Raw genomic sequence first — 72,089 nt, forward strand, 5'->3', positions numbered from 1 at the left:
GAGACACCGTGTGTGGCTAATAGGTGACTCTGGTTACCCCAACCTGTTGTGGCTACTTACCCCAGTGAGGAATCCCAGGACAAGGGCAGAGGAACGCTACAATGAGGCCCATGGGCGAACTAGGAGGATTATAGAAAGAACCTTTGGCCTCCTGAGGGCCAGGTTTAGGTGCCTGCATATGACAGGAGGATCCCTAATGTACTCACCAAAGAAGGTGTGCCATATCATCGTGGCCTGCTGTATGCTTCACAACCTGGCTTTGCGACGCCAGGTGCCTTTCCTGCAGGAGGATGGTCCAGATGGTGGTGTTGTAGCAGCTGTGGAGCCTGTGGAGAGTGAAGAGGAGGAGGACGACAGGGACGACACAGATAACAGGGACACAGTGATACAACAGTATTTTCAGTAGCACACAGGTACGAATCAACCACGCCATTTTACATTTACTTAAAGTCTCCTGCCTCTCTACTGTCTGAGTTCCCCCCCAGTTCCTGTTAACTGAGTTGTGACTTTCCCTTCGGTTTTCGGAGCTGTGGGCCCCACTGCGTGACCTCTGCTTTGTTTGCCCATGGACAACAGCTGTGTGACAGTGGTATGTTGTCATCACAATGAAACTGAACATTTTGGCACCGTTATGTCTAATAGATTTGTTCAAAATACAAGCAGACTCCAGATTTTTTTTGTGCAAGAAGTGATTTAATTAAAGTGCTAAATTTAAGGAACATGATGGTGGAGTAATGTCCATGGCAGAGTCCAGTTCTCGGTCGCACAGGTGCATTGTCCATATGCCTGTGGAAGGATGGAGCAGGGGCAGTTCAAGGTTGGACAGGGTGACAATGTGGGACAGTGGGATGACATCAGGGGGTATCGTTTGCTGGCGGGGGTCTTGGCATCCTACTCTGTCTTCTTGTGAGATCTCAGGTTCCGCTTGCGGGGTGGTTCTTCTTCTGCAGGAGGTGGGGTTCTGGTGGCCTGTCGTTGTGTGGGGGCCTCCTGTCCACTAGCGCCGGCGGAGGTGGTAGGCTGTTCCTGTCCCCCCCCTGTCGCACAGCAGCCCTCCCAGTTCCCCTGTTTCCCTGGGCTTCTGTCCCCTGGATGGTGTGCCAACTACCACTGCCCCCAGGTCCCTGTTGTTGTTGGGGTGGTGGGTCAACCTCGGTGCCCTGTAGTGGTGGACACACCGCTGATTGACGTGTCCTGGGGACAGAGGCATGGGCCCGCTGGGTGGGAGCTGTGCTGGTGTTCCCAGAGGGGGTTAGGTCTGGTGTAGCCTGTGGCTGTCTGTGGGGAACCGACTGTCCCGAGGTCCCCGATGGGCCGGGCTGGTCATCAGGGTCCAGGGAGACAGAGCTGCTGTCATCACTGGGGGCCTCTTCTGGGGGTGGAATGGACATCTCTGGACCCTCCGTGGCGGTGTGGTGGCGTTTGGGTCCTGCAGGGGTATAAGAGTATGGTTATTGCTTCTGTGTGGGGCATTTCGTGTAATGGGTGGGTGGCCGTGTACCCCAGTGCTGGCATTCCCTTGTGGGGGCTTTTGTGACGGTGGCTTGTGGGGGTGATGGGTGTGTGCAGTGGCATGCTTTGGGGATGGGTGTCCATGCTTTGGGGACGCACGCAGGGCTAGGTTTTGGGATGGGTGGGATGTGATGGTGAGCCATTTTCAAGGAGTTGGTGTGATGGGGGTGGGGGTGAGGGTGGGGGTATGATTTGGCATGCAGGTGGGGTGGGGGGAATGGAGTAGTGAAGATTTGACTTACCAGAGTCCATTCCTCCGCCTACTCCTGCGAGGCCCTCAGGATGCAGGATGTGCAAGACTTCCTCCTCCCATGCTGTGAATTCTGGGGGAGTAGGTGGGGGTCCGCCGCCAGTCTTCTGCACCGCAATGTTGTGCCTTGATACCATGGAACGCACCTTCCCCCGTAGGTCGTTCCACCGCTTCCTGATGTCGTCCAGATGCTGCCCCACAGCGTTGACCCTGTCTACTATTCTTTGCCATAGCTCCATCTTCCTGGCAATGGTGGTGTGCTGCACCTGTGCCCCGAAGAGCTGGGGCTCTACACAAACTATTTCCTCCACCATGACCCTGAGTTCTGCGTCAGAGAACCTGGGGTGTCTTTGGGGTGCCATGGGGTGGTGTGGATGAGGTGAGGGGTGGTGTATGTGTTGTAGAGTGTGGTGAGTGTGGTGGTGTATGGTGTTTTGTGCGTGGAAATTCTGTGGGTGATGTGATTTGCCTCTGTGTGATGGTCTTCTCTATGCTGTGCTCTCTCTCTCTGTCCTTCACTCGCAATTGTGGTCGTAAGGGTTTGTGGGTGATGTGGGTGTGTGTTTTATATTTAATTGGGTGTGTGGGAGTGGTGTGTGTATGTGTCTCAGGTGTGTGTATTTTGAAATATCCAATGTGGTTGTGTTTTGTAAAGGTGTGTGTATTTTGACCGCGGCGGTGTGTACCGCCAATGGAATACCGCGGTTGAAAGACCGCTGCAGGGATTTGTGGGTCGGAATGGTATGGGCGTATTTCTGTTGGCGTGACGGTGGAGGTTTGGTCATCGCCAGTTTCCCGCTGACCTTTGGTGTTGAGGACTTTTGTGGATGTCGGGTTTTTGGCGGTTTGCCAGTTGCGGGTCAGAATGACCGCGGCGGTTTACTGCGGCCGACGCGGTGTTATGGCGGCCTTCTGGCCGGCGGTAAGCGACTTTTACCGCAGAGGTCAGAATGACCCCTTTGCCTTGGTTCTGCATCTCCACGTGTGGACCCTCTGTAAATTACAGGTACAAAGGAGCTAGCCATAGTTCCCATGCATCAAGTCCTGCAAAAAGAAACCAGCTGACCATTGTCCAGTGGCCATCAGAAGATTTTGGCCAAGTGCATTCTGGGAATTGTAGTCCAAAGCAGCAACTCAGAGCTCCGGGAACCTTTGAATCAGGTTTGTGGGCACATCAAGGACCCAAAAAGGATCTCTGGAGGAAGATCCAGAAGTTTGAAGAAGTTTAGAGCAATTACAAAACTCCATAAGTTGAATGGGTGCATTGTAGGAATTGCAGTCCCAGACCCCAAGAGGCAAACCAGAGCCTCTGAACCCTTGGCTTGTGCTACTTTCCAGAATTAAGAAACATTTCTGAAAGTAAATGTAACAGTGTTCCATTGTGGTTGGCCTGAACCCTTGACTGTGTTCCTGTCCGGTGCAACTTTTTTTTTAACCCTTTAAAATGCTATTTGCTTCTAAGCATTAGTTTTACATTTAATCATTAAACATTCTTATCCTTGGTTCCCTACATTTGATTTTTGTCATTGTGGTATCATTTTAAAGATAAAAATATTAACTATTTTTATAAATTGGTATCAGATTTATATTGTGTGATGTGTTTTGCATATTTACTGTTTTGTTGATATTAAATGCTTTACAAATCTTCCTCCTAAATTAAGCCTAACTGCTCGTGGACCAGGCTTCTAAGGGATGACCAAGAATTAATTTATTAAGACCTTGACTGGGCTTAGTGGGGGATTGTGGCCTATTGCTAAGAGTAGGTACCTACTTGCCCTTACCAATAACCCACCTTTGAACATAGTGGTTTAGATAGGAGTCATATTAGTAAATGTGATCTCTTCAGTCTCCAACATATTCTACAAAGTGGTATAGATTGTAGTGGGAATAGTAGTTGTTAACCTTTTGTGCCCAACACATTTCCTAAAGTGATTTAGATTGTAGTGGTAATAGTAAATCTGACCCTTTCCGTGTCCAAAAAAGATTTGCTAAAGTGGTTTAGATTGTAGTGGAAATAATAAATCCGACCCCTGCAGTGTCCAACACCTTGGTTTAGATTGGAGTAGGAGTAGTAATTGCTATCCCTTTAGTGTCAAACACATTCTCCAAAGTGGTTTAGATTGGAGTGTGAATAGTTCATCAGATCCCTTCAGTGTACCACACCTTCCCCAAAATTATTGACATTCGAGTGGGAATAGTAATTTTTATTCCTTTAATGTCTAACACATTCCCCAAAGGGATTTAGATTGAAGTGGGAATAGTAAATGCAATCTGTTCAGTGTCTATCACCTTCCCAAAAATTAATATGAATTGAATGGAAATACTAAGGGCCTCATTTACAAGCCCCTAGTGGCACCAGAGACAAGAGTGTCATTTTTTTATGCTCCGGTGGCATGGCCCATATTTACAAGGCCACGCAAAGCCTTATAAATATGACCCTCTTTCACACATAACTCTGCATGAAAGGGGCATTCCATGGGTGTTGTTGTGGGTGTTCCCACATACCACTCATGGAATCTGATGCATTCCCAGGTTTAAAAGAAAGGGAATGCATCAAACTCCTACTCCACTTCATGGGAAGTGTTAAAGTGGCCCAACGGAGAGAAATACTATTATTTGTCCTAGTTTTTCCTCTTGCTATGTGTGCTGCAATCAGGAAAACAGCATTAATGATTGTTTATGTGCAGGAAGTTGTCCCTTCCTGCATATAAACAATAATCTATGCAATGCAGACACCCTTGCACTATGGGGCAAGAGTGCCTGCGTTGGTTCTAGGCAGCAGTTTGTGGTCCAGTGCAGAGGAAAGTGCAGGGATGCAAGTAGTTCTGTAAATAAGATGCATCCCTGCACTTTCAAAGTGATGCAAGCTGGATTCCAGCACCACACCGAGTTATTCCTTTGTAAATGAGCCCTAAATTATCCCTTCAGTGTCCAAAAGATTCCTCAAAGCTGTTTTTGTTTTGGTGGAACTAGTAAATCTGACCCCTTTAGTGCCCAATACCTTCCCTAATATGGTTTCCCTTGGAGTAGGAATACCCTTTAGTGCCCAACACTTCCCCTAAAATAGTTTAGATTGGAGTGTGAATGGGAAATCTGCCCCCCTCACTGACCAAAATCACCCCTATATTGGTTTAAATTGGAGGGGGAATAGTAAATCAGACCTTTTCAGGATCGAACCCCTTCCACAAAATAGTTTTGATTGGAGTTGAATTAGTAATTGCGATCCCTTTAGTGGTCCACACATTATTCAAAGTAGTTTACATTGGAGTGGGAATAGTAAACCTGTCCCATTCAGTGTCCAATACCTGCCCAAAAATTGTTTAGATTGAATTTGGAATAGCCATTTTTACCCCTTCAGTAGTGTCCAACACATTCCCCAAAGTGGTTTTGATTAATGTAGGGATAGTAAATTTGACCCCTTCAGTGTGCAGCACCTACCCAAAAATGGTTTGAATTGGAGTCACATTACTAATTCTGATCCCTTCTGTGTCCAAAAAAATCCCCCAAGTAATAGACTGGAATACGATGAGTCATTTTAATCCATGAAATGTCCAACGCATACTTTAGATTAGAGTGGTGATAATAATTTTCACTCATTCTGTACAACACATAACCGAAAGTGGTTTAGAATGAAGTGGGAAACATACATTTGACCACCTAAGTGTCCAGCAGCCTCTTCCAAATTATTTAGATTGAAGTAGGAAAAATCATTTTGATCACATTTGTCCCAAACACATTCCCCAAAGTGGTTTAGATAGGAGTGGGAATAGTATTCTTGAACCATTCTGTGTCCAAAACAAACCTCAAAGTGGTTTAGATTGGAGTGTAAATAGTAAATCTGACCCCTTCAGTTCCCAACACCTTCCCCCAAATCATTCAGATTTTAGTTAAAATAGTAATTTTTACCACGTAATTAATGCCCAATGCATTCACCAAAGGACTTTGGGGGTCATTCCGATTCTGGCGCGGATGACGGAAGCACCGCCAACAGGCTGGCGGTGCTTCCATGCCCATTCTGACTGCGGCGGTAAAGCCGCAGTCAGAAAACCGGGTCTGGCGGTTTCCCGCCGGATTTCCCCCGGCTGGGCGAATCCGCCATGGGGATTCTGACCCCCTTACCGCCAGCCTGTTTCTGGCGGTTTACACCGCCAGGAAGAGGCTGGCGGTAACGGGTGTCACAATGACCCCCTTTGTATGGAGTCGGAATAGGAATTCTGACCCCTTTACTGTCCAACACATTCTCAAAAGTGTTGTACATTGGACTCACATTAGTAATTTTGATCTATTCAGTGTCCAAAACATTCTCCAAAGTTGTTTAGAGTGGAGTGGGAATAATAATATTTAGCCCTTTAGTGGTCTTGTCGATACCCCACATTTCTCCCCTTTTCTTAAGTCACCTTCATGTGCTGCCCTGCCCTGCCCCATAAGGTTTGTAAATAAGCCCCATTAATTGCAATTTGAAGTGACTTATAATTGTAAATGTAACTGCCTATAATAAGCTAGGTGCTAGGTTTGTAGGGGGTTATATGTGGGAAATTAATTAAGTATGATTAATTAACAATGAATGATTAATGTATTAATATTTATTTAATTGATTCATAATGGTGAACCTTGCATACAAATTATATATTTAAGTTACATATTGGGTGTGAGCTGTAGAATTTGTAGAGTTATAAGTTGCGAAATTAATTGAGTTATAGGTAATAATTAATTATTAATTTAGTAATCATCAGTTCCTTGATTATTAATTTAAAAAAATGGTATTAAATTTTGCACGTTATATATTAGGTGCAGGCTACTGGGTTTATAGAGATATAGGATAGGACGTTAATTGGTAATAATTAATTGACCTTTATCATTAATTATTTTTCTTAGTTATGTTTTATCTGTGGGCTACTAGGTTTGTGTGGGGTATAGTCTGGGAAGTTAATTATGTAAGAAAAAATAAAAAATTTGCATTGCTAATTAACTAAATTGTTTAATAACCATGAACATTGTGGTTTTTATTTTGGGATACATAATAAAGTTTGTATTAAGAGTGTTATAGAGCTTGTAAATTATGAGGGTTATTCAAAGATATAGGGGGTTATTACAACTTTGGAGGAGGTGTTAATCCGTCCCAAAAGTGACGGTAAAGTGACGGATATACCACCAGCCGTATTACGAGTTCCATAGGATATAATGGACTCGTAATACGGATGGTGGTATATCTGTCACTTTACCGTCACTTTTGGGACGGATTAACACCTCCTCCAAAGTTGTAATATCCCCCATAGTGTGTTAGAAGTGAAAGTCTTTCCCTACTGCTGCATAGACTGAAGTGAGAATAGAGAATATTACCCCTCCGTGGTCCAGTGCGTTCCCTACTGTTGCACAGAATGGAATGCGAACAATAAATTTGACCCCTTTGAAGTCCAATGCTTTCCCTACTTTTGCACAGACAGGAGTGGGTATAGTAAATCTAATTCCTCTGAAATCCAATGCTTTACCGATTGTTGCACAGACTGGAGTGGGAATGGTAAATTGAATCCTTCTAAATTGCAACCCTTTGCCTACTGTTCCACAGGCTAGAGTGGAAATAGTAACTCTTACCCCTTTGAAGTCCAATACTTTCCCTACTCTTGCACAGATCTGATTGGGAATAGTCAATGTAATCCCTCCGAAGCCCAACACTTTCTCTACTGCTGAACAGACTGGGGCAGGAACTGAAATGTTAACGCCCACCCCTGAAGTTCAACACATTACTTACTGTTGCACAGATTGTGGTGGAAACAGTAAATTTAACCCCTTTGTAGTCCAACGCTTTTCCTACAGATCCACAGGCTGAAGTGGGAATAGTAAATTTAACCCCTCCGAAGTCAAACACTTTCCCTACTCTTGCACAGATAGGTGTTTCCAGACATCAATACTTGTTTATATATATATATATATATATATATATATATATATATATATGTTATAACAAGACAAAGCGGCTTGTTCGAATGGCGCTGCGCTCACAATACCGGTGCAACTGCCCAGGGGGAACCGAACCCAAGCAAGATTATTTAAAACAAAAGTTGGCAGACCTTGATGGAGTGCATTGATGGAGTGCACTGCCAACTTCTGTTTTAAATATATATATATATATATATATATATATATATATATATATATAAATAGATAGAGAGAGAGAGAGATATAGATATATATATATTATTTGTTAAATGTTATATTATTCATTTGTAATATACATTTTTAGAAAATTTATATTTTTTAATTCTTAATTAATTTGGTTAATATTTATTTAATGGTTTGCGGTTGATCCGGTAAAATTTCTTATGTTTTATATATATATATATCGTTTTTTTAAGATCAGATTATATACCCCAATGTCTTTCTTTCCCACAAACGGCCTCATTATGAGTTTGGCGGACCCACTGTGGGACTGCCAAACTCGCGAGGAGGACACCTCCGCCATGGTGTCCCCCCTTCCCTATTACAATGTTCCTGCTGGTCTGACCAGCAGGAACATTGCAATAGAGCATTTCCGCAAGTCAGACTGGAAGGAACCATGGTAGAAGATTCCACTGGAGCCGAGTGCTATCTTTCAACGCAGAGTGGGCTGACCAGCACCCTCGGATTGCGCGCTGTCTGAAAATGAGACAGTGCACATTCCGATGGTGCTGGGCAGGCAGGCCCATGTACTGCCCATGCCATGGGCATGACCTTGTGCAGGGACACCCCTGTGGACTCCAGCATACCCTCACCCCTAGACTTTCCATGTTGGTAAAACGGACATGGAAAGGCTGGGGGTGAGGGGAGTTGTAATGAGCCAGACAGTACTGAGTTTAGAGCCACCCTGGCTGAGTAGAGCTCTGACCCCATCATGCCATCCACGATGGTCCCCTGGCGAGTCCATCCGCCAAGGTTTTAATTGGGCAGTCGGACCACCCGGAGTGCAGCTGTCCAACCGTCAAAGTGAGTGTGGTGGTCCTGAGACCGCCACACTCATAGTGAGGCCCAAGGTCTCCAGCAATATGTTTTTGCCTTTCAGCTTTGGCTGAGCTAGAGACTTTGTGGAATAAAATACACTGCCCTGCATCCTCCTAATGACACCATGGTAGCACTGTATGTACTGTGCACAATGGTGCTCGTTAGCACAGCTGCATTAGAATTTCTGACGCAGTTGTGGGGCTGTGCTGGACTACCACCAAAAATGTTGACGCTAGCTTAGCAAAGAGTGAGGAGGCCCATAAAGCAAAGGACAGTGTCACTTTCACATCTGCCTAAAGCATGTGTTAAAAAATGATGCTACAATGACGCAGTGAAATCTTGTAAATTTCACTCTGCCATTCCTAAGGGACTCCTTGCAGGGGAACCCCTCCCTTGCATACATTATACCTGGCACAGGTATAATGTGGCACAAGGGTTTTCAAACTGGCACAAAGGTAGCATTGCACCAGTTTGTAAATATAGCAAGGAGTGGGGGATTGTTTTGCGCCACTTTAGTGTCAGAAAAAATGACAGTATGGAGGCACAAAGGGCTTGTAAATAAGCTCTATAGTCTTTTTGTCCATAATTACACACTATTGGAATGAATGGGAAAAACTTTAAAAATGCATATAAAATCAGACATTGCTGTCACAAGTGTCACCTTCTACTTTTAGGTCGAGGTTGTCAGGAGGACCTGTGGGCCAGCTGGAGAAGTTTGGGCAGTTCAAAGTTCAAGCAGGAGCAGCAGATAAAAGTCTTGCAGCTGGTGCAAAACTGAGGAGGGGACTACTTGGAAACACACTGAACAGAGGGACTTAAAGTTAAGTCCAGTGAGTCGCCTTAGCATGTGGACATTGCAAGGGGTTAGGGACCCATCAAGCACAGCTGGTTTTCTGATACAGGGGCCAGGGAGGCCGGGTGGAGTGCAGATAGGTAAGCCAAGGGTCGTAGGTCAGGGAGTCCCTTGAGCCAGGTGCAGGTCACTCAGAGGGTAGATTGCAGGTCAGCAGGGCCACTCTGGGGGGTGGATCTCAGGTGTCCTGAAGTCCCTTGACTGGTAATTACTTCTGGTCCTTGAAGAGTCCTGACTGGACTTTGCTTCAGGGAGTCTGGCACTGGGAGTCCAGTACACTGGGCAATGGTACATTTCAGCACCACCAAACCTGGCACACTGGGAGATTTTGGCATTTGGGTTTGTCATGTAGATTTTGGTCAGGCTGCTTGGTCCATTTCATTGGTCAGCGGCTGATCAGTCAACTAGACTTCACTGGTTTCTTGCTTGCAGATCACAGCAGAGAAATACCTTCACTCTAAGGGAGGTTTTTGTCAATTTGCAGTAGGCTGGAGGTGCTCTGTTTTTTTTTATAGCACTTCAGGTTTCCAGGCAACACCTTAAAGACGACTGTCGAGTCCTAAGAGCAGCAGGCAGGGTTTGACAGCTTTCTCAATGGCAGCAGAACTTCTGTTCTCGTGCCTCAGGTCTTCTCGGTTCCTGGTATTCTTGTGTCCATCAAATCTGATCTGCAGGTCTAGGGATGCCCACTTAATACTGATTTTAGTGGGTGTTAGGGGGAGTTCCTGGTAGTGGCCAATGGGCTACCTACCTTAGTGTGGCAACACCCACTAAGTGACCACATCCTATGAAAAGTCATCACATCCCTAAGCCTGATTGGCTAATTTCTTACCTTTCAAGATGAAGGAAAATGAAATTGAGTAGTCACCACACCTGCAACACCCGAGGGGTTGTTCAGGCTGAGGGTGTCCACTTATCCTACTCTGGCTTAGTTTTCCTGCTCTAAGTGGGGGGAAACCATTGGGTGCCCATCTGCTGCTAGCAGCAGAGTCAGATGTCAGATTTCATATGTGGCAGAGTCTTTGAAGCTAAACACTGATGCAGGGTGACTGCCTGGGGGAGGAGGTGTAACACCTCCACCCAGGTGAGGCTTTGTTTTCTGGCTCCTGAGAGCAGAAGCTAGACTTCTGTCTGGTGGTGGTAGGATAGTAAAAACCAGTCAGCAACCATGCCAGGGCTGTTAGAGTTTGCAGGGGGCACCTCTTGATACATTTTATAATAAATCCAACACTGGCATCAGTGTGGGTTTATTATTCTGAGTTGTTTGATACCAAACAACCCAGTATTCAGAGAAGCCATCATGTAGCTCGGTAGCTCATAATGACCAGTGTCCAGCATTTGTAGTTGCTATGGCTTCCCTGTACACTTACTATGTTTTAAGGTTTTTTGTGCATACATATCCCTTCACATACATTATAGTGCACCCTGTCTTAGGGCTGAATGCCCTGCCAGGTAGAGGGTTACCATGTCAAAAGAGGGCCCTTCTCACAATGCCTGCACATACCTCATGGCTGAACAGAACAAGAGGAGGATTCTTCAAATACAATAAATGCAAAGGTGTGCCAAATAGCTAGGAACATGTCCAAGTTTCTTCACTAGACAAGAGATTAGATCAATTAAAGAATGATGTGTGAAGCACAATATGTGACCTATGTGGTTGAATGTATGTGTGGGAAGAGATATGTTTGAAGTACGATATGCAATCTGAAAAGACGCGTATTGGAACACATACAAGCAGTACAAAACATAGATATGAGCTGTGTGGTGGTAAAACATTATACTCAGCATCCAAAAAGTGATTGAAGAACTATGAGATATTTTGGCATAGCTTGTATTGAAATAGATTAAAGAGGAGGGGAGGCTAGAGTCTGTACAAAGAATCCACATGGATTAAAAAATGATGGAGATCTACATGCACATTCATAATCACATGCATATCAACATCGAAGTCTTAAAAAACTGGTTTAGAAGATCACCATAAATTGAAAAAATGTGAAAAGCAATAGTGACGTTGATAACAAAATGCATGACGACTCAGAAGTGCTTTACTGTAAATACAAGTGAAATTGCATGTGTCACCCAACAGTATTTAGCTGTGAATGGAGAGTTGGTGCTTTTTGGAAAGAATAAGCACTTAAACAACTTGTATGTGACACAAGTTAAGGCATTCAGGGGGTCATTCTGACCCTGGCGGTCATGGACCGCCCGGGCCAACGACCGCGGAAGCACCGCCAACAGGCTGGCGGTGCTTCCGGGGGCATTCTGACCGCGGCGGTAAAGCCGCGGTCAGAAAAGGGAAGCCGGCGGTTTCCAGCCAGCTTCCCGCTGCCCCAGGGAATCCTCCACGGCGGCGCTGCAAGCAGCGCCACCATGGGGATTCCGACCCCCTTCCCGCCATCCTGTTTCTGGTGGTTTTCAACGCCAGAAACAGGATGGCGGGAACGGGTGTCGTGGGGCCCCTGGGGGCCCCTGCAGTGCCCATGCCACTGGCATGGGCACTGCAGGGGCCCCCTAACAGGGTCCCATTGAGATTTTCAGTGTCTGCTTGGCAGACACTGAAAATCGCGACGGGTGCAACTGCACCCGTCGCACACCAGCAACTCCGCCGGCTCCATTCGGAGCCGGCATCCTCGTTGCTGGTGCTTTCCCGCTGGGCGGGCGGGCGGCCTTTTGGCGGTCGCCCGCCAGCCCAGCGGGAAAGTCAGAATGACCACCGCGGTCTTTTGACCGCGGTACGGTCTTCTGGCGGTTCCCGCCAGGCCGGCGGCTTCCTCCGCCGGCGGGGGTCAGAATGACCCCCTCAGTCATAGAGACTGATTTGTTTGACATACCATATGGAATAGATAGATTCTAAAGGATTGGGTGCACATGAGAGGAATTTAGGCACCTCCAAATGGAAATTACATTTAAACAAGTGACCAGATAGCCACTGAGTTCTGTAAATGTGATGACATAATGATAATAATACTTGATATAATTGAAATGGTAAAGTCTGAAAAATGTGCATTATTGTATACATTGATGTAATTGTTGCCTCCATGAATAATTTGGAAATTTAAATTTGTATCTCACTGGACTACATGTCCCGTAGTGCCTCATTATGGGCTTAAATGGACTAAAGTATAAATATGGAAGTAGATGTAGGACTCACATACCGTGATCAAGGCTTGGTAAGGTGGAAATGCAATGGTGTGGAGTGGGGGTGGCATTTCCTAATAAAATATTGAGATATCTATCACCTGGAGTGTGCCGTTCTGTTTGGAGTGAATATATATATATATATATATATATATAGATAGATAGAGTTAGGACCTAGGACCTAGGACCTTGTTTCTATATAAAAAGTGTGTTTTTACTTGCCTACATCTTTGCCACTGGTTGACAAATGTTCATAAAACTTTCCAAAATAAATTGCCAGCCACGTCAGATGCTGTCTGGAGAGTTTCGGGGTCTTCCATCTAGGGGGAGGGAGGAAAAAGGGGGGTCCCAAAACACATTTCCCCCTTTCATTTTTCGAAGGGATTTTGAATAGTAATAGCGCTGAAACTAGTGGACGGGTTTATACCAAATTTGGCAGAAAGGTATGTCCTGGTTCAGAAAGATTGCTTTTTTGTTTTGGTGTAATTCTGTTCTGTAGTTTTTGAGAAATTAAGGGGGAATCAAATTTGTATAACTTGGGACGCGAAGGATTTGCGACCCATCCAATCTCGTGTTGAGATCTGATTGACTGATAACACTTCAACCAGGAAAAAGTTAGCCATCTTGGGACTCTGTAGTAGAGTCCCAGAACAAAATGTAAAAACAAAGAAAAAAGGCCAGGATACTGCCCCTCCCACATCCCTGGGGATCACCACTTCCCTAGGGGGAAATTGTTTTAATAGTGTGGGAAAGGCCGTCGCTCTCCCCCTCATCCCTGGAAACTGCCACCTCCCTGGGACTTAAATTACTTGAAAATCTGGGGGCCAACCACCCCTAAGTGCCCCAGGAATCCCCACCTCCCCAGGGCTTTGATTATATTATATGCAGTGGGATCCGTGGCCCCCACTCCCTGGGGACCACCACCTCCCCGGGGCTTTGAATATAATATATGTGAGGGGACCCTTGGCTCCCCAATGCCCCAGGGACCACCACCTCCCCAGAGCAAAGAGTAAAAATATGCAAAGGAGGTCTCTTTCGGACCCCCATTTGCCCCAGGGATCACTACCTCCCCAAGGCTATCTTCATGTGCAGCCACCCTCAAGGAGCCACTGACAGGTAAGGGGCCACCAACCCCCAGGGCCAGCTCGTGCTATGTCCTGGGGTGCCCATCCCCAGGACACAGCTGTTCGCTGGGGCTTGGCTGCAGCTTTGAAGCTGCAGCCAAGCCACAGCAAACACTCCGCTGTTTGACAGTGGGACCAGTAAAGCAGGTCCTGCTGTCAAACAGTGAAACTTTCATCTCTATCCTCTGCACGCGTGAATTTAACAGAGATGAAATGCTTGTAACAACAGCTCCCTCCTTGGTAAAGCAATGTCACCATGAGGGGAGCTTTAAGGCTTCCCTCGCAGTGCCAGATGGCCCATAAAGGGGATTTTGAAAAATTAAATTAAATAAATAAATAAATTAATATGTAGGGTCTGCGTGGGAGCCCTGGAGGCCTCCACGGCAGTCCCTGAAAGTCCATCAAGAGCTAAGAAAAATCCAAAAACAAATGAATAGCTCGGTCTGAAGGATGCAGACCTTCACACTGAGCAGTCAGGGTGCAAGTCCAGCCATACTTGCTTCCATCTTTTTTGTTTTTTTTTAAAGTACAAATTGGACAGAAATATCTCATTCTAAGTATATCATACATTAAGGGCCATATGTACCAACAAATTTCCCCATAGACACAGAATGGGTAAAACCCTTTGGTACATCTGGCCCTAAATCCTAAAAAAAACTCTCTATCTCTATCTCTCTCCCTCTCTTTCTCTGTCTCTCTTTTAATCAATTTCTCCGCCGCCCGCCAAAGTTCCGCCGGCAGAATACCGCTATGCGGTCAGAAGACCGCCGCAGTAATTCTGAGTTTCCCGCTGGGCTGGCGGGCGACCGCAAGAAGGCCGCCCGCCAGCCCAGCGGGAAACCCCTTCCCACGAGGATGCCGGCTCCGAATGGAGCCGGCGGAGTAGTAAGGGTGCGACGAGTGCAGTTGCACCCGTTGCGATTTTCAGTGTCTGCTATGCAGACACTGAAAATCTTAGTGGTGACCTGTTAGGGGGCCCCAGGGGCCCCACAACACCCATTACCGCCAGCCAGGTTCTGGCGGTCAAAACCGCCAGAACCAGGCTGGCGGTAAGGGGGTCGGAATCCCCATGGCGGCGCTGCCTGCAGCGCCGCCATGGAGGATTCCTCAGGGCAGCGGGAAACCGGCGGGACACTGCCGGTTTTCCGTTTCTGACCGCGGCTGTACCGCCGCAGTCAGAATGCCCTGGGATGCACCACCAGCCTGTTGGCGGTGCATCCGCGGTCGTTGGCCCTGGCGGTCAGAATGACCCCCTTAGACACTTACACACCCACTCACAAAGTCATTTACCCACTCACAGACCCACGCATACACTCACGTACCCACTAAAACAGTGATGTATGCAATCTCACACCCAGACAGACAAACTCATAGCCACTCTCACACCCAGATACACCCTCTCATACCTATTCTGACACCCCGAGAGGCAGAGGCCAACTTCTGCTGGGCACTCCCAAAGGGCCATGCACAGCATGGGGTTATCTGGTTAGTGGGGTTGGCCGAAGGGTCTGACTGCAGGGTAGGCAACCTCTGCTGCATATTGGTGAAGGCTGTGCATGGTGCAAGGTTGGGTGCTTGTAGGGGGTTGACCGTAGAAACTGGCTGATGCACGGCCAAAGACCCTGCACGACAGTGGTCGGATTAACATATAGGGGGTCATTACGACCCTGGCGGATGGTGGATGGCAGTAATTTGGGAAAACAGGCTGGCAGTACCTTTTCCCATATTATGACATTGGCGGTTTGGCTCAAGCAGCTGCCGGGCTGGAGACTTGGGTCTCCAGCCAGGTTTCCATCACAATCCCACCCTCTGGATTATGACCCCGCCTATCGCCATGGTTTTCGTGGCAAGCTTACCACGAAAACCATGGCCGTAGGCACTATCAGTGCCATGGAATTCCTCCCCTGGCACTGATAGGTCTCCCCTGTCCCCCTCCCCAGAGTCTTCCCCCTCCCTCTCCTTCCCCCTTCCCGCCCCCCGATATCAACACACCCACACGCGCACACATATACACTCGTACGCACACGCATACCCACATCCACTCATGCATGCACACATACATACCCACACACAGCAATACACACTAACATACATTGTTGCACTCACGCATTCACAACACACAACATACCCGTATGCTCACATTCAGTCATTCACTCACGCATTCCACGAGACTCACACCTGCATGCATGCATACAAAAACAGACAAACACACCCCCACACACAACACCCCCACACACGCACACAAAAAAACCCACACCCCTCTCCTGTCAGAGAACCCGACTCACCTGCTTGCAGGCTGTGCTCCGGTAGGAGACAGGATGTGGCGCTGCTGCCAGCAGCAGCGTCCGCCAGCAAAACACTGCCAGGTCGTATCATGGAACATGATACAGTAGGTGGTGTCTTGCTGGTGTGACGCTGCTGCTGGCAGCAGCGCCACCTTATCACCATCCACCGCCATGACTGTCCACAGAATTCCACCAGCCTTCTGGTGGAATTCTGCCTACGGTCATAATGCGGTTGGCGGCTGGTAGCCACGGCGACGGTATGTTGGCGTCCGTCGCCATGGCGGTAGGCAGCATCTGCCGCCAATGTCATAATGAGGGCCATAGTAATGAAAATTCATATACGTTAAAAAAAAAATACATAGAAATTCACTGGAAAAAAAACCAAAAGTTATGGGAACTAATAGTTCAGAAATATAATTTTTTTTAAAACATTGAAATTCACTTAGAAAACAAAGGTTACAAGGATGTTAGGCTCACATTTTAAATGTATGAAACCATAGAAATCCAACAGTTATAATCAGAGTTACCTCAACTAACTATAAGTCGTGCCCTAAGGTAACTGTAACTTGAGCCCTTGCCATGCACTGCTAATGGCCCTACAAATTACAGCACTCGTGACATCCTTGATAACATCATTGATAATATCAATGTAATATTTGCTGTAAAATATTTGACGAAAGAACTGTGCACGGCAGGAGCGCTTGTAATAGCAGCTTGTAATAGCAGCTCCCTGCTTGCTGAAGCATTTCATCTCTGGTGACAGAGATCAAATCTCCACTGTCTGACAGCGGGACCTGTTTTACAGGTCCCACTGTCAAACATTGGACTGTTTGCTGTGGCTTTGCTGCAGCTTGCCACAGCAAACAGCTATGTCCCGGGGTGGGCACTCTGGAACATACCAGGACCCGGCCCTGGGAGGTGGTGGTCCCAGGGGCTAATGGAAGTCCAAAAAAGACCCCCCTTAGTTATTTTTATTGTTTGCCCCAGGGAGGTGGTGGTCCCTGGGGGTAGGGGGGCATGCAGCTCACCTGCATTTATTATAATTAAAGCCCCAGGGAGATGATGGCCCCAGGGCTGTAGTGGTGGCTGATGGGCCTCCCTCACACACTTAAACTAATTTGTCCCAGGGAGGTGGTGGTCCCCGGGGCCCAGGGAGCCAAGCGCCCCCCTGCATATATCAGAAAAAAACGCCCCAGGGAGGTGGTGGTCTCCAGGGCTGTGGTGGAGCCCCATGCCACACTCAAAATTATTAATGGCCCCGGAACCTGGCCCACACAGGGGCCTATCAAAAACCCTGAAAAAAACAAGTTACATGGATGTTACATTGAGGCTCTGGATTTACTCATACAACACCTTAGAAAATCAGTAGTTAAAGTTATTTCACATAAGTAGAACTCGTGCCCTAAGGTAACTATAACTCACTCCCCGCATGCAGAGTTTATTCTTCATTAATTTGACTGCTAGTGTTTCACTTATATGCTTAACAACGTTATAAAAGTTGTCATGAGTTATGTAATATCTGGCGTAATTAGCAGTGCATGGCATGGGCAAGAGTTAACTATAACGTCCCTGTAACCTTTGGTTTTTCAATGAATTTCTATTTTTTCAATTTAAATTAATTTTAATTACTATATGTTAATCCATCCGCCACATGGGCTGTATCTCTGCGTCTGAGAATAGGGTTGAGAGGGTATCTCTGGGTGTGAAAGTGTCTGTCTGGGTGTGAGAGTGGGTTTGAGAGGGTCTATGTGGGTGTATGAGTGGGTGTAAGAGGGCCTGTGAGTGGGTCTGAGAGTGCCTGAGTGGGTCTTAAGTGGTTACTTGCATGTTTAAGTGGGTCTGTGAGTGAAATTGTGAGTCTCTGAGTGAGTCTGTGAATGGGTTCATGAGTCTCTGAGTGTGTCCATGAGTGGGTGTCTTTGAGTGGGTCTATGAGTGGGTGCATGAGCCTCTGAGTGGGTCTTTGAGTAGGTGCATGAGTATCTAAGTGGGTCTGTGAGTTAGTGTATGAGTCTCTGAGTGGGTCTGTGAGTGGGTGCATGAATGTCTGAGAGAGTCAGTGAGTGGGTGTAAAAATGTCTGAGTGGATCTGTGAGTTGGTGCATGAGAATTTAAGTAGGTCCGTGAGTGGGTGTGTGAGTGTCTGAGTGGGTCTGTGAGTCAGTGCATGAGTCTCTGAGTGGGTCTGTGAATTGGTGCATGAGTATCCGAGTGCATCTGTGAGCGGGGGTATCAGTGTCTGTGTGGGTGTGTAGGTAGATGTGTGAGTGATTCAGCCACAAAGAAACCTTACCTGCCCTTATACTCATAAAGAGTCCACAGTTTTGCACAAAATATCTACCCAAGTGGAGTTGTTTCTGCCTCCTTGGGTGAAGTCCAGTATGTGTTTGAGAGAGATTAACTTTTATTAATATATCAGTGACTTAGAAGTTAGCACATGGTGACAAAGTAATTTACATTGAAAGATCTAGCAGAGAAAATAGCACAAGTTGTAAAACATGCACGTTTGAATTATGCTGGGCCATGTGGCCACCATTCGTATTAAACACTACATAGTGACATGAGAATGTTGCATTCATATTAAATGAAGTACTAAAAAGAGTTAAGGTAAAGAGTCTTTAGTAAAATGTAGATTAAGAATTGAAAATATGAAATGAATATGATTTAAACATACTTATATTGAAAAATTAATTTTATTAATGCATGTTATATGTGTGCAGAAAAATAAATGGACGTTTAAACTTGCTCTAACACATAGTAAATAATGTTTGCTATTAAATATTTTGCATTGCATATTTGATATGAATTGTAAGGTGCAATAGTTTTAATAATGTATTAAGAGTGTTCATGTGTGTTAAGGCGTCTTAGCTTGACCAGGCCTGAAAGTTTCATTTTCCAGCAGTAATGGGAAATTACTTATTTGTTCTGTTCTCTCTGACCTGAAATCTTTTCCCAGACTGCTAATGTGATGTTAAATGTCCTATTGTATTAAAGTGAAGAAACATGTTTTAGAATCAACAATGTTGCATAATTTGTTCTAGCTGTTGAACAGGACATAAAATTCAAAATTCCTATGTGAAACAGGTTTAGTTTCGTGAGAGAAAACCCTCAAGTAACAAATAACTATAGAATGTAATATTTTGTCAGAAATGTGTGAAATCATTTAAATGGCAATGGACTTTTATTGAGAAGATTTGGAATAGTTGCAAATTTGATGGAGTCATCTGCAGCTATTGGACATTGAGGCCCTTGTTACAACCCTGGCGGTAAACACTTCCTACCGCCTTGCTGACGGCCGCCAACATACCGTTACCGCGGCGGTATACCGCTACAGGTATCATGACCCACACCGTTACGCCAAAAGGAATACACCCAAAGTATCAGGACCCATGAATCACTGTGGTGGTCTTTCAAACATGGTAAACCACTGGCGGTACACACTGCCACGCTCAAAATATACACACACTTACAAAACACCACATTAGACAATTCAAACTACACACACCTGACACACATACACACACACCATGCCCACACACCCAATCCAATATAAAACACACACCCACATTACCCACAACCCTTTCAACAAAAAAAAAAGATTGCCAACAGAGAGAGACACAAGCCAGGAGCACTGACTCAATCTGAGCCACAGAACACCATCACCCACACAACATCCACACACCTCGCAGCAAACACCCCACACATCACCCCACACATCCTCACACATATCACTCACACCACATCCATAGCACCCCAAAGACACCCCAGGTTTTCAGAGGAGGAGCTAAGGGTCATGGTGGAGGAAGTCATCCGGGTAGAGCCACAGCTATTCGGATCACAGGTGCAGCAGATGTCCATTGCTAGGAACTTGGAGCTATGGTGGAAAATCGTGGACAGGGTCAACGCTCTGAGACAGAACCCCAGAACAAGGGATGACATCAGGAAGAGGTGGAATGACCTATGGGGCAAGGCGCGTTCCATGGTAGCAAGACACCAGGTAGCTGTACAGAGGACTGGCGGTGGACCCCCACCTCCTCCCCCACAACTAACAACATGGGAGGAGCAAGTCTTGGCGATCATGCATCCTGAGGGCCTCGCAGGAGTAGCAGGAGGACTGGACTCTGGTAAGTCAAGTCTTTACTACTATATCCCCCACCCTACCTTCATGCCATAACAAACTCCTACCCCTAGTCTCACCCCATCACTCCACCACCTCACATATACCCCACTATCACAACCAACCCATCCCAATACCAAGCCCTGCATGCCACAACAATCCATGGACCCCCATCACAGACCTGCATGGACACCCATCATCACAGCATGCCCATTAGAGAGAATCACCTAGCCCACAAAATCACCACGCACACAAGGCAAAGATGACAGGGCAATCACAACCATACAGAGAAACAAATCCATGCGCAAGATGGCACACGCAGACACAATAACACTGCATTTGCATACCCACAGGACCCCTACTCAATGTCACCGGATAGGAGTTGCCAGCAACATCCAGTCTCCCCACAGAGGAGGCCCACAGTGATGATAGCAGATCTGTATGCCTGGATGACGATGAGCAAACTGGCCCATCAGGGACCTCTGGACAGTTGGTTACCCTGTCACAGTCCCATACCACCACAGAGTCTCCGCCCTCAGGAAACACCACCACAGCACCCACCCAGCGAGCCCATGCCACTGTCCCTAGAACACTTCAATCAGCAGTGTGTCCACCACTACAGGGACCCCAGGCAACCCCACAAACACAGGATAATCAGGGACCTGGAGTCAGTGGCATTGGGCACACGGTTCAGGGGACAGAGGAACAGGACAACAGGGAAGCTGGGAGGACTGCTGTGCGACCGGGGGAGGACAGGCCCAGGGAACCCACTCTCCAGGAGGCACTCACCAACCTCCTGGGAGCATACCACCATTCCCAGAAAACGATGGGCCAGATACGGGCCAAGTTGCAGGAGACCCAGCGGCTGCAGGAGAGACAGTACCTGGGGGTCAGGGAGGACCTCAAACATATCTATACCACCCTGGTCACCACTGCAAGGGTGCTGGCTGACATGGCCAACACCATGAGGGAGACAGTGGCACACCAACAGGCACCTGACACTAGTCACACCGAAGAACAGCCCTCCAACTGTGCCTCCTTGTTCGCCCATGTGCCTCATTGTAACGTTCCTCTGTCCTTGTCCTGGCCTTCCTCACTGGGGTCAGTAGCCATGAGAGGTTGGGGTAACTAGAGTCACCTGAAAACATTGAGGGACAACTGTTAGACACAAACTAACCCTTCAGGACAACCCCATACCCAGACACCAACATATACTGGGTGGAGACCTTGGGCTCACCTATTAGCCACACCTGGTGCCTCTGGAGTTGGCCCATCACATATGGGATGCTGCTATTCCTCAAGATAAAGGCATCGTGCACAGAGACAGGGTACTTGGCATTCACATGGGAGATGTACTGGTCCACCAAACACACCATCTGTAATTTCATAGAGTGATTGCCTTTTCTATTTCTGAACACTTGTTCATTTCTCCGGCAGGGGGGCGAACAAATGCTACAAGTGTACCATCAATGACACCAATGATGTTGGGGATATGTCCAAGGGCATAAAAGTCAGCTTTCACTGTGGCCAAATCCTCCACCTGTGGGAATACAATGTAGCTGCGCATGTGTTTAAGCAGGGCTGACAACACTCTGGTCAACACGTTGAGAACATTGGCTGAGACATCCCTGATGCCATGGCCACTGTTGTTTGGAAGGAACCACTTGCCAGGAAATGGAGCACTGACAGAACCTGCACTAGAGGGGGGATACCTGTGGGCTGGCGGATAGCTGAACTCAGGTCTGGCTCCAATTGGGCACACAGTTCTTGGATTGTGGCCCGATCAAGTCTGTATGTTAGTATAATGTGTCTGTCCTCCATTGTTGCAGGGTCCTCCACGGGTCTGTACACTGGAGGATGCCTCCATCTCATATTCATCCTCAGCGGTTGAAGCCTATGGAGGGAAACGGTGAGCAGAGGGTCATATTCACACATTTATCGCAATAATGATGCTTTTCTACATTTACAGAAGCAGTATGTGAATCTGAGAGTCAGTTGCTGTGCCAATGTCTGTTGTGACGCAGGTAGGTTCCATGTCCTCTGCCCCCTGAAATGGCATCTGCCTGACCTGTGAGGAGAAAAAATTAAAAAAAGGGCAAACGGAGGGGGAGTCCCTATTACCCCACTGGATCAGGGACAATAACCATACAGAAATCAAAATATCCAACAGGGATAAATATATAACCAAATATCTAAGAGAAAATTAAATTTTTCACTGAAACGTAATTTCTTTATTACAATTAAATCAATTCAATCATAGTGTCAACAAATTACCTGTTCACCTAAAAAACTAATACACAAATTGTATAACATACCAAAGACACAAAAAAATCTAATTATATACAAGTCTTGCACATAAACAAACCAAATCAACCAACGATTCCTTTAGGGCACCGTAGTACATGAAACATAGGCTGCTTAGCCATCCAGTGGCAAGCAGTCACATAAGAAGGTAGTGACAGTTGTCCAAGGAAAGTATCTAACATCAGTGAGAGAAATCAATCACTGGAATAAGTGTCTGATACAGTCCACAAATTATTAAATCCAACATTTCAAGAATTCCAACAATCACTCCTTGGAAGTTACAGTGACCTGTGAGGAGGGACAAGTGGAAATGAGGTAATTCCGCTGGCGTTGTGCACTGTTGCAGTAGGCGGTCTATGACCGCCGCGCAACTTCGCATTTGTTATCATTGGGCCCTATGGGTTCCAAGAGCCAATGGGGATGGACCCCGGTGGTGACGGTACGCACCACTGCGGACATGACTGCCATTTTCTATCTATTCACTCACTTGCTACCTGACCTTCAAAAGGAGAGGACCTACATTGCGAGTGCTGCTGTGACATGTGTCTGGAAGCAACAGTGGCTCATGTGTCTGGGGAAAGTGCCCCTGTCCTCACTTCAGAGGAGTTGGAGGGACTGGTGGATGGGGTCCTACCCCAATACACGTTACTCTACGGTCCTCCAGAGAAACAGGTGAGTACACTGTGAGAATGATGCATGGGCCATGAATGTATGGAGTGCTGTTTGTGAAAGCCACATGTGTGGGGGGGGATGCGTCCTGGCCAGAGTTCTGCATGTATGGTGGTCAATGTATGTGGGTCAGAGGATGGGAGGAATATGGTGGGCCATGAATATGACAGTCCGGACGGTATGACTAATTTCATTTTCTGCTGTCTTTTTCCTGGAGGTCAGTACCCATCAGAAAATTTTTATTTGGCGTGCCATCGCCAAGGAGGTGCGGACCCTTGGGGTCTTTGAAATGCGGAGCATCCAAAGCCATAAATGGTGGGAGGACCTGTGCCGCTGGGAAAGGAAGATGGCGGAGGCCCATCTGGGGCTGGCCTCCCAACGAGGACGGGGGGCCCATCATACCCTAACTCCCTGATGTTCTGCATCTTGGCAGTGGCCTATCCGGAGTTGGATGTGCGCTTGAGGGCATCACAGCAGCCACAAGGGGGTGAATACAAATTCAGATTCATTACTTTCCGTGCGTTAAGGTTTTACCTGGGTGGGGATGTGTACTGTTGGTGCCCCTAGGCCTGGGTGAACATGGCAGGGTAGGTCCCTTATTGGGCAGGTTCTGAAACACTCCAACCTCTATAGTGTTAGTGGGCATCTAATACTGGTCAGGGCCGTGTTTGTTTCAGGTGTGCAGCTGATGGCGTTCGGCATTGTACCCCATGGGCTGTTGACTAGCATGGTAACTTGCAGTGCATGGAATAGTGCATAGGGCTCTTCCCTGTGAGTTGTGTAGGCCAACTGTAGTGTTGTTGCTGGCATTGACCAAGTGTATCCTCTGTCTCCCCCCTTTTTGTTTTGTCACCCTGTCCTTGTGTGCATTAACATCAACTGGCAGAGGACCAAAGGCACCGGCGATGGAGGGAGCTACATCTCACATGAGCTGCATCCCACATGGGCCTGGAGGCCGAATCCACCGACGGTGAGGGCACAAGTGGGACGGAGGGCGAGGGGAGAACCACGATGGGGACAGAAGGGGACACCACAGACAGTGACTCCTCCTCCAATGGAAGCTCCCTGGCAGTGGTGGACACCTCTGTGCCCACCCAAACAACAGGTACAGGTGCCGCCCCCCCTACCAGCACTGCCCTCCCAGCAGCCCCTCAGCATCTTTCCTGTGATGGCTCACCCAGGAGGGTGTGCATCTCCTTCGCCCCAGGCACCTCAGGCCCTGCCCCAGTCAGCCCTGCTATTGACCTCCTGAGATAACTCAGGAGGGGCCTCCTGACATCCAGGGTGTCGAGAGGCATTTGCAACAAACAAATGCATACCTGGAGGGCATTTACTCTGGCGTGGCGGCCAAACAGAGAGCATGTCAGGCTCTGGCCTCTGCACTGATGGCAACCATTGTCCATGTATCAAGCCTCCCCCTCCAACTTCCTCTACCAAGTCCCAATCCCCTCAACCCCAGCCTATCCCAAGCACACCTTCAGACCAGCATTCACCCAAATAAACACACAGAAGTGGGTCAGACAAACACAAGCTCACTTCATCTCACAGGCCCTCACACAAGCACCATCCCCATGCAGACACACCAACATCCACTGCTTCCACCTTGCCCCCCTCCTTCTCGTCATCCACCTCCCTCCCAGTAGCGTCTCCACTCACACCTGCATGCACTGCAACCTCATCCACTAACTCCATCACCAGCACCCCATCACTACACACCCCTCACTGACCGTCACCACCCCCACATCCATGCACACATCCCCTGTGTCCTCTCCCACTGTGTATGTGACTCCTCCTCCCAAAGTATACAAACGCAAGCACCCACCCATCCAACAGCCATCCACCTCACAACAGCATCCAGGCCATGCACCTGCACCCAAACTCAGCAGACAGACACCTCCTAAAACCTCTCCCTCTTCCTCCACTCCCAGCCCTTCTCCCTGTTCCCACCCCAGTGTCCCTAAGAAGCTTTTCCTGGCAAACATTGACCTCTTCCCTAACCCCCGTCCTTCCCCTCAGGCCAGGGTGTCCAAAACCCAGCCCAGCACCTTACCCACCAAGTCCACATCTGCTGTGGTTCCTGCAGCTGTCAGAGGCTCAAAGGGGGCACCAGTCAGCCCAGTCGGTGTGCCACCAACCCCTGCCAAGCCAAAAACCATTCCGCCACCTGGCAAGGTGAAGGAGGGGACAGCATCAAGCAAGGGGAAGGAGCCACAACCACCCAGCAAGGCCACCTCAAAGACTCCAGCTGCCAGACCCAAGGTGACACCACCATCTGCCAAGGTGAGGCAGGAGCACAAACACCAGGCAAAGCACTTCAGCCGTCCGAGGCTGCAGGTGAAGGCCTGGTGGCTACCAGCACAACCGCCAGCACCGCCACCTGCACCGCAGGCAGCACTGCCAGCAGCCATACTGCTAGCACCGCCGCAAGCACTGCCACCTGCACCGCCACCTGCACCGCCGCAAGCACCACTACTGTCAGCAGCAGCAGCCCCAGTGGGCAGCCACGGAGGCTGCAGGAGAAGGGCTGGAGCCTCCCCTCACCACTGGCAGCACTGGCATATGCACCGCAGCTAGCACCACCACCTGCACTGCCGCAAGCACCGCTGCAAGCCCCACCGCAAGCACCGCCACCTGTACCGCTGACAGTAGCACCACTGGCAGCAGCAGCAGCCCTACTGGGCAGCCGTCTAAGGCTGCAGAAGAGGGGCTGGAGCCTCCCTCCACCACTGGCAGCACCCCCACCAGCACCAGCACTACCACCACTGTGCAGCCGTAGCCGCCGCCAGATGGACTCTAGCCCTGCCTCCATGGACTATCATGCATCCTGGTCACTACAAATCTCATGGCTCAGACACCCAGGTGAGGGACTGTGACCTGGCACCCCCCAAGTGTTGCATCACTTGGCACAGAGCCCACTCCAGAACCAGTGGAGAAAGGCATCCACTCCCCCTATCCTTGGTAGGATGAAGCCCACTGGGCACAAAGCCCCCTCCAGAACCAGTGGAGAAAGGCATCCACTCGAGAGACTGTGGCTTTGCACTCCCGAGGAGGAAGCAGTGGGAAACCACCCACTTGAGAGACTTGAGAGACTGTGGCTTTGCACTCCCCAGTACCACCAGGACCAAGCAGTGGCCAAACCACCCACTTGAGAGACTGTGGCTTTTCACTCCACAGGAGCAAGCAGTGGGCAAACCACCCACTTGAGAGTGATTTGAGAGACTGTGGCTTTGCCCTCCCCAGGACCAAGCAGTTTGCAAACCACCCACTTGAGAGACTTGAGAGACTGTGGCTTTGCACTCCCCAGGAGCAAGCAGTGGGCAAACCACCCACTTGAGAGGCTGTGGCTTTGCACTCCCCAGGACCAGGCAGTGGGCAAACCACCCACTTGAGAGACTTGAGAGACTTGAGAGACTTGAGAGACTGTGGCTTTGCACTCCCCAGGGCCAGGCAGTGGGCAAATCACTCACTTGAGAGACTTGGGAGACTGTGGCGTTGCACACCCCAGGACCAGGTAGTGGGCAAACCATCCACTTTAGAGACTTGAGAGACTGTAGGCTTGCACTCCCAGGACATCGCTGTGGGCATTGAGCCCCCTCCAGGAGAAGTGGCGCTGTCCCATCTTCTGGCTGAGTTGTCCCCCCTTCCCCGTTCCCCTATGGTGCCTCTGTGTTTTCGACCTGCTGCCCCTGCAGTGTTCTCTCTGTATTGAGGCAGGAGTCAAGTGTGGGCTTGGCCTAAGAGTTTTGGCCCAGTGCCCCACGGACATCTTGAGTGGACAATGTACCGCCTTATGTACATATTGTACATACTGTAAAAACTGTTTTTGAATTTGTAACGTATAGCTGACTATTTCTAATATGACATTAATTTGACTCAATTCCTTTTGTCCTTGCATTCTTCCAGAGGGTTATGGGGTGTATATGTAATGTTGTTGCATGTGTTTGTGTGTATGGTGTTGGGGGTGAGGGTGGGGGTGTTGCATGTTGCATGTGTGTGTCACTCTCTTTTTCCTCCCCTGTGTGCTAAGTGCAGTACTCACTGTGGTCGCCGCCGCCGCCGTTCGTACTCCTGGTAGATGAGAAGATACACCAACATGGGTAACACCTGTAGTTCGGGCTCCATGGCATCCTAGTTCTTCCTTGAGTGTCGAGAGGTGAGTGGTTTCCCTTCTGTGTACTGTTTCTGCTGTGCTTTTGATGGCGTTGGTACCGCCCGGAAAAGCTGGCGGATGGGCGGGTAGTACATTGTCTTCTGCCTGTTTGTTGGCGGTTACCGCCGCGGTGTTTGTTGCTACCAACGTGGTGGTCAGAGTGTTAAAGTGGCTGTATGTGTTGGCGGTTTCCGCAGTGGTCGTGATTCAATTTTTTTTACCACCAGCCTGTTGGCGGTATTACAGCTGCTTTAACACCGACCGCCAGGGTTGTAATGAGGGCCTGAATCTGGTGTTTTGGAGTATGCCCCCCTGAAGGCCCATGAATGGATCATGCATACTTCTAATTAGCAAGGAAGTTTTAAAAATAGAGAGTTGGTTAGTTCTTGTTGAATTTGTTGAGAGTCTTCTCCTGCCTCAAAGCTGTCCAGAAACCTGTTCGAGTCTGCTAATGGACTATGTTTCTTTAAGTCGCCAGATGAGTTTTCTCATCTTGGTCTTAATAGCCCCATTCATTTATGTTCCTCAGTACTAACAAGCCCAACTAATTCTGAAATGCTGATGAAACATTGCTGTCTGCTGTCCCATGAGGAGAGGTATAACTAAATTTGGTTGCTTGTTTCCTTTTCATTTAGATAATTACACCAGCGTATTTTTTATAGTGAGTTGTCCTAGCTAGATGATTTTCCAAATTATTTTTGTCTCTCTTTGATTTTTGCTTTTGCCTCCATGTGTTAGCCATTTCCCACACATGTAAGTTTAGATTCATGTTAGCGATAGGCATGGCCCAGATCTGAAACCTGAAATTTGAAAACTGACTGTTAAACTATATTTTGATGATTTGCTGATGTCACCATCATCTGCTTTGAAATCTAACAATAATGTGCATACTGTGTGGTTGCTAATGTTCATCATTCTTTTAGACTGTTTAACAGTATTGACATTTAGTAGGTTAAATCTTTTCAGATGTTTTGGTCAACCTACGGTTTTCATGTATGTTTATAACTTAGTTTTGCACACCATATATGTGACATTGATTTTGGGTTTGCAATGAAGCTTCAAAACACTATTCAGTTTGAAGTTTAGTATAAAAGTTTCATGGTGTTTAGTATTGTTTATGGTGTATCGTTATTGATTTGTGATTGAATGATTCTGACTACTACAATCTTTGCCAACTCCAAACATCTAGTCATCCTCAATAGGTGAGAGTGGTGATGGTGTCTCACCTGCATGTGTGTGGTTACTGCACCTGGAGGGAAGAGAAATTCTTATTGGCCCCAGTGTGACAACATATTCTACAATACATCTGTGTATGGAGCACAAGGAAATGTCACCAGTGATGTTGTGTGCATTTTTGGAACAAGGTTGCTCCTGGTGCGTCTTTTTCTAGAATTCTGTGATAACATGAATCCTCCTATAGGGAGGCCAATGAGACTACAACTATGTAAATATCCACCAAAGCAGGTTCTTTTTATCTGTATGAGGAGAGTTCTTCTTTGTTTTGTGGAGATGTCCTCATTTTACTCCGCATCAAGGACATGCCACCAAAAATGGGGGCAAGGGCACTGGGGGTCCCTTTGGTAAGCTCTCCATCATCCTTGCAAAATACGTGAAGACCTTTGCATAGTACTAAGGTGAACAGTGTGGAGCCAAGTGGACACAGCTTCCAGTTGATTTGCAAATTTGCATACTCATAGCAATTTAAAGAGAGAACCATGGAGTCTGCTCTCACCAGGAGAGCACAAAGGAGCACCCACTCATCTCAGTCACATACAGATTGTGCTCCAATACATTAGAGATGCATTCACCTCTACAAAGGATTTCAGATTCTTAGAGGAGCCGGTCATTTTCAGGCCCGGGGACCCCATCCCCCGGGGCCTGGCCTTAGCATTTCTTATCGTTTGAGGAGTAAGGGGGTCAGCGAGGTCCCCCAGCCTGGTCTAATTTTAATCCAGGGGACCCCATCCCCAGGGCCCGGCCTTTACCAATATTCTTTTTTTGGGGCAGGAGGCCATGGAGCCTCCCTCCCCCGAAACCCTATCCCCTGGGACCCGCCATGTCACCTGTGTGCCCCCCAGGGCACCCAGCCACCAACATTGGAGACCGTGGGGGAATCGTCAGTGCCCTCTCAATCCCAGCTGGCTCTCCCCCTCCTGCCGGATCTAGCATTGTTGTCACACACAGGGAGCTGCTAAACATGCATCTTCCTGTTTGTGAGAGCAATACTTTAATTTGTTTCCCTGTCCACACGTCTGCAGGCAGGGAAACAGATAAAAACTCCACCCCCATCAAGCAAGAGCTATTTAAAATCCCCATGGGAATTATTATGGAAAACACACTTTTTTTGACCCCCCCTTTTTCAGACTTGGCGGTTTCCGCAGTGGTCGTGATTCAATTTTTTTTACCACCAGCCTGTTGGCGGTATTACAGCTGCTTTAACACCGACCGCCAGGGTTGTAATGAGGGCCTGAATCTGGTGTTTGGAGTATGCCCCCCTGAAGGCCCATGAATGGATCATGCATACTTCTAATTAGCAAGGAAGTTTTAAAAATAGAGAGTTGGTTAGTTCTTGTTGAATTTGTTGAGAGTCTTCTCCTGCCTCAAAGCTGTCCAGAAACCTGTTCGAGTCTGCTAATGGACTATGTTTCTTTAAGTCGCCAGATGAGTTTTCTCATCTTGGTCTTAATAGCCCCATTCATTTATGTTCCTCAGTACTAACAAGCCCAACTAATTCTGAAATGCTGATGAAACATTGCTGTCTGCTGTCCCATGAGGAGAGGTATAACTAAATTTGGTTGCTTGTTTCCTTTTCATTTAGATAATTACACCAGCGTATTTTTTATAGTGAGTTGTCCTAGCTAGATGATTTTCCAAATTATTTTTGTCTCTCTTTGATTTTTGCTTTTGCCTCCATGTGTTAGCCATTTCCCACACATGTAAGTTTAGATTCATGTTAGCGATAGGCATGGCCCAGATCTGAAACCTGAAATTTGAAAACTGACTGTTAAACTATATTTTGATGATTTGCTGATGTCACCATCATCTGCTTTGAAATCTAACAATAATGTGCATACTGTGTGGTTGCTAATGTTCATCATTCTTTTAGACTGTTTAACAGTATTGACATTTAGTAGGTTAAATCTTTTCAGATGTTTTGGTCAACCTACGGTTTTCATGTATGTTTATAATTTAGTTTTGCACACCATATATGTGACATTGATTTTGGGTTTGCAATGAAGCTTCAAAACACTATTCAGTTTGAAGTTTAGTATAAAAGTTTCATGGTGTTTAGTATTGTTTATGGTGTATCGTTATTGATTTGTGATTGAATGATTCTGACTACTACAATCTTTGCCAACTCCAAACATCTAGTCATCCTCAATAGGTGAGAGTGGTGATGGTGTCTCACCTGCATGTGTGTGGTTACTGCACCTGGAGGGAAGAGAAATTCTTATTGGCCCCAGTGTGACAACATATTCTACAATACATCTGTGTATGGAGCACAAGGAAATGTCACCAGTGATGTTGTGTGCATTTTTGGAACAAGGTTGCTCCTGGTGCGTCTTTTTCTAGAATTCTGTGATAACATGAATCCTCCTATAGGGAGGCCAATGAGACTACAACTATGTAAATATCCACCAAAGCAGGTTCTTTTTATCTGTATGAGGAGAGTTCTTCTTTGTTTTGTGGAGATGTCCTCATTTTACTCCGCATCAAGGACATGCCACCAAAAATGGGGGCAAGGGCACTGGGGGTCCCTTTGGTAAGCTCTCCATCATCCTTGCAAAATACGTGAAGACCTTTGCATAGTACTAAGGTGAACAGTGTGGAGCCAAGTGGACACAGCTTCCAGTTGATTTGCAAATTTGCATACTCATAGCAATTTAAAGAGAGAACCATGGAGTCTGCTCTCACCAGGAGAGCACAAAGGAGCACCCACTCATCTCAGTCACATACAGATTGTGCTCCAATACATTAGAGATGCATTCACCTCTACAAAGGATTTCAGATTCTTAAAGAGGAGCCGGTCATTTTCAGGCCCGGGGACCCCATCCCCCGGGGCCTGGCCTTAGCATTTCTTATCGTTTGAGGAGTAAGGGGGTCAGCGAGGTCCCCCAGCCTGGTCTAATTTTAATCCAGGGGACCCCATCCCCAGGGCCCGGCCTTTACCAATATTCTTTTTTTGGGGCAGGAGGCCATGGAGCCTCCCTCCCCGGAAACCCTATCCCCTGGGACCCGCCATGTCACCTGTGTGCCCCCCAGGGCACCCAGCCACCAACATTGGAGACCGTGGGGGAATCGTCAGTGCCCTCTCAATCCCAGCTGGCTCTCCCCCTCCTGCCGGATCCAGCATTGTTGTCACACACAGGGAGCTGCTAAACATGCATCTTCCTGTTTGTGAGAGCAATACTTTAATTTGTTTCCCTGTCCACACGTCTGCAGGCAGGGAAACAGATAAAAACTCCACCCCCATCAAGCAAGAGCTATTTAAAATCCCCATGGGAATAATTATGGAAAACACACTTTTTTTGACCCCCCCTTTTTCTAGGTGCCCGTTTGACGGATCACCCTGAATTTTCCCATACACAACAAGAGTTTCAGGAACATCTTTTTGGCAAAGTCTGTGAACATTTGTTAAACAGTGGCAAAGATATAGGCAAGTCCAAAAATATTTTTTCTGTGGAAACATGGTCCTATCTATAACTACCTACTGCCGACTGCCAGTAGGTAATATCTATCTATCTATCTATCTATCTATCTATCTATCTATCTATCTATCTATCTATCTATCTATCTATCTATCTATCTATCCATCTATCTATTTCTCATATAACACATCTCTCTTTGATATTCCTGGCTATCTATCTATCTATCTATCTATCTATCTATCTATCTATCTATCTATCTATCTATCTATCTATCTATCTATCTATCTATCTATCTATCTATCTATCTATCTATCTATCTATATATATATATATCTCAGGCAGATACACAGTAGTTACACCCAGCAAAAGTTATATGCATTCCAGCTGTGTGAAGTTAATTTCTGACCATTATACGATTGTGATCGATATCATCCCATAATCAGACAGCAAAATGATGGTAACAACTAATTTGTTCAGATGTTCCACACGCTTTGTTCACTAGCGAAAGGCTAGATCACTATATGAAAGGCTGATAAGACAAAGGTCTCCTGAATGGAAGCATACTGTGATGGCCATTTTAGAGTGCCAAAGAAACATGTACAGGTTAATTTCTTCATTACAGAATGTTAAAAATACAACTTAAGCTGAGTCATTATATGACCATCACAGACTGGCCTATGTATGTATTTAATAAATGTATTAAAAACTGAAATAAAGTGACTGAACTTACTCTTAAGCAAAAGGAACAGTCGATGGACGGAATGCTGAGCAAGGCAAATATTTACCGCTAGTCACAAAGATCTGGTTTGATTCATCATGTTTTTGCCCATCACGCCACCCTAGTTAATGGATCTCATTAAAATGATGAATACAGGACTGGAGCAAGGGTTCCTTAATGAATTGGAATGTGAATATTTGAATAAAAAACAACCCAGCGTACCTACAATTTACACATTGTAAAAATACATAGGAATCTAGAAGGAGCTCCTATTCACTCCATAGTTTCAGGATCTGGCTCCATACTAGAACCAATATGTAAATATGTGGACATTTTCATAAAACCAAATATGGAACACCACATAGGCATACTTGAGAGACACAATAGATACTATCAACTTAATTGATATCTTGTATTTAATCCCAGTGAAAAGCTTTTGAGAACTATGGACATCACATCCTTGTACACAAATGTCCCCCTGAGACAGGCATTGGAGGTGATATGGGGTGTTCATGATAAGAGACCTTAACCGGTGCAAGTCTCCACGGATTTTATAATAGATCTTTTGGAGATCACTGTGATGAGGATTTTGTTTCTATTTCCAAGGAGACTGCTATCTCTAGAAAAAAGGTGTTGTGACGTGAGCCAGCTTCATGCCAAACCTATTGATTATCTTTATGGATCATAATGAGATCTGTTTTGTCTTTAACAATAAAAATCCATATTTTCACAATATCGCCTTGTGGAGACATTACATAGATGATGTCTGCTTGATTTGAACAGGGAATGAGACAGACCTCCACAAGTTTCATCACTGGTTAAATGAGTGATCGCAGGACATAGCATTTACCATTCAGTACAGCTCCACTTCAATTGACTTCCAGGATATTACAATTAAAGCTGACATGGGCAGATTAACCCCTTCCCCGCCACGGACGTAATGGTTACGTCCATGGCAGCGCCCGTGTGGCGCCATGGACGTAACCATTACGTCCTGAATGCTTCCCTCGGGAGAAGCGCTAGCGCTCCTCCCGAGGGCCGCCCCCCCACCCCCCTAGGTCAGGGCTGACCGGGGAATCCCTTCCCCTCCACCCCCGACCCCCCCCCACCCCCCCCTGTGACGTCAGCACGCGAGCGCGCGCTGATTTGTCACAGGGGCCTCCCTAGTCGCGCTGGAAGCTCTGCTTCCAGCGCGATTGAAAAAGAAATGCAAAAGCATTTCTTTTTCAATCACTTGGGAGGCCCGGAGGGGCTTCAAAGGGAAGGAAAAGTATTTCCTTCCCTTTGAAGTCCCTCCGAGGGTTTCAAAAGCCGGATTGCTTGCAATCCGGCTTTTGAAACCCCACTAGACACCAGGGATTTTTTTTTTTTCATTGAAATTGACAAAAGCGACCCCTTGGGCAAGGGTCGCTCCCAGGGGGGGCATTTTTTTGAAAAGGCCTTTTCTGCCCCCCCTGGGGGCAGATCGGCCTTACTAGGCCGATCTGCCCCCTGGGGGGGCAGAAACCTCTAGGCACCAGGGACCATTTTTTTTTTTTTTTTTCATTTTTTTTTATTGAGGTGGGGAGCGACCCCTTAGGCAAGGGTCGCTCCCCTTGGGGGAAAATTAGGCCGATCTATTAGGCCGATCTGCCCCCAGGGGGGGCAGAAACCTCTAGGCACCAGGGACCATTTTTTTTTTTTTTTTTCATTTTTTTTTTTTTTGGTGGGGAGGCAAGGGTCGCTCCCCTTGGGGGAAAATTATATTTTGGCCATTTCTGCCTCCCTTGGGGGCAGATTGGCCTATTTTGATGAGGCCAATCTGCCCCCAAGGGGGGTAGGAACCACTAGACACCAGGGAGTTTTTTCTTTGCGTGAATTTCACGCAAAGGGAGCGACCCCTTAGGCAAGGGTCGCTCCCTGGGGGGGAGGGCAATTTATTTTAGGCCATTTCTGCCCCCCCTGGGGGCAGATCGGCCTATTATTAGGCCGATCTGCCCCCAGGGGGGGAAGAAACCTCTAGGCGCCAGGGCAAAAATTTTTTTTTTTTTTTTTTTTTTTGTTCTTTCTTTTTTTTAGAGATGGGGAGCGACCCATCAGGCAAGGGTCGCTCCCCTGGGGGGCAAATTGTATTTAGACCATTTCTGCCCCCCTGGGGGCAGATTGGCCGATTTTAGGTCAATCTGCCCCCAAGGGGGCAGAAACCACTAGGCACCGGGGATTTGTTTTTTGGCGCCGATGTCACGCAGGGGGAGCGACCCTGTAGGCAAGGGTCGCTCCCGGGGGGCGGGGGGTGGGGGTTGGGGGGGCAAATTTATTTTAGGCCATTTCTGTCCCCCCGGGGGACAGATCGGCCTATTATTAGGCCGAACTGCCCCCGGGGGGGGGGGGGCAGAACACTCTAGGCGCCAGGGCATTTTTTTTTTTGTGTGTTTTTTTTTTGTTGTTTCTTTTTTTAGAGATGGGGAGCGACCCATCAGGCAAGGGTCGCTCCCCTGGGGGGGCAAATTGTATTTAGACCATTTCTGCCCCCCTGGGGGCAGATTGGCCAATTTTAGGTCAATCTGCCCCCAAGGGGGCAGAAACCACTAGGCACCGGGGATTTGATTTTTGGCGCCAATGTCACGCAGGGGGAGCGACCCCGTAGGCAAGGGTCGCTCCCGGGGGGGGGGTGGGTGTTGGGGGGGCAAATTTATTTTAGGCCATTTCTGCCCCCCCCTATTATTAGGCCGATCTGCCCCGGGGGGGGGGCAGAAACCTCTAGGCGCCAGGGGAATTTTTCTTTTTTTTCTTTGTTTTTTTTTTTTAGAGATGGGGAGCGACCCATCAGGCAAAAGTCGCTCCCCTGGGGGACAAATTGTATTTAGGCCATTTCTGCCCCCCTTGGGGGCAGATTGGCTGAGTTTAGGTCAACCTGCCCCCAAGGGGGCAGAAACCACTAGGCACCGGGGATTTGTTTTTTGGTGCCAATGTCACGCAGGGGGAGCGACCCCGTAGGCAAGGGTCGCTCCCGGCGGGGGAGGGTGGGGGTTGGGGGGGCAAATTTATTTTAGGGCATTTCTGCCCCCCCCCCCCTGGGGCCGGCTGAGCTACAGGCCAAACACCACAGGTAGGCACCTTGCAAAAAACACCTCTGTTTTCTGTGAAAAAATATGTTGTGTCCACGTTGTGTTTTGGGCCATTTCCTTTTGTGGGCGCTAGGCCTACCCACAGAAGTGATGTACCATTTTTATCGAGAGACTTAGGGGAACGCTGGGTGGAAGGAAATTTGTGGCTCCTCTCAGATTCCAGAACTTTCTGTCACCGAAATGAGAGGAAAAAGTGTTTTTTGGGCCAAATTTTGATGTTTGCAAAGGATTCTGGGTAACATAACCTGGTCAGAGCCCCGCAAGTCACCCCATCTTGGATTCCCCTGGGTTTCTAGTTTTCAAAAATGCACTGGTTTGCTAGGTTTCCTCAGGTGTCGGCTGAGCTACAGGCCAAAATCCACAGGTAGGCACTGCTTTTTATAAAAAAATGTGATGTGTCCACGTTGTGTTTTGGGCCCTTTCCTTTCGTGGGCGCTAGTCCTACCCACACAAGTGATGTATCATTTTTATCGGGAGACTTGGGGGAACGCTGGGTAGAAGGAAATTTGTGGCTCCTCTCAGATTCCAGAACTTTCTGCCACAGAAATGTGAGTAACATGTGTATTTTTAGCCAAATTTTGAGGTTTGCAAAGGATTCTGGGTAACAGAACCTGGTCCGAGCCCCGCAAGTCACCCCTCCTTGGATTCCCCTAGGTCTCTAGTTTTCAGAAATGCACAGGTTTGGTAGGTTTCCCTAGGTGCCGGCTGAGCTAGAGGCCAAAATCTACAGGTAGGCACTTCGCAAAAAACACCTCTGTTTTTTTCCAAAATTTAGGATGTGTCCACGTTGCGCTTTGGGGTGTTTCCTGTCGCCGGCGCTAGGCCTACCCACGCAAGTGAGGTATCATTTTTATCGGGAGACTTGGGGGAACGCTGGGTGGAAGGAAATTTGTAGCTCCTCTCAGATTCCAGAACTTTCTGCCACAGAAATGTGAGTAACATGTGTATTTTTAGCCAAATTTTGAGGTTTGCAAAGGATTCTGGGTAACAGAACCTGGTCCGAGCCCCGCAAGTCACCCCTCCTTGGATTCCCCTAGGTCTCTAGTTTTCAGAAATGCACAGGTTTGGTAGGTTTCCCTAGGTGCCGGCTGAGCTAGAGGCCAAAATCTACAGGTAGGCACTTCGCAAAAAACACCTCTGTTTTTTTCCAAAATTTAGGATGTGTCCACGTTGCGCTTTGGGGTGTTTCCTGTCGCCGGCGCTAGGCCTACCCACGCAAGTGAGGTATCATTTTTATCGGGAGACTTGGGGGAACGCTGGGTGGAAGGAAATTTGTAGCTCCTCTCAGATTCCAGAACTTTCTGCCACAGAAATGTGAGGGACATGTGTTTTTTTAGCCACATTTTGAGGTTTGCAAAGGATTCTGGGTAACAGAACCTGGTCCGAGCCCCGCAAGTCACCGCTCCTTGGATTCCCCTAGGTCTCTAGTTTTCAGAAATGCACAGGTTTGGTAGGTTTCCCTAGGTGCCGGCTGAGCTAGAGGCCAAAATCTACAGGTAGGCACTTCGCAAAAAACACCTCTGTTTTTTTCCAAAATTTAGGATGTGTCCACGTTGCGCTTTGGGGTGTTTCCTGTCGCCGGCGCTAGGCCTACCCACGCAAGTGAGGTATCATTTTTATCGGGAGACTTGGGGGAACGCTGGGTGGAAGGAAATTTGTAGCTCCTCTCAGATTCCAGAACTTTCTGCCACAGAAATGTGAGGGACATGTGTTTTTTTAGCCAAATTTTGAGGTTTGCAAAGGATTCTGGGTAACAGAACCTGGTCCGAGCCCCGCAAGTCACCCCTCCTTGGATTCCCCTAGGTCTCTAGTTTTCAGAAATGCACAGGTTTGGTAGGTTTCCCTAGGTGGTGGCTGAGCTAGAGGCCAAAATCTACAGGTAGTCACTTTGCTAAAAACAGCTCTGTTTTCTGTGATATGTCCACGTTGTGTTTTGGGGCATATCCTGTCGCGGGCGCTAGGCCTACCCACACAAGTGAGGTATCATTTTTATCGGGAGACGTGGGGGAACGCTGGGTGGAAGGAAATTTGTGGCTCCTCTCAGATTCCAGAACTTTCTGCCACAGAAATGTGAGGAACATGTGTTTTTTTAGCCACATTTTGAGGTTTGCAAAGGATTCTGGGTAACAGAACCTGGTCCGAGCCACTCAAGTCACCCCTCCTTGGATTCCCCTAGGTCTCTAGTTTTCAGAAATGCATAGGTTTGGTAGGTTTCCCTAGGTGGCGGCTGAGCTAGAGGCCAAAATCTACAGGTAGTCACTTTGCTAAAAACAGCTCTGTTTTCTGTGATATGTCCACGTTGTGTTTTGGGGCATATCCTGTCGCGGGCGCTAGGCCTACCCACACAAGTGAGGTATCATTTTTATCGGGAGACGTGGGGGAACGCTGGGTGGAAAAAAAATTTGTGGCTCCTCTCAGATTCCAGAACTTTCTGCCACAGAAATGTGAGGAACATGTGTTTTTTTAGCCAAATTTTGAGGTTTGCAAAGGATTCTGGGTAACAGAACCTGGTCCGAGCCCCGCAAGTCACCTCTCCTTGGATCCCCCTAGGTCTCTAGTTTTCAGAAATGCACAGGTTTGGTAGGTTTCCCTAGGTGGCAGCTGAGCTAGAGGCCAAAATCTACAGGTAGTCACTTTGCTAAAAACAGCTCTGTTTTCTGTGATATGTCCACGTTGTGTTTTGGGGCATATCCTGTCGCGGGCGCTAGGCCTACCCACACAAGTGAGGTATCATTTTTATCGGGAGACATGGGGGAACGCTAGGTGGAAGGAAATTTGTGGCTCCTCTCAGATTCCAGAACTTTCTGCCACAGAAATGTGAGGAACATGTGTTTTTTTAGCCAAATTTTGAGGTTTGCAAAGGATTCTGGGTAACCGAACCTGGTCCGAGCCACACAAGTCACCCCTCCTTGGATTCCCCTAGGTCTCTAGTTTTCAGAAATGCACAGGTTTGGTAGGTTTCCCTAGGTGGCGGCTGAGCTAGAGGCCAAAATCTACAGGTAGTCACTTTGCTAAAAACAGCTCTGTTTTCTGTGATATGTCCACGTTGTGTTTTGGGGCATATCCTGTCGCGGGCGCTAGGCCTACCCACACAAGTGAGGTATCATTTTTATCGGGAGACGTGGGGGAACGCTGGGTGGAAGGAAATTTGTGGCTCCTCTCAGATTCCAGAACTTTCTGCCACAGAAATGTGAGGAACATGTGTTTTTTTAGCCAAATTTTGAGGTTTGCAAAGGATTCTGGGTAATAGAACCTGGTCCGAGCCCCGCAAGTCACCCCTCCTTGGATCCCCCTAGGTCTCTAGTTTTCAGAAATGCACAGGTTTGGTAGGTTTCCCTAGGTGGCGGCTGAGCTAGAGGCCAAAATCTACAGGTAGTCACTTTGCTAAAAACAGCTCTGTTTTCTGTGATATGTCCACGTTGTGTTTTGGGGCATATCCTGTCGCGGGCGCTAGGCCTACCCACACAAGTGAGGTATCATTTTTATCGGGAGACGTGGGGGAACGCTAGGTGGAAGGAAATTTGTGGCTCCTCTCAGATTCCAGAACTTTCTGCCACAGAAATGTGAGGAACATGTGTTTTTTTAGCCAAATTTTGAGGTTTGCAAAGGATTCTGGGTAACCGAACCTGGTCCGAGCCACACAAGTCACCCCTCCTTGGATTCCCCTAGGTCTCTAGTTTTCAGAAATGCACAGGTTTGGTAGGTTTCCCTAGGTGGCGGCTGAGCTAGAGGCCAAAATCTACAGGTAGTCACTTTGCTAAAAACAGCTCTGTTTTCTGTGATGTGTCCAGGTTGTGTTTTGGGGCATATCCTGTCGCGGGCGCTAGGCCTACCCACACAAGTGAGGTATCATTTTTATCGGGAGACGTGGGGGAATGCTGGGTGGAAGGAAATTTGTCGCTCCTCTCAGATTCCAGAACTTTCTGCCACAGAAATGTGAGGAACATGTGTTTTTTTAGCCAAATTTTGAGGTTTGCAAAGGATTCTGGATAACAGAACCTGGTCCGAGCCACACAAGTCACCCCTCCTTGGATTCCCCTAGGTCTCTAGTTTTCAGAAATGCACAGGTTTGGTAGGTTTCCCTAGGTGCCGGCTGAGCTAGAGGCCAAAATCTACAGGTAGTCACTTGCTAAAAACAGCTCTGTTTTCTGTGATGTGTCCACGTTGTGTTTTGGGGCATATCCTGTCGCGGGCGCTAGGCCTACCCAAACAAGTGAGGTATCATTTTTATCAGGAGACTTGGGGGAACATAGAATAGCAAAACAAGTGTTATTGCCCCTTGTCTTTCTCTACATTTATTCCTTCCAAATATAGGGGTGTGTGTAAAAAAGACATCTATTTGAGAAATTCCATGTAATTCACGTGCTACTATGGTCACCCCGGAATTCAGAGATGTGCAAATAACCACTGCTCCTCAACACCTTATCTTGTGCCCTTTTTGGAAATGCAAAGGTTTTCTTGATAGCTATTTTTTACTCCTTATATTTCAGCAAATGAATTACTGTATACCCGGTATAGAATGAAAACGCACTGCAGGGTGCAGCTCATTTATTGGCTCTGGGTTCCTCGGGTTCTTGATGAACCTACAAACCCTATATATCCCCGCAACCAGAGGAGTCCAGCAGACGTAACGGTATATTGCTTTCGATAATCTGACATTGCAGGGAAAAGTTACAGAGTAAAAAGTAGAGAAAAATTGATGTTTTTTTCACCTCAATTTCAATATTTTTCTTTTTCAGCTGTTATTTTCTGTAGGAAACCCTTGTAGGATCTACACAAATGACCCCTTGCTGAATTCATAATTTTGTCTACTTTTCAGAAATGTTTAGGTTTCTGGGATCCAGCATTGGTTTCATGACCATTCCTGTCACTGACTGGAAGGAGGCTGAAAGCACAAAAAATTGCACAAATGGGGTATGCCCCAGTAAAATGCCAAAATTGTGTTGAAAAATTGGGTTTTCGGATTCAAGTCTGCCTGTTCCTGAAAGCTGGGAAGCTGCTGAGTTTAGCACCGCAAACCCTTTGTTGATGCCATTTTCAGGGGAAAAACCACAAGCCTTCTTCTGCAGCCACTTTTTCCAATTTTTTTGAAAAAAACAAAATTTTCCCTGTATTTTGGCCAATTTCTTGGCCTCTTTCAGGGGAACCCACAAAGTCTGGGTACCTCCAGAATCCCTAGGATGTTGGAAAAAAAGGACGCAAATTTGGCTTGGTTAGCTTATGTGGACAAAAAGTTATGCGGGCCTAAGCGCGAACTGCCCCAAATAGGCAAAAAAAGGCCTGGCACAGGAGGGGGAAAAGGCCTGGCAGCGAAGTGGTTAAACACCACTATATTCAGAAAGAGCAGTGAAAGGAATACTCTTCTCCTCTATTTTAGGCGTCACTCTAGATACTTGAGGGACAACTTACCCCATGGGCAATTCCCTTGTTTACGAAGGAATTGATCATATAGAATGGACTATTTTAGGGAAACTGAACATTTACTGCTGTGATAATTAGAAAGGGGCTATGCTAAGAGTTTGTAGCTCTGTCCTAGTCCAAGGGAAGTTCTATTGGAACCAAAACAGCAGTCTGACAATATTGATAAAAAGATGATCTGTGTGGCAACATTGTACACAGAGTAATGAAATGCGATAGGTTATGAGTAAACACTGGTCTTTAGTGGCAGATGAGATTGATATTGCAGAAGCACCTATGCAGGCCTTCAAAAAAAGGAAAGAATATGAAAGATTATTAAGTGAGTTAATCTTTATGGGCCCTTCCTAAACCATTTATACACTCACTGTGGAATTTTTCCCAGATTAGAGATCATTTTAAGTGTGGTACGTGTAAGGCATGTGATATGACTTTGGAAACTAAGACCTTTATTCATTATGAACATACCTGATGATTGGATGCCATCCATGTGATTAAGGGCCAGATGTAGTAAAAATCTGTTTTTTTATTTGTGTAATGCAGCCCGTTTTCCTTAAAGGAAAATGAGATGCATTACAAAACTAAAAAAATGAAACGTTTCCATAGGACCACAGCCTGCTCTGAAAAAAAGTTTTTCATGCCATTCACAAAGGGGAAGAGGTCCCCTGAGGACCCCTTCCCTTTTGCGAATGGATTACCACCAGTGTGACACTGGTGGTAACTGTGATTGCTTTGCGACCGCGTTAGCGGTCACAAAACAATACAGCATTGCGCTGCGACCCGCAATAAAGAAGGGGAACACCCCTTCCTAATTGCGACTCACAGTCCCGTTTTGCGAGTCGGTAACCAGGTTACCGACTCGTAAAACAGGGATTTGGCATTGCGATGTGCTTTTTACACGACACAAACAGCGAAATTCGCTGTTTGCGATGTGCAAAAAGTTTGGAACATCTAGCCCTATGTGTCCCTGCGGGTTCCTATATGTTGGCCAAACCCATCAAAGAATCAAATTGCCATATACAACATTGTAGCAGAATCAGATATAAAGTACAAGGAGCACCCCTTATTGAACATTTCAATACTTTCAACTACCCAACAGATAGTTTGAGATGACTGGTAGTAGAAAACATTAGTTTGAACCCAGGAGGGGGTGAATTTGAATGAATGTAAGTGGATCCATCTTTTAAATAAGGTAGCTCATGGGCTTCATGAGTATGAGGAGATCTCCAGACAGCCAGCTTTTTTGACTAATGACTGTAACAGTATTATTTACTACCGTAAATATTGGTTTTGCTGCAATGTTATTTTATAATTAACTCATATGTTGTTTGAATGTGACAATCAAGAAATAGTTTCACAAATTATTCATGAGTATAATATTGGATTACACTGTAAATTGTACTGTATAGATAATGGTTCTGCTGCAATGTTGGACATTTATTGTTGGTGTTACAGCTATTTCACACTTTGTCTAAATGTTATGACCTCGAAATGTTCTTACATGTTACCTATGACTATTAACATTTGACTGCATAATATAAGGTAATTATATGGTCAAGAATTTATTATGTGATATGTTAAACATATTGAAGATATACCGGAGAGAAGTTACAAGAGTACGAGGCTAAATTATATTGAATTGGAAATTCCATATATAGAGTATTTAAGTTCATCTGCGAAAGATGTATTTGCACTTTCATCATTATGTGCTGTATGTGATAATTATCTCAGGACCGGACACACAACATGACCCTCAAGAAACTATGAAAATTATGTAATTCTGCACCAAGGGTTTATATGGTGCTTTGGGCTCACTGGTGATGAGGCATTCACAGGTGAACACGTTACAATTTTATTAGGATTTCTGTTGTGTCAGCTGCTTTGAAACTGAAATTCCAGTGTGCCAGTTGTCCTGGAATTAGCCTATTTAAACCCCTCTCCCATGTTCTTATGCCCACACAGTCAGACTCTGCAGAGATACTTTTTTCTCAGAGGTAATGAATCTCTATACCAGGCGGATACTATTGGGGGCTTTCTCATGTTTTTTTATCCCCGCATAAGTTTTAATTTACACTCTTAATCTTTTTTAGAGGTAATAATTGATTTCATCAGATGGCTTCACTTTTGAAAACTAATTGAAGTCCCCCTTTTGGTAGGATGAGTACACTTCTTATTTTGGTTAGGACATGTTACCACCTTTTTTATTTTAATGGAAGAATTAATTCTTGCACATGCACATCCTACAGCACAGAGGAGTTACCATTTCAGGGCCACAGTTATATGAATCGCCAGCCTAATGAGTGCCTTAGGCCCCCAACAGATGAAGAGCTGGTGAGCCTTCAGCTAATACATTATTTCCCACAAGTACCTGTGTTGGGACTATCACCAAATTAGCTGATCATTGGGATCACTAGGGAAGAGCCCTACGTTTCTGTTTTAGTTCTACATTACAAACACCTTTAATTATCAGTTGACTGGTATACCTCCCCTTTGTTATAGATTGCTCCTTTCAAGCATCAATTTGTCCTGATGAAGTTCTTTTTGGAAGGTTCTAATTGACCTCCAATTCCTTAGGGTCGAAACGTCAACAACCTTCTATCTCTACAACCTGGACTGAGTGTATGGCCCACAAAGAGATTTAATTGACTCATGCATTGTATCTGTATAGTGTGAATGGCTATTTATTTATTCTAAAGATAGACTGTCAGACAGGCCTGATATTATCATGGTCCCAATTTATACAATGGATATTGTTTTTTTCTCCTGTACCCTTACTTCTGCATGAGCACTTTTTTCTGAGCACTTGTATGTCATGCAATGGAGCATTATGAAATATAAATAATGTAGATATACATATATTATCCAATTTCAAGACAAGTTAGAATCCAGTTCAATTGATTTTTCTGTGTGTTGTAATGTTTTTGGACTCTTCTATTTATTTTAGGATTGGCACACTCGCCATGGTTGGGGTTGAGGGCATGTGACTACGGTTATAGAATCAGGATTGATAAATTTATTTGATATCTTTTTTAGAGCATCCATTAGGACCAATTAATGTTTTGTAGCAGCAGATGGCAGAGCAAGAAGAGGGTTATGGTGGCCAAACAGGAGGAAAAGCCACCTGGGCAGAAAGTACACTTCCCCAATTTCCTGCTCTTCAACCAGATGGGAGCCCCAGTAATTAGATTAGGAGAGGGGCTAGAAGGGGTGTGTTAAGGAAATGTAGCCACACCAGTGGGTGGATTCAGCCACATGTAACCTCCAAGGATACATTTTCTCCTTCTTAGATTTTGAAAGAATGATGCATTCTGGGATTGATTTTTGCCAGACTTCAGAGGAAATGGTCACCAGAGAGGGTGGCACCCTAAACCCCATTTGTCAGGGTTGCCCTCTGCTTGCCAGCCCAGGAGCAAGGATAAATATGGCAGAGCTGCTCTGCTCTTCCAGAACTATGCTGGAAGAAAATACTGGAAAAGAAGGACTGCCCTGCCTAACCCCTGGTCTGCACCTGAAGGACTGCAGCCAGAAGGGCTGCATGAACTGCATACTCTGGGGTTCACCAAGAAAAGGAATTTGCCTTGCTTCTACAGCACCAAGAGAGGACTCCCTGCAAGCAACAGGTACAAAGCAGCTGACCAGAGTCCCCTGCATGAAGTCATACAAGAAAAGCCCAGCTGGCCAGCAGCCACTGGCGATTTGAGTATTCTGAGCAGGTGTGTTCTGGGAATTGTAGTCCCAACTTCCAAAGAGCAACTCAGAGCTTCTGGAACATTGGATCAAGTTTGTGGACACTACAAAACTCCAAAAAGGACTTCTGGAAGAAGATCCAGAAGTTTGGAGAAATTTGGAGCTACTTTGTGAAAAGGTTCCATAAGGTGATCATCCCATCAACAAGAGTCAATCTAGCGAGGCTGAACCACTACCCATTTCAAATAAAGAGAAGGGATCGGAGGATTTTGTGGTCCAGTGTACACCCTCCAGTCAAACTGATAATATAATATAATACACTGTTCCAAAACTGGTGAACGGGAAAGGGGAGAAGTCCTGATAATCAGGAGCACAAGTCCTCACACACCACATTTGGTGTCATGCTTCATCATAGGACAGCTCCTCGTCAGGCCGGCACTGCAATGCCTGACGGGCACCCCCCGAAGGGGGGCTCTTTGCCGGAGATCTTTTAGTTAATGATGAAGCCGCGGAACCACGTGTGGGTCCGAAAAAGAGGAAAGAAAAAAGACAAGAAGAGGATAAAATTGGCTCAAAACCCTCACTAAATAATTTATTGTTCGCTGTTGGGAATTGGTCAAGATTAAAAAAGTAGCAAGGGAGTGAAACAAGAGGTAATGCTCAGACACTCGTACAAAAATCAAGACAAAGGAAGACGGTAATTATCCGAAGTCCCTCAGTATAAGGTCAATATACGGTCGACATGTTTCGCGTCTCTCATGGTCCAACAGGATCCCTTGACGCTTCTTCAGGACCTATTTATTCATTGGACTTCTCCAATTGAAAACAAAGGAAAATTCATCAGCTCCTGCAACCTAACGCTCACAGTCAAGACGTCATTGGTCACTTACTAGAGGTAAACCGGACTGGCTTCCCTTTCCTATTAGTCACCCTAGATACAGGGAGAAAAATGAGATTAATAAATTGCATAACTACTTCATCTACGCTCAGGGAGTAGTACATATAAATGCAAAGTGAAAAATAGTGACAAACTGTGCAACTCATAGTGATAAAGTGGATGGTAGCAACCCATGCTCGTGATATATAGGAGGGCTTACCATCTCTATTTAGAGGAAGTGTTTCATGGGATCACGCAGGCCTGTTGCCCGGTTCACAATGAATCTAATTGCAAGATAAGCATAAGCAATGACAAAAGGACAAAATGTCTCCGTTACTAAATCATCAATAAGATCTATAACCTGGTCACTGGAAGTAAGCAGAAATTCATTATATAGTAAGTGGTGCAACACTGGGTACAGATAAAATGTAGCATACATCTATACGCATATAATAAAGCCGAAATAGAGCAGTATAACTACAAATATCTCATCATTAGTTACAAGATGATAGTGATAATAACCCTAGTATTGGGTATATGTCCAAGAGGTCTGTAAATAGACAACCTTCAGGGAAAGAACTACAACAAGAGAAACAAGTCCTAGAATTACTAAAGGTCGGAGAGCAAATGTGTGAAGGACACTCAGTAATAAGTGTGAATGGCAGTGATAGGGGGGCCAGGATATACTATCTGTACTGGCTACCTTCCTATTATATGCACAATCACCTTAAAATGTAAATAACACAAAGCCCAGGTGGTAGGGGGATAAATGTTACATAATGGATAACAAGCCGATTACTGTTCCGAGTAGCTAGACAAACAACAATCCCCAGCCAGGCTGGTAAGGGACATGAACGGGAACAATATCCCTAAGTATCGCGTCCATAACGTTCTAAACGGACCTGGAGCACTTACTTGTGAGGTTACCGGCGTGCAATGAGACACCTACCCCCGCGGCTGCGTTCCCGAATATGAGACGAGCCTAAGAACTCAAAGTATAAATAACCCGCGCGCGGAGCGCGCGTTGAGCAATAAATCAATTTGTTACCAAGCAACCATGTCAAGCTTGGTAAGAGAGATCTCAAAAGGGAGAAAGGACTTCACCTATGAGGTCGCTGTAGTCTTAACCACTGCGGCGGCCATCTTAGACTGGTGAATAATCACCAGAAAAGCAGATAAATATACCAGTCACACATTCTGAGAATAAATTGGTGACTCGCCACCCACGTGACTTATGAGGACAACGGTCATCAACTCCTTGTATAACTACAAGAAGGCTTCTTTTAGAAAGCGTGGAAAAATAAAAATCACAACTGTGTGTTGTGATCAGGGACTCTGTCAATAGTCATAATGCATCAGTCAAGACCAGGGGGGGGGGTGGGGTTCAGCCTGGATTTGTCAACAACCAACTACATAGAGAGATTGAACCAAGGTATGTCATCATTCAATCCTCGACGGTGGGTATTAAGTCTGTATACCCAACGTTGTTCAAGCTCAAAGAGAGGGCGAGTACCTGTCAGGGCACAGGTCTGTAGTACTACCCACCACATGTCATCTGGTGTATGATTAGATTCAATAAAGTGGATGCTTAGTTTCGTCGTGGCGCGTCCACAGCGAATGTTGCTGCGGTGTTCGTTTATCCTTACTTTCACAGATCGTGTGGCCATCCCTACGTATCGCAGATTACATGGACACGTGATCAGGTAGATACAGTTGCGAGTATTGCAATTGGTATGTTTCATCAATCGCCATGTTAGTGAGGGTTCTAGTTCAAGGGTATCGACCCGTTTGGTTAGAGAACAAACATTGCAATTTCCACAGGGGAAATGACCCTTAACTGGAGGGAGGTCCCAAAGTGACCTTTGACTGGTCGGAGTTATGGTGGGTCTTGGTCGAGTATGTACCAGCATATCTTTAATATTGGAAGTTCGTTTAAAAGCAAAAACAGGCTTGGGGATGTTCTCGCCTCCACTGCAGAGGACCGACCATCTTTTGTTAATTATTTTTTTGACTGCATTGGAGAGTGGTGTAAATGTAGATACACAGGTAAGTTTGGTTTCCGTGGATTTAGGAGTCAACTGTAGTAGGGATTCTCTGTCACTGTATTTGGCTCGCTTGTAGGCTGTGTTAATAACCCTCATCGGGTAATTACGGTCATGTAGTCTGGTCTGTAAATCAGTTGCTTGAATAGTAAATTGTTGCAGGTTACTACAGTTCCGTCGAAGGCGTAAAAACTGAACCACTACCCAGCCTGAATTCCAACTTCATCCCGCTGAAGCTCTGGAGCTTTTCCCAATTGACAAGATTTCCAGGAGTTAAACAGGACCTCACGCTGAGTCAAACCGACAATGTTGCACTGAAAACCAGCCTGAAGAGGAGCCTCGACTGACGACGAGAAAAGGCTCCAGAGAAGAGACTAAGGGCCTCATTACAAACCTGCTGGTCTCATAATCGCCAGGTTCGCAGATGGCGGTTGGACCGCTGCCAATGCAGCGGTCTGAGCGCCATATTATGACTGCATTAGTCGCCCCGCGGTCAGACAACCAGCACCACCAGAATTTATCATTCTGATGGCCTGGCAATGCTGTTGGTCGTAATCCCCAGGCCAGCACTGCCCTGTGGATTATGACTTAGTACTCCTCCAGTGATTTCATGGCAGTAGCACTGTTATTAAAAATCTGGCAAAGAACACGTGCATGGGACCTCAGGGGGGCCCCTGCAATTAGCATGGTCAATGCAGGTGCCCCCTGGCCAGCACTCTTGCAATGATCACTGTCTGCTTTGCAAGGGAGATGGTACACTCTGCACACTACAACATTGCCACATGCTAGATTACGAGCCGGAGACACTGCTGTAGGCCATTTCCCACTGGGCCAGTGGGCGGAATCTGAGATTTCCACCCGCTGCCCCAGGGGGGAAACTCGTAATGGGCCTGGCGAGGAGGCAGCTACAATGGCAGCAACCTCCCTGTTGGGATTTCGGTGGACGGGTGAAGGTCAAATTTTGACCGAAGCCCACAGGTCCATATACCCGACTTGGCTTCATCATGGTTGGCCTCTTTTGCCCTGATCAAGTGCGACCAGATGTCCCTGGTTAGTGCTTTTTGCTTTTAGGCTTCTAGAAAGCACATGTTTACATTTAATCTTTAAAAATGTGTATCTCCAGTTCCCCACTTTGGATCATTGTCATTTTAGTGTAATGTTAAAGATAACAGCATTTCCTATTGTTATGGATTGGTGTTGAATTTTTAGTGTGTGTTGTGTTTTACTCAGTTACTGTTTTGTTGCTATTTATGGCTACATGTACATACGTTTTGCGACTCGCAAATCAGTTGCATCGCTATTTGCAACTATGCAAAAAGTGAAATGGTATGTTACAATGCCATTTCGGAGTCCCAAATAGCGATGTGACTAATTACAGAATCGCAAAAAATTGTGACTTGAGATTGCGACTCGCAATTAGGAAGTTGCCATTTGCGAGTTGCAAACTGAATGCACAAGGCAGTCGCAAATTGCGCATAGTCGCAAAAAGACCGTTTTGCAAACCCAGATTAGCACTCCAAACAGGTGGTAACCAGAACCAAAGTATAAAAGCAGACCCAGAAGGCATCAGCTTTTTTCAAAATGGCTGCACTTCGCATGATTGCATGGAGGAGGAGAGTCCAGGCTTCCCAGCAGAGGAGGAGGAGGCGGAGACAGGAGAGGATATACAGAACCAGGCAGACCATATTTCAACAAACTGAGGGGGAAATATATGACAAATACAGACTGTGCAGCGCAGTTATCATAGAAATTATTGAACTGCTGAAACCTCAGCTAGAACGCCAGACCTTGTGCAGCTGCTCCATCCCCACACATGTGCAAATGCTCTGCTCACTACACCTCTTGCCCTCGCTTAGCTACCTGGGGGTGGTTGCTGTTGCTGGTGGGGTGTCCCAAAGTGCCCTGAAATTATTTTTATATGGTTTTTAGATGCCATACTCACAAACATGTCCAGATACATATACCTACCCAGTAAAGGGGAGGAAATACACAGCACCAAATTGGACTTCTACAGAATTGCAAACCTTCCCCATGTAATACAGTGTGTGGACGGGACACATATACCTATATGTCCACCTGCAAATCTGGAATATGTGTTCCGCAATAGGAAATGTACTCACTCACTCAACATCCAGATGGTATGAGATGCCCATAATGTCATAACTGATATAGTGGCAAAAGTTCCAGGGAGCACACATGATGCGTACATATTCAGACACAATGGGATACACCAAATGTTAGAACGTGGGGCGTTTGGTGAAGGATATTTATTAGGTACTGTGTAGTACACCACAATGTCATAAATACATGTCACTGTCTAACCATGTGAGGCCATGCTCATGTCTGCTGTTTTGTTCCTCAGGTGAGAGTGCATAGGCTCTGAGGCCATGGATACTCACCCCATATCTAACACCTGCCAATCAGAATGAGAGGCGCTACAACATTGGACATCGGCGAACCAGAGCCGTCATTGAGAGGACCTTTGGCATGTGAAATTCACATTTTCAATGTCTGCACGAAAGTGGAGGTGCACTCCAGTATGCCCCTGAGACTGCATCCAAGATTGTGGCGACATGTGCCATCCTACACAACATAGCAACCAGACGTGGGCTACACCTCACCCTAGATGACACAGATTCAGAGGATGAGGAGCAAGAGCCACCAGAATGACAGCCTGGGGATTGTAGCATCACAATGGAGGGCAGATGGAGACGGGACCACATTGCAACTCACTACTTTGGCAGGTACGTGGCAACCGTTACTGCACTCACAAATGTAGGACACACATAGCCAGGTTGTGCAAGAAAAAACTTTCCTTTAATATCAGGAGTGTATCTTATTGAAATGTTGGTGTTTAACTAGCAGTAAAGAAGTAACATGTAACAAAGTCAGACACATTAATATCATGTGCCTCAGGCTAAACCAAGGGAGACAACATCACACCCTCCTACGGCTACGTCCACCATGGCCTGTGCCTGGTTGGTCCCCTGATGTCTTGCAGGCACTGCTACTACGCAGGATGTGGGCATCTGAGGCAGAAGCGCTGCTTACGCTTGATATGTCCTCACTGTCCTGAGGGGTATCACCAATACCTCTTGCTGCCTGGGAGGTATGTATGAGGTCAACTGCAAAAGTAATGCTCCCTAGTCCCCTTGCCACATCTCCAGCAAAATGGTCTAGTTCCCCCTGGAGCGTGACAGTGCACCTTGACAGACAGGTAGTTGTGGTGGCTAGGCAGCCAATGGACGGACTGAGCCGTTCCATATGTGCAGCTGTGTTGCGCTCTCTGAGACTAGCATGGACCCGATCTGCAACCATTTCCCTACACAGGTCATTGATGGCGGTGGTGAGGTTTACCATGTTGGTGTTCATGTTGGAAAATTGAGATTCATCTTTGGCAAATCCCTGTGTGAGGGTCTGTTGCATTCTGTGCAGGTTCCGGTTCATCATCTGCATTTTTTTGTTTTGCAGGCGGTGACTGCTCAGTAGGGATGCCTCCAGTCCAAGGAATTGTTCAGTTGTGACATCCTCCTCACCTGCTTCATGTGTTCAATGACGCCATCTACGCCCAGACCCAGCTGTTCGCAGTGGCCGACTCACACCCATTTGTGGCCCCGGTGTCAGGTTTCTTGCCTCATTGTTCTCATCTGTCTATTCTGTGGTCTCACGTGCATGGTGGACAATCGGTGTGGTACTGCACTCCCCTGCAGATGTGCTGATTGCCTCGTCTGTTGCCATGGTGGCATCGTCATCTACCTCCACTCTAGGGTCATCAGTGGATACCTGAGGGTGACCTGTGAGACACAGGGGATACACTGCCAGTGCCTCTCTGGTGTGTGGCAGATCAAAATAAAAATTCCTAAACCGTTGGACTACTGTACTACATTGGTCATAATACACTGTCCTTGAGTTTGGCATATTGACATGGAACAAATTTGGATGATGCATGCTTTTGTGGACTGTGGTTGTGTGCATGGTGGCTTGAATGGTGTAAATAAGTGAGATTTGCTACTTACTTTTGGAGGTTACAGGTGCTGAACTGTCCAGGTCCCAAATCCCACGACAGCCTCTGGCTCCAGAATGGTCTCCACCATGCTCTCTAGAGCTGTAGGAGGTGGCACTGTGGATGGTCCTCCACCTGTTCCGTGCACCTCCCTCAACCGCTCTGCCACCCTTTCCTTGGTTCTGGACCTGAGGTCTTACCATCTTTTGCAAACCTCTTCGATGGTGCAATGGCTGACTCCTATGGCATTAATCTTGCTCTGTATGTATAGCCAAATCTTCTTTTTTTGTGTGTCAGGGACACTCATTGCTGCCTCGCCAAACAGGACCTCATGGTGCAGGCAGCACTCCTCAGTCAGGACCTCTAACTCTTTATCAGAGAATGTCAGCTTTCTCTTCCTCCCTGCAGTGGTTAGCTCCTTAGTTTGATTTACCATAGCTGCAGTTGCTCTTCTCAGCTGGGTGTGCCTCTGCTGTAGGTGCTGGCTAGACTTCTCCCATTTCCATGGTACTTCCTGGTTCTGATGTCATCATCTAGCACCAGGAAGGGTGTTTTCTCTTTTACTTTGCAGCCATGCGACACAGTCGCAATTTGTGACTCTGTGACACACCCATGTACAATTTAGACAATCACAATTTGCAAGGAAGGTGTTCCTTTGTAAAATCTGACACAGTGATGTTTATAGTTTTCTGAAAAAGTGACCCATCATTGGCAAGCCATGTGCAGAGCCTGCAATGTGTTCAAATTCCTGTGCATCGACAACCCAGGTGTAAGAAATGACACAGTGGCGCTGGTACATAAAGACAACAAACATAAAATAGTTTGGCAAGCTCAACTACGCCATGGATGTTTTCATACTTCATGTGGGAGTTCTGAGGAGACCACCACCACCACTATCACCTCCACCACCACATTGACAGTGCAGGAGAAGGAAGCGTGTTTACTTCCAGCGGATTTCCCTCAGCGACCTCAGGGAGGATGAGGTCATCACATATTACAGACTCATGAGGGAATCATCATTCAGCTGCTCAACTGGATTGTGCCAAGAATGCAGCCACCAACTGATAGGCCATTCAGCATCCCTCTGCAGGTCAAGCTGATGGCAGTCCTCCAGATGCTGGCATCTGGTTCATTTCAGAAGACAACAGCCAGACTGACAGGAATCTCCCACCCATCTTTCTCTGCATTCCTACTCCCTGCCCCGGGTGCACTCATCAGCCTCAGTCCCTCATTTTCCCCAAGACAAAACAACAACAGATGGACACCAAGCAAGGCTTCTATGCGATTGATCGGTTTCCACATTGCTTGTGGGCTGTGGACTGCACACATGTGCAACCTTTCCTCCAGCAGCAACATCACACCTGTTTTGCAATAGAAAGCACAGCTATATCATCAACGTCCAGGCAATTGTGACCATCTGAGGATGTTTACAAATATGCTGGCTAAGTACTCTGGGAGTGATCATGACACCTAAATCTTCAGGCACTCCATCATCAATGAGCACTTCCAGAATGGGCGATATGGTAAACTATTGCTATTTTATCAAACATCCTGTACATGTGCGGTTTTTACTAACAACATTTCACCATTACTACCCTAGCTAACATGTCTCCTCAAGATCGCAAGACCTTCAAAATGTGAAAGGACTAGTATCACCATATCAGATAGTTTGCAAAGGGGTACAGGCAAATAGAAAAACTGTACACTTCTGAAAAGGCGGTGGGGCTTGGAATGCCCCTCATTCCCCATGACCATCATCAGATAGGCCCCACCTGCTCAGGTATCATTGGTGACACCAGCAGAAACACCACCAACAACCACATGTGCCAGGAGGCCCAGCCAGGAGAGTAGCTCAGGATTCAAGTAGTGTATTTAAAGAGAGCTAAGGGAAATCACCTCCAGTTTAGAAGAAATAAAGCAGGAGTAGGCCACTCTGCAGAGATGATAGGACACTATTGAGATGCCCCTGCTCCAGGTGTCACAAATCCTGTGAACTTGCATGGACTTTGGTGGAGGGGGCTATGTTTGGTCAATATTTGTTTAGCTATTCAGGTACAGAGTTAGTTAGCGTTTAGGCGAGTTAGTGGTTAGGATAGATTTAGTAGAGGTAGGATTCATATTGTAGATGTTTTTATAGCTAAGGGTTTTCCTAGATGTTGGTAATTTAAATTTTGTTGTTAGCTGTTTGTAAATCATGGATGTGGTCCCCACCTGCCTGGATAACCTCAATCATCCCCGGCATTAAGCACTTGCTAAGTGGGGGCCTTCCTGCATGTGCCTTTGTGCAACTACCTGCAAAGTTAGTAAATGTTGGAAAATGGGTTATTGGTAAGGGCAGGTAGGTACCTACACTTAGCAATAGGCCGCTAACCTCCACTTAGGTCCAGTTAGGTCTCAGTAAATTAAACCCAGCTCAACCCTTGGTAGCTTGGCAATGAGAGTCAAGGCTTAACTTAGGAGACAGAGTGTAAAGCATTCAAATATCACAAAACAGTAATTAAATAAAACACAGGAAACAGTTTAAAAATCCAAAACCAATTTATAAAAATAGATTATATTTTTATCTTTAGAATGACACCAAAACAAATAACATCGGATAAGGGGAACCAGAGATATGAATTTTTAATTTTTTTGTTTTTTTTTAGCACCTAGAAACAAATAGTGCCAATCGGGTCATCTGGTTGCACCTCGACCGGGGCAAAGTCAAAGTTTAAGGCCGACCGCGATGGAGCCCTGCTCGGCTACAGGCTGCGAGAGGCCTCGGTTAAAAGTTTACCTTCACACTTAGGGGGTCATTCCAACCCTGGCGGTCGGTGTTAAAGCGGCAGCCAACAGGCAGGCAGTCAAAAAAATGGAATTCTGACCCTGGCGGAAACCGCCAACACAGACCGCCACTTTAACACTCCGACCGCCACGGCAGGACAAACAAACAGCATGGCTGTGACCGCCAACAGACAGGCGGGAGACAATGTACCGCCCACCCTATCACAACTCACCAATCCGCCACCTTATCCGGGACGGGAGCCCCGCCGATAAAAACACGGCGGAAACAGACTACGAACGGGAAAACGCTCACCTCTACACACTCCACGAGGAATCTGGACAGCATGGAACCAGAACTACACATCCTACCAGCTATTGTCTACCTGCTCCTCTACCAGGAGCACGAACGCCGGCGCAGAAGACAACGGTGAGTACTGCACCTACGACACAGGGGAGGGGGGAGGAGAAAAGATTACGGGCACACACATACGCAACACACACACCCTCTCCCACAACTACCTACACATCAATGCAGAGCAACAACTCAGAGTGACACCCCCCAAATCCCCGGAAGAATGCAAAGACAAAATAAAATGATCATGAAATTCAAATATATTGTAAGGCTACGTAAAAAAATGTTTCAAACATCTATAACTATATACACATTTAAATTGTCCTGTCCAAATTGGGTTTCAGTCATTGTACGTGGGCCGATGGGCCTCAACACATGGGCAAAGCCCACACAGGAGAGCCAAAGCCATTGGAGAGAACACTGCAGGGGCATCAGATAGAAAAACTACAGGCACCTCAGGGGGAAGGGAAGGGGAGGCACCTCAGCCACATGAGTCCACAATGCCAGATCCACGAGGGGCCTCCATGCCCACTGTCCCATCCTGGGGAGTGCAAAGCCACAGTCTCACAAGTCTCTACAGTGGGTGGCTTGCCCTCTGTGCCATCCTGGGGAGTGCAAAGCCACAGTCTCACAAGTCTCTACAGTGGGTGGCTTGCCCACTGTGCCATCCTGGGGAGTGCAAAGCCACAGTCTCACAAGTCTCTACAGTGGGTGGCTTGCCCACTGTGCCATCCTGGGGAGTGCAAAGCCACAGTCTCACAAGTCTCTACAGTGGGTGGCTTGCCCACTGTTACATCCTGGGGAGTGCAAAGCCACAGCCTCTCAAGTGGATTACAGACTCCACTGGTACTGGAGGAGGCATGGTGCCCAGAGTGCATCGTGCAGCCCTGCCCGACACAGATCCGGGCCTGCCCCTTCTGCCAATGGGCCAGCGGTGCTTGAGATGAAGGGCCCAGCGGAGCGGTGCTTGAGACGGCGGTGCCCAGCGGAGCGGTGCTTGAGACGGCGGTGCCCAGCGGAGCGGTGCTTGAGATGAAGGGCCCAGCGCAGCGGTGCTTGGGATGAAGGGCCCAGCGGAGCGGTGCAGAGATGAAGGGCCCAGCGGAGCGGTGCTTGAGATGAAGAGCCCAGTGGAGAGGTGCTTGAGATGAAGGGCCCAGTGGAGCGGTGCTTGTCTTGAAGGGCCCTGTTCAGCGGTTCTTGAGACGGCGGTGCCCTGTTCAGCGGTGCTTGTCTTGAAGGGCCCTGTTCAGCGGTGCTTGAGACGGCGGTGGCCTGTTCAGCGGTGCTTGTCTTGAAGGGCCCTGTTCAGCGGTTCTTGAGACGGCGGTGCCCTGTTCAGCGGTGCTTGAGACGGCGGTGGCCTGTTCAGCGGTGCTTGTCTTGAAGGGCCCTGTACAGAGGTGCTTGAGACGGCGGTGGCCTGTTCAGCGGTGCTTGTCTTGAAGGGCCCTGTTCAGCGGTGCTTGTCTTGAAGGGCCCTGTTCAGCGGTGCTTTAGACGGCGGTGCCCTGTTCAGCGGTGCTTGTCTTGAAGGGCCCTGTTCAGCGGTGCTTGTCTTGAAGGGCCCTGTTCAGCGGTTCTTGAGACGGCAGTGCCCTGTTCAGCGGTGCTTGAGACGGCGGTGGCCTGTTCAGCGGTGCTTGTCTTGAAGGGCCCTGTACAGCGGTGCTTGAGACGGCGGTGGCCTGTTCAGCGGTGCTTGTCTTGAAGGGCCCTTTTCAGCGGTGCTTGTCTTGAAGGGCCCTGTTCAGCGGTGCTTGAGACGGCGGTGCCCTGTTCAGCGGTGCTTGTCTTGAAGGGCCCTGTTCAGCGGTGCTTGAGACGGCGGTGCCCTGTTCAGCGGTGCTTGTCTTGAAGGGCCCTGTTAAGCGGTTCTTGAGATGGCGGTGCCCTGTTCAGCGGTGCTTGAGACGGCGGTGCCCTGTTCAGCGGTGCTTGTCTTGAAGGGCCCTGTACAGCGGTGCTTGAGACAGTGGTGGCCTGTTCAGCGGTTCTTGTCTTGAAGGGCCCTGTTCAGCAGTGCTTGTCTTGAAGGGCCCTGTTCAGCGGTGCTTGAGACGGCGGTGCCCTGTTCAGCGGTGCTTGTCTTGTAAGGGCCCTGTTCAGCGGTGCTTGTCTTGAAGGGCCCTGTTCAGCGGTTCTTGAGACGGCGGTGCCCTGTTCAGCGGTGCTTGTCTTGAAGGGCCCTGTTCAGCGGTGCTTGTCTTGAAGGGCCCTGTTTAGCGGTTCTTGACATGTGTCTCCAGGGCACCATATCCGGCCAATATATGGAGTTCACTCGCCATCCGACTTCTCGCTTCCGGGGCCCTCCTGTGCTGGAGTCCCGGGCCCGTGGGTGTCCTCCTTCACACCCGGAATGGGGCTGGTGGGGCCCTCCTGGGCAGCTCGCCTGCTGCCAGACTTGTCAGCCGTGCTGCCCTTGCCATCCTTTCGTGATTCTCTGTGGCCCTTGCCTCCCTTTGTAGATGTGTCAGGTGGCACCCCACTTCCTGACGGTGCCAGGGTAGTGCATTTGGAGGCTGCCGTCTCTGGCCTCTCACGCCGGGCCTTGCCTTTCTTGGTTTTCTTCCCAGGGGGTGGGTTGGCTGTCCCTTTACTGCTGGCCGATGTTGCTGCCCTTGAAGGTGGTGGACTCCAATATCCCTGTACTATGGACCTTGTAGGTCCAGGGGTTGTGGTGGCTGAGGTGCTGATTGGACTCTTATGAGATGGAGGGGGTGGGTCAGGTGATGGAAAGAGGTTAATTTTGGACAGGAAAAACTTTTTAAGAGCAGTGGGAATGGGAGTGGAGGAAGAGGATGTGGTTGTAGGAGAGTCAAGTGTGGTGTCTTTGGGTGCAGGTGCTTGTGCACGGAGGCTGTCGTGAGGTGGATGGCTGTTGGGTGGGTGGCTGCCTGCGTTTGTGTGGTTTGGAAGAGGGGGTGAGAGACACACTGGGAGAGGACACAGGGGACGTGTAAATGGCAGTGGGGGTGGTGACTGCACGTGTGCGGAGTGTTCTGGTGGGTGTGCTGGTGATGGACGTAGTGGCTGATGATGTGCATGCAAGTGTGAGTGGAGACGTCACAGGGAGGGAGGAGGGAGACGAGGAGGAGGGGGACACAGAGGAGGCAGTGGCTGTTGGTATGTCTGCATGTGGCTGTTGCTTGTGTGAATGCTTGTGTGATGTGTGGTGCTTATGTCTGGATGAGCTGCCCTTGGGTGTTGAGGTGTGTGCAGGCTGGTCTGTAGGTGTGTCTGGGATAGGCAGAAGAACAGGGGAGTGGAACTGGGTGGAGGAAGTTGGAGGAGGGAGGCAGGAGACAGGGACAATGGCTGCCGTCAGTGCTGAGGCCATAGCATTGAACGATTGCTGATGGGCAGCCTGACCCGAATGAATGCCCTCCAGGTATGCATTGCTCCGGTGCACCTCCCTTTCTACCCCCTGGATGGCATTCAAAAGGGTAGACTGCCCAACAATGAGCGTCCTGAGGAGGTCAATGACCTCCTCACTGAGGGCAGCAGGGGTAACTGGGGCAGGGCCTGAGGTGCCTTGGGCGAAGGAGATGCCCGCCTTCGTGTGCGAGCGGGCACGGGGCGATTGCAGAGGGGCTGCTGGGAGGGCGGAGCTGGTGCGCTGGGTGGCGGCTGTACCTGTTGTTGCGGTGGGCACAGATGTTGCCGCCACCACAAGGGAGCTCCCTTCCGAGGACGTGTCTGTGTCGCTGATGTCTCCACGTGTCCCCGTTGTGGAGCTCCCCTCGCCCTCCGTCTCACTGGTGAACTCCGAGTCGGTTGCATGGCCCTCCAGGGCCATGTGAGATGCAGCTCCCTCGTGCTCCGATGCCACTTCTCCTCCTCCTGATGATGCTAATGCACACATGAACAGGAAGAGCAGCAAAAAAGGGGGGGGGAAATGAAGACATGTTGAGTGCATCCATTGGCAACACAGTTGGCGGAGAGGACAGACACAGAAGCCCCCTGCACTACGCCGCACACCTGGGGTACACTACTCAATCATTGGGACTTGCCCTACAAGCCTATGGATGACAACTGCACACATAGGTGACACAGGGCCATGGATAGCTGTACTTGGCACCCTACAGAGGTGGGGGGCGGAGGCACAGGGCCATGCCTTATGGATGGGCCTAGCCTACAGAAATCGCCCTGGCCTAGGGATACCCACAGCCCTCCTCCCCCACCCAGACACCTCCCTGCGCGCTAAGATAGCAGAATGTCCTGGTACTCACCCCCTTGTGTCTGCTGTGATGTCCTCACGTGCCCATCCAAATCTGGGTAGGCCACCGCCAGGATCCGAGACATCAGGGGGGTCAATTGACGAGTGGCACCCCTCCTACATTGGGAGGCCATCCCCAGCAGAGCCTCCGCGGTCTTCCTGCTCCCGCGGCGGATGTCCTCCCACCTCTTGCGGCAGTGGGTGCCCCGTTTGTTGTGGACCCCCAGGGTCCGGACGTCCTTGGCGATGGCACGCCAAATGTCGATTTTCTGATGGGCGCTGACCTATGTGACATGTACAGGGGGAGAAATAACATTATTATAATTTTCTGCATGCTCGATGTGAGTGGCCCCCCATCCCCACCCTTGCCATGTGGCACATACTCTCATCCGTCGTTTGATGCATGCCTCATTCGCTCCCCTCCCAACCATCTTCCATCCACCAGACTCAACACAGGCATTGCCCCCAAAGCATGGTCCCAGTGTACTTACCTGTTGGTCTGGAGGACCGTAGAGTAGCGCATACTGGGGGAGGACCCCATCCACGAGTTTCTCCAATTCTTCAGAAGTGAAGGCAGGGGCCCTTTCCCCAGTCGCAGCAGCCATTGTATCTTCCAGACCGAGGTCACAGCAGCACTTGCAGTATAGGTCCTCTCCTGTGGATGATCAGGTCTCGAGTGATTAAGCAGATAGAAAATGGCGGTCATGTCCGTGGCGGTGCGTACCGCGGCGGTGCGTCCCGCGACCGCCGGCGCACTTCGTCATTGGCTCCTGAAACGCTTAGGGTTCAATGTTAACCAATGCGGCTTTGCGCCGCGGTCTTCGACCGCCTACCGCCACAGTGTGCCACACCAGCGCATTGACCTCACATCCCATTGTCACACTTCACAGGTCAGGCAGCCGCCATTTCAAGGGCCCACATGGCTTAATTTCTACTTCGTCACACATGCCTAGGCCTTGCATCGACACTCATACAAGCCATTCAATGCATAGAGAATATCGTGTACTGTGCAAGCTGTGGGAACTTACCTGTTGTTTGATTGACTCTGTGCTCGCTGTTGTCCTTCCTAGGCACCGTCCACTGGGACTTGCGAGGAGATGGAGGAATGTTCCCGTGTACAGACCGCTGGTGGACCTGTCGACAATGGAGGAACGGCATATCATTCTGACATACAGGCTTGACCGAGCCACTATACATGAACTGTGTGCCCAGCTGGAGGCAGACCTGATGTCACCCATCCGCCAACCCACAGGGATACCCCCTCTAGTGCAGGTGCTGTCAGTACTCCATTTCTTAGCAAGTGGGTCATTTCAAACAACAGTGGCCATTTCATCAGGGATGTCTCAGCCTATGTTTTCCAAGGTGTTGTCCAGAGTGTTGTCTGCCCTGCTCAAACACATGCAGAGATACATCGTTTTCCCTGAGGTGGGGGATTTGCCTACAGTGAAGGGTGATTTCTATGCCCTTGGACATATTCCCAACATAATTGGTGCCATTGATGGGACACATGTGGCTTTGGTACCCCCCAGTGAAAGTGAACAGGTGTACAGGAACAGAAAAAGTTATCATTCCATGAATGTCCAGGTGGTCTGTTTGGCTGACCAGTACATCTCCCATGTAAATGCCAAGTTCCCCGGGTCAGTGCATGACGCGTACATCATGCGAAATAGCAGCATCCCTTAAGTGATGGAACAACTACAGAGACACCGGGTGTGGCTAATTGGTGACTCAGGTTACCCCAACCTGTCGTGGTTACTGACCCCAGTGAGGAATCCCAGGACAAGGGCAGAGGAACGCTACAATGAGGCCCATGGGCGAACTAGGAGGATTATAGAAAGAACCTTCGGCCTCCTGAAGGCCAGGTTTAGGTGCCTGCATATGACAGGTGGATCCCTAATGTACTCACCAAAGAAGGTGTACCAGATCATCGTGGCCTGCTGTATGCTTCACAACCTGGCATTGCGACGCCAGGTGCCTTTCCTGCAGGAGGATGGACCAGATGGTGGTGTTGTAGCAGCTGTGGAGCCTGCGGAGAGTGAAGAGGAGGAAGACGAAGAGGACGACACAGACAACAGGGACACAGTGATACAGCAGTATTTTCAATAACACACAGGTAAGAATCAACACCGGCATTTTACATTTACTTACAGTCTCCTGCCTCTCTACTGTCTGTCCTTTTCACCCAGTGTATGCTAACAGAGTTGTGACTTTCCCTTCCAATTTCAGAGATGTGGGCCCCACTGCGTGACCTCTGCTTTGTTTGCCCATGGACTACAGCTGTGTGACAGTGGTATGTTGTCATCACACTGTAACTGGTCATTTTGGCACGTTTATGTCTAATACATATTTTCAAAAAAACAGGCAGACTCCAGATTATTTGTGTGCAATGAGTGTGTTTATTAAAGTGCTCAATTTTGGGACATGGTGGAAAATCGGTGATGGGGGATGGTGGAGGAATGTCCATGGCAGAGTCGAGATTCTCAGTCTCACAGGTGCATTGTCCATATGCCTGTGGAAGGTGGAGCAGGGGCAGTTTAAGGTTGGACAGGGTGACAATGTGGGACAGTGGGATGACATCAGGGGGTATCCTTTCCTGGCGGGGGTCTTGGCATCCTACTCTGTCTTCTTCCTAGATCTCAGGCCCGCTTGCGGGGTGGTTCTTCTTCTGCAGGAGGTGGGGTTCTGGTGGCCGGTTGTTGCTGTGTCGGGGCCTCCTGTCCACTAGCGCCGGCGGAGGTGGTAGCCTGTTCCTGGTCCATGCTAGTGACAGGGGCCCTTTGTGGTGCCACATGGTCCCGCAATGTGGTGACAATCTGGTTGAGAGCCACAACGATGGTGCCCATTGCGGAACTAATGTTTCTCAGTTCTTCCCTGAACCCCATAAACTGTTCCTCCTGCAGTACCTGGATCTCCTGGAACCTGGCCAGGACCGTCGCCATCGTCTCCTGGGAGTGGTGGTATGCTCCCATGATGGAGGTGAGGGCCTCGTGGAGAGTGGGTTCCCTGGGCCTGTCCCCCCCCTGTCGCACAGCAGCCCTCCCAGTTCCCCTGGGCCTCTGTCCCCTGGACCGTGTGCCCACTACCACTGCCCCCAGGTCCCTGTTGTTATTGGGGTGGTGGGTTAACCTGGGTGCCCTGTAGTGGTGGACACACCGCTGATTGACGTGTCCTGGAGACAGAGGCATGGGCCCGCTGGGTGGGTGCTGTGCTAGTGTTCCCAGAGGGGGGTAGGTCTGCTGTAGCCTGTGGCTGTCTGAGGGGAACCAACTGTCCCGAGGTCCCCGATGGGCTGTGCTGGTCATCTGGGTCCAGGGAGGGGGCCTCTTCTGGGGGTGGGATGGACATTTCTGGACCCTCCTGGGCGGTGTGGTGGCGTTCGGGTCCTGCAGGGGTATAAGAGTATGGTTATTGCTTCTGTGTGTGCCATAGCGTGCAATGGGTGGGTGCCCGTGTACCCCAGTGCTGGCATTCCTTTGTGGGGGCTGTTGTGACGGCGGTTTGTGGGGGAGATGGGTATGTGCAGTGGGCATGCTTAGGTGATGGCTGTCGATGGTTTGTGGTGGCATGCAGGGTTTGGTGTTGGGATGGGTGGGTTGTGATGGTGAGACATTAGCAATGAGGATGTGTGATGGTGGTGGGGGGAGGGTGGGGGTATGAGTTGGCATGCTGGTGGGGTGGGGGGGATGAAGTAGTGAAGATGAGACTTACCAGAGTCCATTCCTCCGCCTACTCCTGCGAGGCCCTCAGGATGCAGGATGTTCAAGACCTGCTCCTCCCATGTTGGAAATTCTGGGGGAGGAGGTGGGGGTCCGCCGCCAGTCCGCTGCACCGCGATGTTGTGCCTGGATACCATGGAACGCACCTTCCCCCGTAGGTCGTTCCACCGCTTCCTGATGTCGCCCCGATTTCATGGATGCTGTCCCACAGCGTTGACCCTGTGGACTATTCTGCTCCATAGCTCCATCTTCCTGGCAATGGTGGTGTGCTGCACCTGTGTCCCGAAGAGCTGGCGCTCTACCCGAACTATTTCCTCCACCATGACCCTGAGTTCTGCGTCTGAGAACCTGGGGTGTCTTTGGGGTGCCATGGGGTGGTGTGTATGAGGTGTGGGGTGGTGTTTGCGGTGATGAGTGTGGTGAGTGTAGTGGTGTGTGGTGCTTTGTGCGTGGTTGTTGTGTGGGTGATGGTGTAGTGTGCCTCTGTGTGATGGTGTTCTCTATTCTGTGCTGTCTCACTCTGAGCTTCGTCTCTGATTTGTGGTCGTAGGGGTTTGTGAGTGATGTGGGTGTGTGTTTTATAGTTAATTGGGTGTGTGGGAGTGTTGTGTGTATGTGTCTAAGGTGTGTGTATTTCAAATTGTCCAATGTGGCTGTGTTTTGGAGCTGAAAGTGTATTTTGAGCGCGGCGGTGTGTACCGCCAATGGAATACCGCGGTTGAAAGACCGCCGTGTGGATTCGTGGGTCGTAATGGCATGGGCGTATTTCTGTTGGCGTGACGGTGGAGGTTTGGTCTTCGCCAGTTTAACGCTGGCCGTTGGTGTGGCGGACTTTTGTTGATGTCAGGTTTTTGGCGGTTTGCCTCTTGAGGGTCAGAATGTCAGACCGTGGCGGTTTACCGCGACCGCGGCGGTGTTGTGGCGGCCTTCTGACCGGCGGCAAGCACCTTTTACCGCCGAGGTCAGAATGACCCCCTTAGTCTCTATTTCGAAGATTTTCTTCAGTGGGACGAACCTGCCAGTCCAATCCGACCTCCTAGAGCCCTTCTCCGGATACGCAAAGCGGGAATCCTCATGGAGATTTTTACCTTCGAACTTAGTCGTTTTTTCAAGGTGAAAATGCTTCGACCGGGGAAAACCTGGATCTTGATCCGACGTTCCTGGAGCCCTCCTCGGATACACTGGCTGGAAGGTCCCGGTCATCTTTTTACCTTCTGACTTAGGCGGTCATTCTGACCGCGGCGGGCGGTTACCGCCGAATGACCGCACTGCAGTCAAAAGACCGCGGCGGTCATTCCAACTTTCCCGCTGGGCGACCGCCAAAAGGCCGTCCGCCGGCCCAGCGGGACAGCCCCTGGAACGAGGAAGCCGGCTCCGAATGGAGCCGGCGGAGTTGCAGGGGTGCGACGGGTGCAGTGGCACCCGTCGCGATTTTCACTGTCTGCAAAGAAGACAGTGAAAATCTTTGTGGGGCCCTGTTAGGGGGCCCCTGCACTGCCCATGCCAGTGACATGGGCAGTGCAGGGGCCCCCAGGGGCCCCACGGCACCCGTTCCCGCCATCCTGGTTCTGGCGGTGGCAAGCAGCGCCGCCATGGCGGATTCCCTGGGCCAGGGGAAAACCGGCGGGAAACCGCCGGTTCCCCTTTTCTGACCGCGGCAGCCCAGGAAGCACCGCCAGCCAGTTGGCGGTGCTTCCGCCGCCCACCGCCATGGCGGTCATGGACCGCCAGGGTCGGAATGACCCCCTTAGTCTCTTTTTCTGAGATTTTCTTTACCGGGACGAACCAGCAAATCAGGCCGGGTCGCGGTTGAGGCAAGCCGGCTAGAGTTGCCGCGGCGGGTCGTTCCCTCTATGGAGCTTTTTTACAAAAGTTCTCCAAACTTCTCCAAACTTCTGGGGCTTCTCCCAGATGTCCTTTTAAGGTCCTTTTGAGGCCCGCAGCTCACCCCAAGGGTCCAGAAGTTCTGAGATGGTCCTTGGGGGTGCGGACTACAACTCCCAGAATGCACCTGGCGCAAACTCCTTTTTGGCCACTGGGCAGTGGCCTGCTGGTTGATTTCTTCAGGAGTTGGTGCAGGGGACTCTGGTTAGCAATTTTTCAACTGTAGCAAACAGGGAGTCCCTCCTTGAACCAGTTGAAGCCAGGCAAAGTCCTTCTTGTGGTGAAGCCCAAGTGTGCAGCTGATGCAGTCCTTCAGAGTGCAGGTCCCAGGTGCAGGCCAGGGGTCCAGCAGGTCAGTCCTTCTTCTCCTTTGGTTCTTCCTTGTTGGAATCTGATGGGATCTGAGGTGTGGGTGCAGGTCTGCCAGTTTTATCCTTGCTCCTGGGTGAAAAGCAAGGGGGTCCTGGTTCTCCAATCAGATGCAGGGTCCTTCCCCCTGTGATGACCACTTCCTGGGAAGTGTGGCAAAAATCAATCCCAGGAGGCAACATTCTCCAAAAACCCATCATGGCTGAATCTGATTTTTGGAGGTTACATCTGGCTGAGCCCACCCACTGGTGTGGCTAAAAATCACAAACACACCCCTCTCCTGCCCTCTCCTAATCTAATCAAGGGGGCACCTAGTTGTCTGGGGTTGCAGGATGTGGGGGTGTTGCTGGTTGCTACAAATGTCCTTCTCTGCCTTTGAAGACCAGTTTGGCAGCCCTCCCCCTTCCTGCCTCACCATCTGCTGAGGGGAGATTCCCTCCCACAGGCACATTCCTTTGTGTGGAGCCAGGCCACTTCACGCCTCATCAAGGCAGCCTGGCCAGACTGCTAGAGGCTGGCCAATCAGAGCACAGCAGCAAAAACAATGCAGGGCTGAAATTGGCAACTTTTCAGGTAAAGTTTAAAACTCTTTACCTGAACAACTTATATTAAATCCAACAACTGGAAGTTGTGGGATTTATTACAACTCAAATCAAATCATTAACATTTATAAAGCGCCCTACTCACCCGTGCGGGTCTCAAGGCGCTAGGGGGAAGGGGGGGGGGGTTACTGCAGCTCGAAAAGCCAGGTTTTGAGGAGTCTCCGGAATGCGGAGTGGTCCTGGGTGGTCCTGAGGCTGGCGGGGAGGGTGTTCCAGGTCTTGGCTGCCAGGAAGGAGAAGGACCTCCCACCCGCCGTGGAGCGGCGGATACGAGGGACAGCAGCGAGCGCGAGGCCAGAGGAACGGAGGAGATGGGTGGGGGCGTAGAAGTTGAGGCGACGGTTGAGGTATTCCGGTCCCTTGTTGTGGAGGGCTTTGTGTGCGTGGGTGAGAAGTCGGAAGGTGATCCTTTTGCTGACTGGGAGCCAATGCAGGTGTCTCAGGTGTGCAGAGATGTGGCTGTTGCGGGGTACGTCGAGGATGAGGCGGGCCGAGGCGTTTTGAATACGTTTCAGGCGTTTTTGGAGTTTGGCGGTGGTCCCAGCATAGAGGGTGTTGCCGTAGTCCAGGCGGCTCGTGACGAGTGCGTGGGTCACGGTTTTTCTAGTGTTGGCGGGGATCCAGCGGAAGATCTTGCGGAGCATGCGGAGGGTTAGGAAGCAGGCGGAGGACACGGCGTTGACTTGCTTGGTCATGGTGAGAAGAGGGTCCAAGATGAAGCCGAGGTTGCGGGCGTGGTCTGTGGGGGTCGGTGCGGTGCCAAGGGCCGTCGGCCACCAGGAGTCATCCCAAGCGGACGGGGTGTTGCCGAGGATGAGGACTTCCGTTTTGTCAGAGTTCAGCTTTAGGCGGCTGAGCCTCATAAAATCTGCGACGTCCTTCATGCCCTCTTGTAGGTTGGTCTTGGCGCTGGCGGGGTCCTTGGTGAGGGAGAGTATAAGTTGGGTGTCGTCGGCGTAGGAGGTGATGATGATGTCGTGCTTGCGTACGATGTCGGCGAGGGGGCTCATGTAGACATTGAAGAGTGTCGGGCTGAGCGATGAGCCTTGAGGTACGCCGCAGATGATCTCGGTGGGGTCTGAGCGAAACGGTGGGAGGTAAACTCTTTGAGATCGGTTTGAGAGGAAGGAGACGATCCAGTCCAGGCCCTGGCCTTGGATCCCGGTGGAGTGGAGGCGGGTAATTAGGGTGCGGTGACAGACGGTGTCGAAGGCAGCCGAGATGTCGAGGAGGATGAGGATGACTGTTTCACCGTTGTCCATCAGGGTTCTGATGTCGTCTGTGACTGAGATGAGGGCGGTTTCAGTGCTGTGGTTGGTTCGGAATCCGGTTTGTGAAGGGTCGAGCAGGTTGTTGTCTTCCAGGAAGGTGGTCAGCTGTTTGTTGACGGTCTTCTCTATTACCTTGGCGGGGATGGGAAGGAGCGAGATGGGGCAGAAGTTTTTCAGGTCGCTCGGGTCAGCCGTAGGTTTCTTTAGTAGGGCGTTGACTTCGGCGTGTTTCCATCATTCGGGGAAGGTAGCAGAAGAAAACGAAGAGTTGGTGACGGCCTGGAGGTGCGGGGCGATGATGTCGTCAGCTTTATTGAAGATGAAGTGAGGGCAGGGGTCCAATGGGGCGCAGGAGTGGATAGAGTTCATGGTGATTTTGGTTTCTTCGGTGTTGATGTGGGTCCAGTCGTTGAGGGTGATGGTTTTGGGTGTGGGTTCGGTGATGCTTGGTTGGGTCTGGTGTCCGAAGCTGTCGTGGAGGTTGCAGATCTTGCGATGGAAGAAGGTGGCAAGGGAGTTGCACAAGTCTTGTGAGGGCGTGACGGCGTTGGCGTTGGGGTTGGAGAACTCTTTGACGATGCTAAAAAGTTATCTGCTGTTGTGGCTGTTTTTGTCCAGTCTGTCGGTGAAAAAGTTCCTTTTGGCAGCGCGGATCAGGTGGTGGTGTTCGCGGGTTGCGTTTTTGAGGGCGGTCATGTTGTCGGCGGTGTGGTCCTTGCGCCAGGCCTTCTCGAGGGCGCGACAAGTTTTCTTCGATTCTTTGAGGGTGTCAGAGAACCAGAGAGGTTTTTTGGTGATGGCCTGTTGATCCGTGCATCTGAGGGGAGCAAGGTTGTCTGCGCAGTTGGAGATCCAGTTCGAGAGGCTAAGGGCTGCGTCGTTGGGGTCGGTGGTGAGGGTGGGTTGGTTGACGGGGAGTGCGGAGAAGAGTTGCTCTTCGGGGATTTTGTTCCACTGTCGACGAGGGATGGGTTGGGTGCGGAGGTGGCGAGTCTCGCGTCGGAATGTGAAATGGACACAGCTGTGGTCGGTCCAGTGTAGAGCGGAGGTGTGGCTAAAGAAGACATGTTTGCTGGCGGAAAAGATAGGGTCAAGCGTGTGTCCGGCGATGTGGGTGGCGGTGTTCACCAGTTGCTTGAGGACGAGGTTGGCGAGGTTGTCGAGCAGGGCGGTGGTGTTGGGGTCGTTGTTTTGTTCCAGATGGAAGTTGAGGTCGCCTAGGAGGATGTAGTCCGGCGAGGCGACGGCGTGCGGGGAGATGAAGTCGGCGATGGAGTCGCTGAAAGGGGCGCGCGGTCCGGGGGGACGGTAGACGAGGGATCCTCTGAGGGTGGTCCTGGGGTTGGTGCGAATCTGAAAATGAAGTTGTTCAGCGGCGAGAGGGGTGTCTTCGGTGGAGGTGGTGACGCTGATGGAGTCTTTGAAGACGATGGCGATACCTCCTCCTACTTGTTTGGTGCGGTCTTTTCTGGATATCTTGTAGCCTTCGGGGATGGCAGTGGCGATGTCTGGGGCCAAAGAGGCGTTCATCCAGGTCTCCGTGATGAAGGCGACGTCCGGTGCTGTGGAGTCCAGGAGGTCCCAGAGTTCAACGGCGTGCTTGTGGACAGAACGAGCGTTGACCAGGATGCACTTGAGGTGGTTGATGGCGCGTGGGCTTGTGGTCGTGGAAGTTGCATGGTGGAAGATGCGTTTGCAGGAGTTGCAGGCGAAGGGTCCATGGGTGCGTTTGGGGTGAGCTTGGAAGCAGGTGTTGGAACGCCCTGGGTTGAGGGCGTGGAGGGTGGTGGGGTCGTAGTGGATCAGCGGGGCTTGGGAGAGCTGAGGACCAGGGGTCGTGGCGCTGGGCGCGGGCCAGGCGCACACGGGCGCAGGCGGGCTTGCCTCTTGCACGCCTCCGGCACGCCAGCGGCGTGCCCACTGCGCGGATGCGCAGCGACCGCCATAAGAGGGAGGAGGAGGGGTAGGGGTCAGCTGGGGGCAAATGGGAGCTGGGGTGCGGGGGCGTGCAGGAGTTAGCGGCGGGAAAGCACGAAGGAGGGGGGACAGGTAGAGTGAGAAGAGCTGGGGGAGGGGGTTTAAGGGTGGAGGGGGGTGAGTGTTAGGAGGTTTAGGAGATTAGGGAGAGAGATAGGAGTAGGGTTGGGATGAAAGGGGAGGGGGGTTGTAGAGGTGGGTGAGGGTGAGAGGTAGAGTCAGAGGATAGGAAGATAGGTAACAGAAGGGGTGGCGGGAAGGGGGGGAGAGATGGAGAAATAGATGGAGAAATAGGTGGAGAGCTAGAAAAATAGGTAGATAGGAGGAGGTGGTGAGTGAGGGAGTTAGATAGTGAGATAGAGAGATAGGTAGATTGGTATATAGGAGGAGTGAGGGAGGCAGATAGCGAACGGGGTAGATAGGGGTGATAGAGGGGGGGAGGCGAGTGAGGGAAGAGGATGAGGCAGGAGCAGGAGGGCAGGCGCGGGAAGAAACAGAAGACAGAGGACGGAGAAAGCACAGGAACAGAAGACAGAAGACAGAAGAGCAGAAGACAGAAGAACAGAAGAACAGAAGAACAGAAGACGAAGGGGCAGAAGACAGAGGATCACAGAAGAAGATACAGAAGACGAAGAACAGAAGGCAGAAGACGACAGAAGAAGATGAAGAAGAAGAGAGGCGACAGGAGAGGCTGAGAAGCACACAGAAGAAGTAAGAAGACGGGGATTAGAAGAGTACAGAAGAAGATTACAGAAGAGGAGCGAGGAGGAAGAACAGAGAGGAAGAAAAGAAGCAGGAGAGAGGGTGAGTAGCGCGGGGCAGGGCGAGGGGCTGGGAGGTGGGGGGTACTTACTGCGAGGTGGGTCTCAGGAACCTGGAGGAGCTGGAGGAGCTGCAGCGGCAGGGGGAGCGACCTACCCTTGGGTCAAGGGTCACTACCACTGTCGCGCAGCGGCCGCCATAAGAGGGGGGGGGAGAGGTCAGCTGGGGGCGAATGGGAGCTGGGGGGCGGGGGCGTGCAGGAGGTCGCGGCGGAAAAGCGCGAGGGAGGGGGGGGACAGATAGAGTGAGAAGAGCCGGGGGAGGAGGGTTTAAGGGTGGAGGAGGGTGAGTGTTAGGAGGTTTAGGAGATTAGGGAGAGAGATAGGAGTAGGGTTGGGAAGAAAGGGGAGGGGGGTTGTAGAGGTGGGTGAGAGGTAGAGTGAGATGATAGGAAGATAGGTAACAGAGGGGGTGGTGGGAAGGGGGGAGAGATAGAGAAATAGATAGATGGAGAAATAGGTGGAGAGATAGAAAAATAGGTAGATAGGAGGAGGTGGTGAGTGAGGGAGTTAGATAGTGAGATAGAGAGATAGGTAGATTGGTAGATAGGAGGAGTGAGGGAGGCAGATAGCGAACGGGGTAGATAGGGGTGATAGAGAGGGGGAGGCGAGTGAGGGAGGGGGATGAGGCAGGAGCAGGAGGGCAGGCGCGGGAAGAAACAGAAGACGGAGGACGGAGAAAGCAGAAGAACAGAAGACAGAAGACAGAAGACAGAAGAGCAGAAGACAGAAGAACAGAAGAACAGAAGAACAGAAGACGAAGGGGCAGAAGACAGAGGATCACAGAAGAAGATACAGAAGACGGAGAACAGAAGGCGGAAGACCACAGAAGAAGATGAAGAAGAAGAGAGGCGACAGGAGAGGCTGAGAAGCACACAGAAGAAGAGAGAAGACGGGGAATAGAAGAGTACAGAAGAAGATTACAGAAGAGGAGCGAGGAGGAAGAACAGAGAGGAAGAAAAGAAGCAAGAGCAGGAGAGAGGGTGAGTAGCGCGGGGCAGGGCGAGGGGCTGGGAGGTGGGGGGTACTTGCTGGGAGGTGGGTCTCAGGAACCTGGAGGAGCTGGAGGAGCTGCAGCGGCAGGGGGAGCTACCTACCCTTGGGTCAAGGGTCGCTACCACTGTCGCGCAGCAGCCGCCATAAGAGGGAGGAGGGGGGGAGAGGTCAGCTGGGGGCGAATGGGAGCTGGGGGGGTGGGGGCGTGCAGGAGGTCGCGGCGGGAAATCGCGAGGGAGGGGGGGGACAGGTAGAGTGAGAAGAGCCAGGGGAGGGGGGTTTAAGGGTGGAGGGGGGTGAGTGTTAGGAGGTTTAGGAGATTAGGGAGAGAGATAGGAGTAGGTTTGGGAAGAAAGGGGAGGATGGTTGTAGAGGTGGGTGAGGGTGAGAGGTAGAGTGAGAGGATAGGAAGATAGGTAACAGAAGGGGTGGCGGGAAGGGGGGGAGAGATAGAGAAATAGATGGAGAAATAGGTGGAGAGATAGAAAAATAGGTAGATAGGAGGAGGTGGTGAGTGAGGGAGTTAGATAGTGAGATAGAGAGATAGGTAGATTGGTAGATAGGAGGAGTGAGGGAGGCAGATAGCGAACGGGGTAGATAGGTGTGATAGAGAGGGGGAGGCGAGTGAGGGAGGGGGATGAGGCAGGAGCAGAAGGGCAGGCGCGGGAAGAAACAGAAGACGGAGGACGGAGAAAGCAGAAGAACAGAAGACAGAAGACAGAAGAGCAGAAGACAGAAGACCGGAAGAACAGAAGAACAGAAGAACAGAAGACGAAGGGGCAGAAGACAGAGGATCACAGAAGAAGATACAGAAGACGAAGAACAGAAGGCAGAAGACCACAGAAGAAGATGAAGAAGAAGAGAGGTGACAGGAGAGGCTGAGAAGCACACAGAAGAAGAGAGAAGACGGGGAATAGAAGAGTACAGAAGAAGATTACCGAAGAGGAGCGAGGAGGAAGAACAGAGAGGAAGAAAAGAAGCAAGAGCAGGAGAGAGGGTGAGTAGCGCGGGGCAGGGCGAGGGGCTGGGAGGTGGGGGGTACTTACTCCGAGGTGGGTCTGAGGAACCTGGAGGAGCTGGAGGAGCTGCAGCGGCAGGGGGAGCGACCTACCCTTGGGTCAAGGGTCGCTACCACTGTCGTGCAGCGGCCGCCATAAGAGGGAGGAGGGGGGGAGGGGTCAGCTGGGGGCGAATGGGAGCTGGGGGGCGGGGGCGTGCAGGAGGTCACGGTGGGAAAGCGCGAG

This window comes from Pleurodeles waltl, chromosome 4_2, assembly GCF_031143425.1.
Source record: "Pleurodeles waltl isolate 20211129_DDA chromosome 4_2, aPleWal1.hap1.20221129, whole genome shotgun sequence".
Classification (NCBI taxonomy): domain Eukaryota; kingdom Metazoa; phylum Chordata; class Amphibia; order Caudata; family Salamandridae; genus Pleurodeles; species Pleurodeles waltl.